A 72,089-nucleotide genomic window follows, 5' to 3' on the forward strand; every position below is an offset into this window, starting at 1 on the left:
TTATTAGCTCCACTGTTGCACTTCACTTAGACATACCGAGCCATAGGCCACATCCTATAGTTGATTCATGATGGACTTGGACTCGAGTGTGTCTTTGTCGTGCCAACAGGGCTAATCAGCAATAAAGAGTGTATGTGTGCTAATTAAATTAAGAAGGGAGAAGGAGAAGATCATTCGCAGACTAGCTTAAGACGAACAAGCAAGGAGACGTGTGCAGGCTCGGTTACTCCTTAAACACGATGGTAGGATGGCTAGGCCCAACGTGGCCGGCAGGGCATGCTGGTTGGCACAGACAAGACCATGGCCGCAAAGACAAGCAAGACAGGCAATCAGAGAAATAGAGACAAGCAGTGAGGGAGGGAAAACAAGGAGTGGCTCGGCAAATGTAGACATAAGTAATCAAGTCAGAGAGAGAAGCAAAGCAAAAGCTAGAGAGCATGGATGCGGATGGATGAGGAGACTTTGCAATGCAGCGAATTGCAGGGCCATGATGAGAACGAGACAGTAATCAAAAGTAATGCCAGGCGAGTACGTTGCATGTCGGAAAAATAAACGAAGCTGTTGCGCTCTCTTTCTCGTCCGTTCGTGCTTAACAAAATAAACCCGTGAGTTTATATATATGTATCGTTCTATTTATTAATGGATTTTATTTTATTTATAAAAGTTGATTTTCATGCTTAATCTAACCGAACAAACGTTTGCTAGAATCATCGTCGGACATTCCTAAATATTTCTATGCACTGAGTAATTTAACTTGGGCATTTATTCGAGTCCACAAAACTGGGTCACCGGATTCGCTTATCGCCTCAAGTACATTTTAAACTAAAATCACGAGAAACTCGTTTTGAAAATTTTACTTAGGCCTAAATCGTGGCGCTAATGAGCTCGTAACACCAGAGGTGTTACAACCAACCCTCCTTAAAAAGAATCTCGTCCCGAGATTCGAAGCAAGAACCAGAAGAGGGGAAAACGCGATCACATTTCGTAGATCAGGGATTACACAAAAGATTACACGACTTCGAATACTAAACCACACGGGGATCTAGGGATACATGGTTAAGAGCAATCTGGTACAACTGAGACTTAATCCAGAAGTTGAGATAGACGAGGGCAATGGAGAAACAACAAGATAATGATTATCCAAAACATAGCGTAGCACCAACAGATCCAAAAACAATCGACTGAGAAGTAAAACATCGTGAACCCTAAAATCGAGCTATCCAAAGGTAGACTTGAACTTCTCCGAAAACTAGATCCTTTCTTCTTCTTAGATTACACCATCACCTCGGACTGACGAACCTAGCATCACACTATCGACTGGATTTCATAGCTCTGTGTTGGATTTGAAGGGATGGGGATGAAGAAGAAGAGCAAGGACCAAGGGTATTTTATAGAGGTGAACGAAGGTGGGGCGCAACACACCAGAAGCAAATGCGGTGGGGATGGGATACACAGACGGTGCATGCTATGGAGATAAGGTCGAAGACATGGTGCGCTTCCTACGCGAGCAGCGGAGGGGGAAATAAAGGAGAGTAGAGGGGGTCCGCTCGATGAGGTAGGCGTGCGGGCGGTCATGTCACCAAAAGAAGAAAGAAAGGAGAGGGAAGTGGGGGGTCCGGTACAGGGACGAGGCGTGAGAGTCGAGAGCCGACCGGATGCTGAGAAAAGGAGAAACGCACAGTGCACAAAGACAGCGAGCACGGCACGATGCCGTGGCCACGCGAAAATGGGGTGCTAAAGGACCTGACACCGACGACGTTCGCATGGCACACCGCGAAATAACCCAGCATGCATAGCACGGTCAACTAAGCACAGGGCTTAGGACATGACATCCACTGAGGCTTTTATAATCCCTCCCGACTACCCGAGGCTAACTCTTTCCCTGGTGTTCTTCTTTCCTTCCTTTCCTTGCCCACATCCATCTTTCCTGTAAACTCATATTATGCCGTACGTTCTTCCTTCAAAACCACCTCCTTTTGTTTACTTTGATAGTACACTATTGCATCAACCCATTGTGGACCTCCCGTTTGAACACCTGAACATTTCCAAGGAGAAAACTTTGTAGCAAAATGGTATGGCGGTGTAACTTGGTAAAGGTACTTGGTCAAAAACCTCGATACCAGCGCGTGCCAAGCAGCGTCACCATGTGGCAGCTGTTCCATAGGGAGCCCTCAGTTTTGTCATGTCACCATAAGCTTTAACCAGGCAACTATTACCAACTTACATGCCATGAAGGTAGTGGGGTCATAGACCACAGAGTAGGGGGGTATTGCAAGGGAAAAATTCAAACAACGAAAGTTCCCTTCACAACAAGGGACAAGGAATTTAAATCCAATGGCGGATTTGTTTTAAAGAGATTCAAGTGTTATGCTGGGACATCCACAATTAGTCGAAACAATGTCCTATGTTCATGGCTGATCTGCTGGCATCTGAATGTCAACTTCTCTTGTAACCTGCTTAATTTCGCCCATGAAAACTCTTAAGCACATCTAACGAACTTAAGGTAGATGAACACAATAAACACAGCGAAATAAATAAAATGCATGTTCCAACGGTCTTATACGGGTACATCATACAGGCATTCTGGCTCCCATTCACGATACAGCATTCACCTATGGTCGGACGATCTCAACAACTACGGATGAAATCAACGACAAGAGTACAATACTAGAGGACAGCAATGAAAGGCACTACTACTATGGGTACAACATTCCAAGGCAACTAATCTACATCTTCTCGTGGCAATGGCTGAGTGAGAGGAATCAAGGGCTCTTCTTCTGACACTTCCGACGATGGAGGTGCTAGCGATGCTACAACACCAGTTCTTCTTCTTTCTGGCGGGTGGATAGGGATCCCTTCCAAGATCGGGGCATCCTGCCTTTCAGCAGCCAGTGTCCTCCGCTTGGCCCTGGTGACAAGATAGACCTCACGTAGCTGATGGACATGCCAATCTTCAGCCTCCTTCAGAGCTTCCGACATGGCTGTCTCCCAGCTCTCAGCAGCTGCCTCACTGGCATGTGCTTCGGCGAGCTACACCTGGAGCATCTGGTTGAAGATCTCGGCTTCCTCGACACGCCGAAGGCATGCCCCCAGCACCAAGGCTTGTCGGTCATACTGCTCATCTAGAGCGAGTAGGTACATGGTCAAGTGCACCACGGTTGGACTGTCCTCTTGCGCATCTCGCCCTTGTAATGCCTCCATGCGAGCCCTCCATGCCCGCCGATTCCTGTCCAAAGGTGGAAAGAACCACATGGGGGTACGGGCAATGGGCTCCTCATAGATCTAGCAGAGGTACCGCAAGGCTTTGTGGGCCACAACCTGGTAGGTGTCGATGAAGCGAAACCCGGTTGCGGTCACACTTCAGGCTTTAGTGAGGTCAGGGAACTCCTCACTCTTCCCGATGTAGACGGTAACCTCACACCGCTCGGTGCCATGCTCCTCATACTCACGACCCTCATACTCGAGACGATCTTTGACTCCGAGCTTTTGCAGGGTGGCATGCAGGATTCTAGGAAAAAACTCAATGTTCAGGCAGTAACTACTAACCCAGGCTCCTACCATTTTCGGCAGTGGTGGTGACGAAGGCTGAGCGAAAAGCTAGCACAAAGGAAAAGCTAAGCGAGCTAAAGTGCACCGAGTGGTGATACCAATAGCTAAGTCAGGCTCTACTTATAAAGGCAGAGTGCTCAGTTGTCCTAGCGCGGTTCACCAGGGTTCCCGCGTGAGATCACTATGACGAATCGACCAAATTCCACGTGTTCGAGGTAAGCGACGTCCAAGGCCATTACTGACTAGTATGACTGTAGGGCAAGGGTCCGACAAGAGCATAGAAAAGGGGTACGGGGAGACGTGGGTCACGACAAGCGTGAACCATGGGCGAACACGGAGCACAAAGCCACAGTGCAGACCTAACTCTAGAATGAGTCGTTCATGCACAACACAACACGCGTGACACCTATAGATGGCGTATCTACCAGCAATACGGCACTATAATGCATAATTAGGATATGTATGAATGCACGTCCTATACGTCCTTGCACTGTTGTCACATATAGGACAACCGTTCTCAGATTTTTGGCACATCGTTCTCTCCATGTAGCTAGTCGATACTATCGGACTATGCTCGAGTCAGTGTACCTGTAGAAAACTTGATTAAGCCTATCTAAGTCAGTAGAGTGCCATCTATCCTGGATACATAACCATAATAATAGGGCTACTTATATAACTTCGCATACAAACGTTCTAACTTTTGAAAGGAATTTGTTGTCAAATTTTAGTTTAGAAAATGTTTTCAAAGCTTTATATCCTCATTTGTGCTCTGATACCACCTGTGGCAGAACCGCCTAATCAAATGCCTCCTAGGAGTGCTCGTCTTCCATTAGACACTAAGCACTCAGGGGAGAACACCAAATTACTCGGTTCCGTCGAGCACACCCCAGGGGAGAACCCAAAAATCCATATTTTTACCATCAGGATCACAAATGAGAGAATAAAGCTTACATTATTCTTAACCATTTCTTACATCACTTTACATGTACATCAGAGTATAACCTTTATTATAACAGCGGAATGTAATTATATTATCAGAGTTATGAACAATTTAATGTAACAGCGGAATATAAACATGTGATCAGAATTACAGCAGAAATAATCATCTATTCATGGCATGATGAAGCATTGATAAATAACTAGGACAACATTTTATAAAACTTTTATTTAGAAAACCTTTAGTAAGAGTGAGAAATAAAAACTACGATTGCAGCGTAAAGGAATCCTCTCTGAGCCCACCAGGAGGAATCCACACACAATGGTCAGCTTTAGTCTCCACCTGTCACCTGCAATAGGGGAAATAAAACCCTGAGTACTCAATTGTACTCAGCAAGACTTACCCGATAGGAGGAAAGAAAAGACTCCAAGGATATGCAAGGCTATCTGGCTTATGGGTTTATTGCATTTGCAGGAAGCATTACTAAGTGTGCGTCCTTATATTCGATTTTTAATAATAGCCGCATTGGTTCATTAACTAACATTCTATGTAAGCACCTGTGCTACTTTCAAGCAGGTGGTGAGCAATCAGATTTCCTTTTCTTTCCATCTTTCATCTTTCAGTTCTTACTACGATGCTAAACCGCAGACAAGCCGTACCATATTTCTCGGCGATTCGTGAATCAATGCCCCCAGCTGGGTACCCCAAAAACACATGCCCCGCTTGTACCCGAGGCACAAGTAGGACCAACCCATCACTCTCCTGTCCTGGGTGTCTAGGTCCCCGTCCAAACTGGGACTCCAAGCCCCCGTCCATGAGTCCCGGACTCAGTGCGGTGCAAGGACCTCCTCCACCAAAATAAAACCCTGACGGTCAGTCCGGAAAGAGCTAGATCTGCGACAAGAGAGCAACAAGTCTTTCAAGCGCCCATACCCAAGTATGTGCTCGGGATAATAAGTCTATGACTTGCCTAGAGCCTTATGCAATGATCGGTCCTTAACCGACTAGATAGGGAAAGCAGTGTAACCAAGCTATGCCCCGTGTCCACGGCGACACAACCTCTTACACCCACCAATACCCAAACCATATCCCTGCCCAGTCACCATTTTTCCTTTCCACCATTTATATTTTTCAAGTGATAATAATCCATTAAGATATTTTCTATCTCTCGCGAGTGACAGCCATCACTCGACTTCTACCAGAGTCCTATAGCATAGCAATCTACACGATCCTATTATACTAGTAAGACTCATAGGATAAAGATATATATATATATATATATATATATATATATATATATATATATATATATATATATATATATATATATATATATATATATATATATATATATATATATATATATATGCAAGTGGGTTTCATTCAACTCCTTAAAACTTAATGCACAAAAATAGTTTAAACTATTAAACAATAGAAAAGTAGGGGTTATGCACCGGGGCTTGCCTGGGTAAAATATAACCAAAAGCTAGCATTCCATCTTCGTGATATGATCTCTGGCACCATCTTTTCGGCTACTCCAGTTGATACCATCGATCCACCGTCGTTCCTATTATGATATGTATTGATGCAAATGCATCGATGTAAATAATCAATGACAACCGAAATTCTTAGAAATCCAATCACGCCTCCAAAAGTACCATTTCTCCAGCAACTTCCGATGACTCCGCGGTCCATCGACGTCCCTCCGTCGGCGTCGAACTCACGGTACTCGACAAATAGACACAAATAAATATTCACATAAATTCAAATGCGTTCCAAAAATTATGAAACTTTATGGATAGGTAGGGTTCGATTTAGGAAGAAGTGATGGAATCGGAGTTAGCATAGTGGAAATATTAATTGTGCAAGGTGGCCGCTAATTAATCACAAGGAGAGAAAATGAAACATGATTAGTGAATATTCTTTGGTCTTCACGTGGGTGTTTGGCATGGTTCTTTTGCATGTGTTGTTGCTCAGGGCCCACGCGTCATATACACATGCATGGGATGGGAGAGAGAGAAAGCTACGAGCATTCTTCTTGCTTCATGCATGAACGCCATGGCCGAGCTCGTGGAGCTTGTGGGCAACTCGGGTTGGAAGGAGAGGAACAAGGAGAAGGTCACGGGGGAAGAGAGGAGAGCAAGGGGATGCTCATGAGCTGCTCACCTCGCCCGGCGAGTAAAGGTCAACTCCTACCCGCATGCAGCTTGCAGACAGAGCAAGGAAGTTGAGAGAGTGAGAAGAGAGCTAGAGCTATAGAGAGCAAAGGCTCGGCTACTCGACATATCCTTTTTAAAGGCAGGAGACGTGAAGGCGCGACAGCGATGCATCATAGGGTTAGTGGCTAACTAGCTTGCTTAAAGGTAACAAAGCGCTCCTTGTGCACGACGTGATGCTTGGGTGAACAGTGTTTTCTATGGGTGAACAGTGTTTCCTATGGGTGAATAGTGTTTTCTACGTGATCTGTGCACTCCGTGTAAGACTCAATGGACAGTGTTGACTTCGTGCTACAGTGATCCTATGGTGAATAGTCCCGACATGCAAGACGTGCAAGATGCAGTGAACTGGTGTTTGGATTTCAGGTGATGGACTTGAGTGGTCTTTGGTCTTTCGACGTGTCAACTGGGCTAGTTGATCAGAGGAGTCTGGAATTGTCCATGTGTTTGTGGGCGCTCGACGAACACTACACTTCATTTTTTTATTTCAAAGATGAATAAACACGACACTTAAATAATGCCACTTGACCAGCATGTCATTTTCATCAGTGCACTGATCAGCATTCGCACAGACAATAAGCAAATAACTAAAGCTGTTCAAAACTCCTTTTGCATCCGTCCATGACTTTGGAAGTCTTGTGCTGAGTCGTATTATTAGCTCCACTGTTGCACTTCACTTAGACATACCGAGCCATAGGCCACATCCTATAGTTGATTCATGATGGACTTGGACTCGAGTGTGTCTTTGTCGTGCCAACAGGGCTGATCAGCAATAAAGAGTGTATGTGTGCTAATTAAATTAAGAAGGGAGAAGGAGAAGATCATTCGCAGACTAGCTCAAGACGAACAAGCAAGGAGACATGTGCGGGCTCGGTTACTTCTTAAACACGACAGTAGGACGGCTAGGCCCAATGTGGCCGGCAGGGCGTGCTGGTTGGCACAGACAAGACCACGGCTGCAGAGACAAGCAAGGCAGGCAATCAGAGAAACAGAGACAAGCAATGAGGGAGGGAAAACAAGGAGCGGCTCGACAAATGTAGACATAAGTAATCAAGTCAGAGAGAGAAGCAAAGCAAAAGCTAGAGAGCATGGATGCGGATGGATGAGGAGACTTTGCAATGCAGCGAATTGCAGGGCCACGATGAGAACAAGACAGTAATCAAAAGTAATGCCAGGCGAGTACGTTGCACGCCAGAAAAATAAATGAAGCTGTTGCGCTCTCTTTCTCGTCCGTTCATACTTAACAAAATAAACCCATGAGTTTATATATATATGTATTGTTCTATTTATTAATGGATTTTATTTTATTTATAAAAGTTGATTTTCATGCTTAATCTAACCGAACAAACTATTTGCTAGAATCGTCGTCGGACATTCCTAAATATTTCTACACACTGAGTAATTTAACTTGGGTATTTATTCGAGTCCACAAAACTAGGACACCGGATTCACTTATCGCCTCAAGTACATTTTAAACTAAAAACACGAGAAACTCATTTTGAAAATTTTACTTAGGCCTAAATCGTGGTGCTAATGAGCTCGTAACACCAGAGGTGTTACATAGGTGAGTCTAGTGAGTTAGGTGTGGTGCACACTTGCTAAACCTAGCACTAGGTAGCTCCTAAAAAGCCCTTAGATCTATTGGAGCAATCTTCATTCATGTATGATCAAAAGTTGGAAGTGAATGGAGGGTCAAATGCTGACTGGACACTGGCTTCGGTGTGACCGGACGCTGGCGTAGAGTCCGGTCAGTTTATTTGATCAAGGTGAAGTCATCTGGAAGTGACCGGACGTTGAGAGGTGAAGTGACCAGACGCTGAGTCCCAGCGTTCGATCGACTCCAGTAAGGTTCCAGAGAGGGAAAATCATGACCGGACGTTGTCCAGCGTCCGGTCACCATTTGATCATTGGAATTTGGGGTGAACTAACCAGAGCGTCCGGTCAACATGACTGGAGCGTCCGGTCACCCCGCAGAGGCACATAACGGTTTGTTTTTCAGCCATGCTTATAAATACTTCCTCCATTCATGTATGGGGGTATTTTTGCTCATTCCAACAGCTGAGAAACACCTTTGAGAGTGCGAAGAAGAGCAAGGTCCTAGTGAGGTGATTGAGATTTGAGAATCCCAAAGAGAGCCCTCATTAGTAAGATCAAGAGTAGCAAAGTGTGCATCCACCCTTCTCATTAGGCTTGTTGTGGTCAAGTGAGAGTTCGTGCTTGTTACTCTTGGTGATCGCCATCACCTAGACGGCTTGGTGGTGATTGGGAGCTTGGTGATCATCCGGCGGTGCTTGTGGATGACCCAATTCAAGTTGTGAGCGGTTGTAGGTGATTCACCACGACAGAGTGTCAAAGAATCAACCCATAGAGAGCACTTGATCCTTGCGCGGATCAAGGGGGAGCTACACCCTTGCGTGGGTGCTCCAACGAGGACTAGTGGGGAGTGGCGACTCTCCAATACCTCGGCAAAACATCACCGCGTTCCTCCTTCTCTCTTTACTTTGAGCATTTACTTTGAGTAATTCAATACTTGTCTTTACATTCATAGAATTGCCATGCTAGAGTAGAATTGGAACTTAGGTTGCAAGACTTTTTGTGCGGTAGAACATTAAAAACACTTTCTAGGCACAAGGGGTTAATTAGGCTAACCATAGGATTTAATTATTGCAAAGAAATTTAGAATTAGCCCAATTCACCTCCTCTCTTGGGCATCTTGATCCTTTCAATTGGTATCAGAGCCTTGTGCTCACGTATTTAGGCTTAACCGCCTAGAGAAAGATGTCTCACGGGAATTGACCTCCTCCTATCTTTAAGGGGGATGATTTTCCATATTGGAAAATTCGTATGGAGGCATACTTAGAAGCTCTAGATGTTGGAATACTTAGAGCCGCCTCACAAGGCTTCCCAAAACCTCAGGATGCTACAAACCTACAAGGCGATGAGGTGAATTACGAGAAATGGAATGCAAAGGCTCGAAACACCATCTTTAGAGGCCTTTGCAAAGATGTGTTTAACCGGGTGAGAAACCACAAAGACGTCCATGCACTATGGTCGGACATTTGTGTGCTCCATGAGGGAACAAAGAGTGAGCGCGAGGAACGCTATCATCTTGTCATGACAAAGCTTAACTCTTTTGAGATGCTTCCTAAAGAATGTGCAAATGAGATGTACTCATGTTTGAATGTTCTTGTAGAGGAAGTCGATGGGCTTGGACTCACTCAAATGCAACCATCCAATGTTGTAAGAAAGATTTTGAGTGTCCGCCCTATTGACAAATATGGGCATATTATGACCGTGCTTTATCAAGGTGATCTTTCCACTGCTACACCGACACAAATCTTGAGAAAGATCAGTGCTCATGAGATGTATATGCACATCACGTCACAAGATGGCTCATCCTCTACCAAGAAGAAAGATAAGGACTTAGCATTCAAAGCTAGCCAAGAGAAAGGCAAAGCAAGACTTGAGTATGAGAGCTCAAGTGATGATGAAGTTAATGATGCAAGTCTTGCTCTCATGGTGAGAAAAACCACCAAGATACTAAAGAAGCTCAACAAGAGTGGCATCAAGTTTGATGGCAAGAAGAAGTTCTTCACTAGCTCTAGAAGGAAGCCAATCTCCGAGATGGATTGCTACAATTATGGAGAACTTGGTCATCTAGCACACCAATGCACCAAGCCCAAGAAAGACAAGTTCAAGAACAAGTACAAGAGCAAGAAAGATGACTCAAGTAATGAAGAAGAAGATGAGAAGAAGAAAAACAAGCCATACAAGAAGAGAGATGGCAAGAAGAAGGACTTCCACAAGAAGAAGAAGAGTGGAAAGGCATACATCATCGGTGATTGGCTCATGGACATTAATTCATCTAGTGGGTCTTCCGATGATGATAGTGACAATGAGAAGGTGGCCACCATTGTTATTGACTCTTCATCATCTTCACCGCCACCACCACCATCATCATCTACACACCTATGCCTTATGGCCAAGGGTGATCGCAAGGTATCAAATGATGATGATAGTAGTGGTGATGAACATGCCAGTAATGATGATAGCGATAGTGATGATGATGAATATGAATCACCTTCTTATGATGATCTTGCTAGATTGCTAAAACAATACACTAAGATCATTATAAAGACTAGAGCTAAGAATGAAAAGCTAGAATCTAAGAATGATTCACTTTTAGCAAAATGTGATATGGCGGAAAAGACTAGTATTGAGCTTAGAGAAGCAAAAGATGCTATATCATCCAAACTCAAGGAGCTCAAATCTTCTAAGAAAGAGCTTAAAGATAAACATGATAAACTTGAGAGGATACACATTGAGCTCATCACTAGCCATAACAAGCTAAAAGAAGAATATATAACTCTAAAGATCAATCATGATAATCTTGTTATTGCTCAAGAATTCTTATCCAATGAGCCACATGATGCTACTAACGATGTTGTTAAGATTGATATAGCTACATCATGTGATGATTTGATCATTGAGAGCATTGAGCAAAGTTCTAGTAGCAAGGGCAAACAAGTGGTTGAGGCCGATGATTATGATGAGTTTGTCAAGCTCAAGAATGACAATGAAAAGCTCAAGAAAGATCTTGAAGAGATCAAAAGCCACAACACTATTATGCAAGAAACTCTTGATCATGATGGTGATTTGATCCTTAAGAATGAGAAGCTCAAAGAAGAGAACAAGAAGCTCAAGGAAGAGAAAAACAATGATGCTCTCAAGGAAGAAAACAAGAAGCTCAAATTAGAGAAAGAGCATCTCAAGATTGGATTGAGCAAGTTCATAAGAGGCAAGTATCTACAAAGTGAGCTACTTATGAACACCGTCATGAAAATGGATAGAAGTGGCATTGGGTATTTGGCAAACCAAGAGAAGAAGGCTCAAGCTCAACAACAACACAAGTCAAAGCCAAAGCCAAAGAGATGTTTTGAGTGTGGACAAGATCACTTTGCCCATGAGTGCCAAACTCCACCATCACAACCCTTGCCCAAGCATACTAGACCTTTTGCCTTCAATGCTCACTACATGCGTAGAAAGGATTCTAGTGGGAAAATAAAAGTCATATTCTTAGGACCTCCCAACAAGAATAGGCCTAAGAAAATTTGGGTTGCAAAGTCACTTGTTGAGAAGGTGAAGGACCCTCAACAAGTTTGGGTTCCTAAAGCTTGATCTCTTGTGTGTAGGTGAACTACAAGACCGGTGGAAGTCATTGGGTTATTGATAGTGGTTGCACACAACATATGACCGGTGATCCTCGTATGTTCACCTCACTAGATGAAGAAGTAGATGGACAAGAAAGAATCACATTTGGAGATAATTCATAGGGCAAGGTTAAAGGATTGGGCAAAGTGGCAATATCAAATGATCATTCTATCTCAAATGTGCTATATGTTGCTTCATTGAGTTTCAACTTGCTATCCAAAGGAAGTTGTTGTATCTAAGAAGGATGATGATCAAGTGATATTCAAAGGATTTAGTACAACAACCTATACTTAGTGGATTTCACCTCCGAAGATGCTAACTTGAAAACATGCCTATTCACCAAAATAACACTTGGGTAGCTATGGCATAGAAGACTTGCTCATATTGGGATGAGCTCACTCAAGAAGCTAATGCAGAATGATTTGGTGAGAGGGTTGAAGGATGTGAAGTTTAAGAAGGACAAGCTTTATAGTGCATGCCAAGCCGGTAAGCAAGTTGCAAATACTCATCCAACAAAAGCTTTCATGTCAATCACAAGAGTGCTAGAACTCCTTCACATGGACTTATTTGGACCAACAACATACAAGAGTTTGGGAGAAAATCTTTATTGTCTTGTGATTGTTGATGACTATTCAAGATACACATGTGTATTCTTCCTTCATGACAAATCTAAAGTTGCATCTTGCTTCAAAAAGTTTGCTAAGAGAGCACAAAATGAATTTGAAGTGAAGCTCAAGAAGATTAGAAGTGACAATGGGAAGGAATTTGACAACACAAACATTGAAGCCTATTGTGATTAAGTTGGGATCAAGCATGAGGCCTCCAAAACATATACTCCTCAACAAAATGGTATAGTTGAGAGAAAGAACCAGACATTGATCACTCTTGCAAGAACAATGCTAGATGAGTACAACACCCCCGAAGCTCTATGGGCGGAAGCTATCAACACCACATGCTATGCATCCAACCGCCTATTCCTTTAAAAGTTCCTTGGCAAGACACCTTATGAGTTGCTCAATGGGAAGAAGCCGGATGTCTCTTTCTTTAGGGTGTTTGGTTACAAATGCTACATTTACAAGAAGCGACAACACCTAGGGAAGTTTCAAAGATGTTGTGATATTGGTTTTCTTATTGGTTACTCATCAAAGTCCAAAGCATATAGAGTATTTAATTATGCCATTGGCTTGGTTGAAGAAACATATGATGTAGAATTTGATGAATCTAACGGCTTCCAAGGAGCACATGAGAATTTTGATGATTTAGGTGATGAACCATTGAGAGAGGCTATGAAGAATATTCTGGTTGGAGACATCAAGCCTAAAGATGATGAAGATGATGTACAAGTGATTGATCCACCTTCTTCATCAAGTGTGCCACAAGATGGTGATAAAGATGGGAGAGTTGAAAATGAAGACACTCATGTCTCCCATGATCAAATGGTGGTACAAGCACAAGATGTTGATGCTCTACAACCTCCTCCTCAAGTGGTCAATAGAAGAAATACACCTCTACTACAAGATCATCCACAAGATCTCATCATAGGGAGTCCATCAAAGGGTGTAATGACTCGCTCACAAAAACTTGCTTCATTTATTACTCATCACTCTTTTGTCTCTTGCTATGAGCCTACTAAGATAGAAGAAGCTCTTCAAGATCCGAATTGGATAAATGCCATGCATGAAGAGTTGAACAACTTCACCCATAATGAAGTTTGGACCCTTGAAGAGCGGCCAAAAGGTGCAAGAGTCATTGGAACAAAGTGGGTGTTCTGCAACAAGCAAGATGATCAAGGCGTTGTTGTGAGGAACAAGACAAGACTAGTTGCAAAGGGGTTCTCTCAAGTTGAAGGTTTAGATTTTGGAGAGACCTTTACACCGGTTGCAAGACTAGAAGCCATTCATATCCTTCTTGCATATGCATCACATCATGACATGAAACTATATCAAATGGATGTGAAAAGTGCATTCTTAAATGGCTTTATTAATGAACTAGTTTATGTTGATCAACCTCTCGGGTTTGAAGACCCTAGATATCCTAAACATGTTTATAAGTTGTCCAAGGCATTATATGGGCTTAAGTAAGCCCTAAGAGCTTGGTATGAGCGCCTTCGGGACTTCCTCATTGAGAAGGGTTTCATCATTGGGAAGGTCGATACCACACTATTCACCAAGAAGCTTGATGGGCACATCTTCATTTGTCAAGTGTATGTTGATGATATCATCTTTGGATCATCAAATGAAGATTCTTGCAAAGAGTTTAGTGAATTGATGTCGAAGGAGTTCGAGATGTCAATGATTAGAGAGCTTACATTCTTTCTTGGTTTTCAAGTCAAGCAAATGAGAGAAGGGATTTTCATCTCTCAAGAGAAATATACAAATGATCTTCTCAAGAGATTCAAGATGGATGAATGTAAGCCAATCAAGACACCAATGCCAACTAATGGACATCTCGACCTAGATGAGGGATGTAACACGGTTGATCAAACTCTCTACCGCTCTATGATTGGTAACTTGTTATATTTAACCGCATCTAGGCCCGACATCATGTTTAGTGTGTGTATGTGTGCTAGATTTCAAGCTAATCCTAAGGAAACTCATTTGATTGCCGTTAAAAGAATCCTTAGGTATCTTAAGCACACACCAAGCATTGGCCTTTGGTATCCCAAAGGAGCTATATTTGAATTAGTTGGCTATTCCGATTAGGATTACGCTGGTTGCAAAGTTGATAGAAAAAGCACATCTGGAGGGTGCCATTTGCTTGGTAGATCACTTGTGTCTTGGTCCTCCAAGAAATAAAATAGTGTGGCTTTGTCCACCACCGAAGCGGAATACATTATCGCGGGTGCTTATTGTACACAAATTCTTTACATAAAACAAACTTTGTTAGACTATGGTGTAGTTCTAGAAAAAGTACCTCTTTTGTGCGACAATGAAAGTGCGGTAAAACTTGCAAATAATCCGGTTCAACACTCTTGCACCAAGCACATAGATATCTGTCATCACTTTCTTAGAGATCATGTTGCAAAGAATAATATTTCACTAGAAGGTGTAAGGACCAAAGATCAATTAGCGGATATCTTCACTAAACCTCTAGATGAGATGACTTTTTGTCGATTGCGGAATGAGCTCAATGTTCTTGATTTTAGTAACTTCACTAAAAAATGAGCTTGTGTTGTCCCTTGCATTGCATTGTAATATACAACATGTTTACTCTTTATAGTAATGCATATAGGGCTTGTCTAACATGGTTAAGATAACCGCCGTAAAGCGTGTGAAGAAGCTTAACCTTGGATCAAACTTGATAAGCAACTAGATTTATTTTCAAGTATTGCATTGCATATGCATGAATGTTGCTTTGTCGTTTATCTTTAATTGCCCTCTTATTACCTATTTTCTTAAAAAGAATTATAGCCTAAGGCAAAATATTTTGAAAATTTTGAGGGTTTGAGAGAGGTCACTCACATCAGTCCTAATTGGTGTTTATTTGGATCTTATTGGAGTGGGACTTGATTGGGAACAGGCAGCACGAAGGACTTTGAAGATTTTGCTAGAAAAAGAGTGTCTGGACGCTGCACCAGACTCTGATGTCCAGCGTCCAGTCAGTTCACAAGAGGTGAACATGCTACGAAGGAGTGACCGGATGCTGAAACAGTGTTCTCCCAGCGTCCGGTCAGATGGTGATCCAACGTCCGGTCGATCGAAGATGATGAAGGCAGCTTGCACCAGACTCTGGCCGCGTCCGATCGGGGTTCACCGGATGCGTCCAGTCACAATTCCAAGGATTTTGGACCTCTGTAGAATTGACCGGATGCTGGGTGGCAACGTCCGGTCACTACCACTGGAGCGTCCGGTCAGTAGGAAATGTGTGTTTTTAGGACTACTTCTCCGTTTCCTTTTCTGTCTCGTGGGAGACCCCCATATAACGTAGTGCCACATCCACGATGCATCCGCGCCGAACCCTAGCCGTCGCCTCCGCAAACTCGCCGCACCGTCATTGCTATTCTGAGCCACCGCGCCATCCTCCAGCGCCGCCTCCCGTGCTCCACTCTGCGCCGCTCCTGCATAGGCACGCAAGCACTGTCGCCGCGCCCCACGACGCTTCCCCACGCCAAAGTAGCTCGCCCGTGTCGCTCCTATATGCCACCACGCTCGTGCCCTACTCTAGCGCCGCCGTGCCCTAGCCTCCACTCTCCAGCACTACCATACCCAGTGCCGCCATGTCTAGCTCTAGTGCCGCTATCGTGCCCTAGCGCCCGCATTGCAACCTCGCTGGAGACCACAATCTCCATCCAGTGCCACCGTCCAGTGCCTCAGAGCTATCGCCGTAACCCTAATCTCTAGTTGCTGACCCAATGGTTCCCCGCGTGTCGTTTCTCTTCACTTCGGTTCGCCGTTTCGTCAGGTAGCAAGCCCTCGGTTCTAATTTCGTACCTAATTGCTTGCTTTCTTAGGGTTTCGCATCTTTAGATATATTGTAATTATTTATAAATCCGATCTATTCTAATGTACAGCAAGTCGGTGCCGTTGTGGTCCTATTTACAATTGTCAGTCAACTCGGGGCCAAGCTCGTGAGCACAGATCGAGGCCAAGCCTTGGAAGTGACAGTTGGTAGTTGATCTTCATTAGCGACAGTTGTTCTTTTTAGATCCATCAGATGGCTCGTGTCAAGAATGTTGGAGGTGGTCCCGGTGATTAGGATCCGAGGCCCCCGCCTCGCTTGCCTACAGATCCAAAAGACAAGGCGATGACGAAGCTTGCAACAAAAAAGAGGAAGTATCTAGATGCAGATACAGCTAGAGCAGCCGTAGTTGTAGCAGCAGCAGAGCGTGTAGAGGCAGGAGGTGCTAGGAGTGGAGTCTAGATCGTAGATCAACTCTCTCCATCTACGAGGGCTGCACTAGAGCAGGTTGAGCGCCATCATGGTGGTCCAGCTGGGACTGTCATGGTTGTGGGATGGCAAGTTGTCTTGGATGAGAGTCAGCCTTAGGGGGAGTCACAACAGGAGGCACAGCCCACAGAGCAAACTCAGGAGGGAGAGCAGGCCGAGGAGACAGAGCAGGCACCTCAACCACAGCTTCACCACTCTGGTCATACCCATGCTCCAGTCACTCTGAGGTCAGAGACACAGTGAAGGGGTTCACGTCCACTGCCTAGACCATAGGGTCCGCCTCCAGTGACCCACTTGGATTTGAGGGCCGCCACGGCCAAGCAGGTTCGACAGCTTAGATTTGTGGACTTTGAGCAGTGGTTTCCACCGAGGCGGGATGAGCGTGCTTCAGAGGGTTTCTACACACCTCTGTAGGAAGATTTTTATAATACATATCTTAACAGTGGGGCAGTATTTAGATCTCAGAGGGTATGCAACATTGAGACCATTGTAGCAGCAGCTGGAGAGCATATTCGCCCTTACCTAGCTTACCTGCTAGGGCTGACAGATTTACTTAGACGGACATGCTTATATGTTCCATCTTGGGTCCATCAGTTCTATGCTACACTCTAGATTGACCCGCGGCATAGATTTATACACTTTGCATTCAGTGGCAGAGATTACAGACTGATGAGCACTAGGGTCAGAGAGATACTCAGGCTTCAGGAGCAACCCATCCAGCTATATGAGGTTTGCTATGGATAGACAGTGCCCCCCAGACGTCCTCGTGGTGGTATGGTGCCCCAATAGATCTAGTCCGTCATTGCTTCACAGAGCCATTCGGTGAGGGGTCTAACAGGACACCTAGTGATCGCACTCCCACTGCTATAGTGCTTGATGCCATTATGAGGAGGACACTGCTTCTGAGGATGGGGTATCACGAGGGCTTGACTCGCATACAGTTATGCTTCTGAGGATGGGGTATCACGAGGGCTTGACTCGCATACAGTTATGGTTACTGAATGTGGCAGAACCACCCGAAATAGCATACTTACGGAGGCGCTCGTCTTCCACCAGACACTAAGCACCCCGAAAGCAACTACCACGAGCGGTATCCGTCGGGCACACCCCAAGGGAGAACCCAAAAGATCCACATTTTTCTCAAGGATCCAATAATGAAAACGAGTTACAACACAAGTCCATCTCATACATTAGAGTTTCTTGAAAAGTACATTATTACAATACCAAATACAGAGTGTGGAATGATAAACAGTGGAATATTAAAAGATAACATCTAGCGATAAGATAACGAGGATTCCGTCTGAGCCCACCAGATGAATCCTCCACACAAGTAACTCCTCAAGCGTCACCTGCAACAAGGGTAAATAAACCCTGAGTACACAATGTACTCGCAAGACTTATCTGATAGTGGGAATACTTTCCCAACTCCAAGGAATATGCTAGGCTTTATGGTTTGCTGGTTCTCTTTTAGCAAAAAGCAATACTAATAGTGAGTCCTTATTGATACATTATTATCATCAGCCATATTAAGTTTTCATCTAGTCAATCTATATAAGCACCTGTTCTACTTTCAAGCAAGAGTTGTGCAATCGATACTGTTCCTTCTCTTTTTTCCACTTCTAGTTCTTACTACGGTGTTAAACCATAGACAAGCCGTACTGGATAACCCGGTGATTCGCGAATCAATGTGCCCAGCTGGGTGCCCCGAAGACACACGCCCCGCTTGTACCACAGGCACAAGCAGGACCAACCCACCACTCTCCTGTCCCGGGTGTCTAGGTCCCCATCCAAACTTGGACTCCAAGCCCCCGCCTCTGAGTCCCGGACTCAGTGCGGTGCAAGGACCTCCACCACCTCCTCTTTCCATCAGTCGGTCCGGAAAGAGCTGGATCCACGACAAGAGAGCAGCAAGCCTTCCCTGCGCCCATACCCAAGTATGTGCTCAGGACAATAATCTGTGACTTGCCTAGAGTCATATGCAACGACCAGTCCTTAATCGACACAGACAGGGAAAAAGTGTAACCGAGCTATGCCCTGTTGGCCGTAGGACACAACCCCTCACACCCACCAGTACCAAATCCACATCCCTGTCCGGTCACCATTTTCCTTTCCATTATTTCATCATGATATCATAGTTTAATCGCCTATTTGCGAGTAACGACAGGTTACTCACGCTACCGACATCCTGAGCATAGCAGCTACTCGACCTATACTAGTAGGACTCATGGTGGATATATTTATGCATGTAGCTTCCATAACATGCCTGTAACGTAAATGCATATCATATAAATATATTCAGTGATCATTTAAAAATAGGGGTTATGCACCGGGGCTTGCCTTGGGCAGGTGCCGGGTCAGCAAGGTCAGTACCAACAGGCTCCTGGGCTCCCTCCTATGCAAAGAGCACCTCCTCGTACTCCTTGATAACCTCATCGTACTCTGGATCACCGACGGGTACGAAGTCTACCTGCTCGTGATCTACATGAAATGACGATGCAATGATTAACACTATGGCAACAACAATTCTCAATGCAAAAGTACCTCTATTAAATTACTAAGTGAGGTCTACCCACTAAAGTCTAAGCTACATACCAGTACTACTAACAAGTATGAACATGTCCTACATTCTTACGATGACTACGGATATTCATACTCCTAATGCCAGTTTACGATACATACTAGAAAGCAAGGATAATAACTACGCCATTAAACGACTCATTCTATGGTTACCATTTTACAGCAAGTATATAAATGCCTAAGGAACCTACTATAACGATTTCAAAGCTAAAGCTATTGTCGGTTTACCACAACAAATCCTGTAAATAAAGATCGATATACCGCTAAGCTCTCTACTTCAATCTTATGAGCCTACCATCCTAACAGCTAATGGTGAACTAACTGTACTAACAGGTAGATGACATTTTTGCAAACCTAACAAACTTAGTTTTGCTATTTTTGGACAACCATGCAATTTACTATGATTTATCGAAGTCGGATTCATAACAGGAAATAAATAAGCATTTCAAATTCCAGGAAATAATGAAAACCGAAACCTCCTTTGCCGGCCCACAACGCGCGGCCCGATCCAACGTGTTACCCCGCCCGCGCACGACGGAAGGCCAACGCGAGGCCCACACGGAGGCGTGGCCCAGCCGGCCAACGGCTCGCGACGGTGACGGCCTGCGCGCGAAGGCGCTTATGCACAGGCACCCCCGAACAACAACGGAATAGCAGCGAACTCTACATCACTATTGAATCAGTCTGCGCTTTTACAACAGCACCCTCCGACTTATACGTCTTCACCGCGGCGAAGCCCCTGACCATCCAGGGCGCGCACCGGCACGATGGCGCGGCACTGGACATCTACGTCGGCCACCCTAGCCCTCCCCTTACTAAAAAGAAGAGCCGACACTCACCTACGTGCGAACGCAAATCGTAGGGCGGAGACACACGCGCCGAGACGTCGCAGCGAGCTCGAACCACGACGGTGGGCACCCTGCAAGTATGGTGATGCCGTTCTGATGAACATCAGCACTGCCAGGACAAAACAAGGAGTGGATGAGTACCAGCGACTCACCATGGAACTGGAAGACGTGAAGAAACGATCGGAGATGGCTCAGGATAAGCCGGCCACATGCGCGTGATGAGTACAGCGGAGCACGGCAATGGCACGGCCATGCCACGGGCTGCACTATAGTGGTAGGGTCTAGGATGTGGTGAGCATGGTGACAACCGACTGAAGGGGAGGCTAGTGGGGCGAGGAATTTGACCGAGCTGCTTTGGTGGCGAAGAAAGCCGACGGCGCAGGCACTCCGGGTCTTAATGGCCCGAAAGCTCGGCCCTTCAAAATTGGCGCATAGGACTGAGCTACAGGCGGCTATGTGGGGCAGGATGGGCGACCGACTGCCCAACGGAGCTGCGAGCACGGCCAATTGAGGCACGGTTCATTTACCACAGCAAATTGGAAAGCTGGCCCCGCCAGTCACGGCGACAGCGGAGACAGGGGAGCTCACGGCGCGGCATGGCTCGTCTGCGGAGGTCAACACGAGGTACCGACGTGCCTGGCCACAGGGAACCTCAAGGCGTGCTCCAGACAGCCATCCGCACGGCCGCTGCAGCAAACAACGAGACTCGATATGGCTCATCTGCGGACAGCGCCAGGCAACGACACTACGGACACGACACCGAGGTGACTGTGAAGCAGGCAGTCTTCTAGCGCGCAAGCGGCCAAGGGAGTCAATGGAGCGGTGCCGAGCGTAGTCGCTGGCGACGCGGATGCGAGACCTAGCGCAACCACGGCCATAGTGGGGTAGGGCAAGGTGCTGGCAGAGCACGGCCGGTGGCCAGGGCACAACGCGTTGGCTGCCGAGGCGAGCAGCAGCGGGGCAGAGGTCGCAGGCGGGCAGTAGCGAGCAGGTGGGCAGGACGCACGGGTTGTGCGCGTGAACGGCGTCGTGAGCGCAGCCGGGCACAGCGGTGGGCTCAGCCGGGTGGCAGCGGGTGCGGCCCGTGCGGCAGAGTGCGCTGGCAAGCCAGGGGGGATGGTGACCGTGCCCAGTGATCAGCCAGGTGGCGTGCATGATATTTAAAGCAGCTAGAAAACGTGTACGCCGCGCTCCAAACGCTAAGCCAATTGCTCGATGCGAAAAAGAGTACACCGAGCCATCACCCTCAGTCGCGACATGGTTCTACTCCTTAAGCCAATCGTTCTACAAATATTGTCAAAGGTGGCTCCGTCGACCTCTTCTAAAACCTTACGCGAAAGACGTCGATTCGAATGGTTTCACGTCGAATCCCAAACCCGACCCCCGAGGCGTACTCGCTAGCCATCCATGTCTTCGACCACACATTTTTATCGCCGTTCGTGAAACGTTTCATAACATTTTGTTTTAACAAGAATTCGATTAAGATAACAATTATGTTATGTGACACGAAACATAACCTTTGCTTTCCCGTTTCGTAAAAATGTTTCAATGCCAAACACTGATTATAAAGCCTATCATACACAAATGCACATAATTTCGATGCTTACAAAATGTTTTAGCAAAACATTACAATGTAACACCAGGGTGTTACACTAAACTCTCTGATGCAACAGACAGTGTTTGACATTTGGGATCTTCTTCTATCAGAGATGGAGGATACTATTGCAGAGGGGTTCAGGGGTCACATGCAGCTGCCATATACTCACTAGATTACATTCCTGATCCACACGGCAGTTACTGTGAGGCCACCAGAAATGCTGGTAGAGTACAATGGTGCTACTACAGAGTTCCCTGCATACAACATGACTCAGATGATCCAACATAGTGCAGTGAGGACACCTAGCCAGCTGAGCCAACGTCTAGAGGTGTTAGAGACTGCAGTTCAGCAGAATGAGACTATCAGGGGCATAGTAGCTATAGAGGAGGATGAGCTTGATGCTCAGCAGGAGGGGATGGTCGAGAGCGACCCCAGTGACAACTCAGATGAGAACTACTGGGACATTCCTTAGATGCCTTCTCGATGACATGACCATGAGGCCGGTAGCTCCAGTTTAGCTCCACCTACACCGCAGACAGACCCTGCTCTACTTACCATACTTGAGCGAATGAGGCAGGATCAGGCTCGTTAGGCTCAGGAGACCGCCGCCACTTTTGCACAGTTTTAGACTCGACAGGATGAGTTTTAGCGGCAGCAGCAGACCATACAGCAGCAACAGCAGGCCATGCATCAGCAGCAGCAGCTACTTGGGTTTATGCAGCATGTTGTGACAGCTATTGGGGTTCCACCGCCACAGCCTTCACCCCAGCTTGGTCAGACTGCCACCACTTTTATGACTCTAGCTTTATAGCCTAGTTGGCTTCAGAGTCAGAGACAGCCACCAGCACAGCTTGCTTCACCTATAGACCAGGTGTCTCAGTGGTTTGCCTCACCGATGTTAGCCCCGTAGTTCACACCTCTTTAGACGGGCTTCACACCGGCTCAGACTTCCTCGCTGCTAGTGCCAGATACCTCAGTCTCCAGGAGTCTTTGAGCGACTTTCAATGAGTTGACAGGGCAGCCTACTCCGCCATATTTACATGTCCTAGGTCCTTCTATAGTTGCACCTATTACCGGGACTACAGACACGCTCCCTTCCTCAGTGGCATCATCAGAGCCGACTGCTCTAGTCATACCTGCACAGTCTACAGCAGCTCCAGTTGTTGATCCGACCCAAACCGCTTCAGCGTCGCTTCCAGCTACAGAGGGTCAGACTGCTTAGAGCTCTAGTTCAGATGATGATGGCACTCAGTTCTAGCTCGCTCCTCGTACCTCAGTGCCCGACTCGTCCACTGCAGCCCCGCCGACCGACCCTTAGGTTTTGGTGTTTGACGCCAAAGGAGGAGAGGGATCAAGTATGTTAGTCTTAGGGGGAGCGACATATCTAGGGGGAGCTTAGTTTATCTATTAGATTATCTATTACATTTGGAGTTTTATGTGTGATACACTATTATGCATTCGTGTGTTTACTTTTACGCATCAAACTATATCTATGTGATAGTGATATCTACGTGATCGTGATATATGACAAGTGTGCTCTCTACTTTGAATTATTTATATGTCATCACTTGTGCTATGCTCATTTGCTTTGCTTCTGCGTTTTACTCCGATGTAAATGAGCTTTATTATTTGTACTCATGCTTATTTCATATCTTTTAAGTACATCATGTTGGCTTAGGTCATATAAGCTTGCCTAACTCTTTTGTTCTTATTATCAAAAGCTTATATGAACCAAGCATGTTAAAAACCTCAACTCTTTCACATACTCGAGGTGGTATTGTCATCAATCACCAAAAGGAGGAGATTGAAAGCATCTAGGCCCCTAGTTGGGTTTCGGTGATTAATGACAATACATGATTACTGTGTGTTTTGCAGAGGCAAATAAGTTAGGTCACGGTAATGGAGATCGATTGGGCTATCATGGTGGTCATGCCCCTACGATGGAAATCGTTTCGGTTTTCAAAGGATGGATGGCAAGGTTAAGGATGGACTAGTTCTAAGTGTCGATTAGAGTTGAAGAGACACTTAGAGTAGTTTAGGACTTTGTTTTTCCTTTGGCCGTACTATTAAGGGGGGTATGGACGAGTAGCTTGACCTAGGTGAGTCTAGTGAGTTAGGTGTGGTGCACACTTGCTAAACCTAGCACTAGGTAGCTCCTAAAAAGCCCTTAGATCCATTGGAGCAATCTTCATTCACGTATGATCGAAAGTTAGAAGTGAATGGAGGGTGAAATGCTGACCGGACGCTGGCTTCGGTGTGACCGGATGCTGGCGCAAAGTCCGGTCAGTTCATTTGATCAAGGTGAAGTCGTCTAGAAGTGACTGGACGCTGAGAGGTGAAGTGACCGGACGCTGAGTCCTAGCGTCCGGTCGACTTCAGTAAGGTTCCAGAGAGGGAAAATCACGACCGGACGCGTCCGGTCACCATTTGATCACTGGAATTCGGGGTGAACTGATCGGAGCGTCCGGTCAACATGACTAGAGCGTCCGGTCATCCCGCAGGGGCACATAACGGTTTGTTTTTCAGCCATGCTTATAAATACTTTATTTATTCGTGTGTGGGGATACTTTTGCTCATTCCAACAGCTAAGAAACACCTTTGAGAGTGCCAAAAAGAGCAAGATCCTAGTGAGGTGATTGAGATTTTAGAATCCCAAAGAAAGCCCTCATTAGTAAGATTAAGAGTAGCAAAGTGTGCATGCACCCTTCTCATTAGGCTTGTCGTGGTCAAGTGATAGTTCGTGCTTGTTACTCTTGGTGGTCACCATCACCTAGACGGCTTGGTGGTGACTGAGAGCTTGGTGATCATCCGGCGGTGCTTGTGGATGACCCAACTCAAGTTGTGAGCGATTGTAGGTGATTCACCGCGACGGAGTGTCAAAAAATCAACCCGTAGAGAGCACTTGATCCTTGCGCGGATCAAGGGGGAGCTACACCCTTGCGCGGGTGCTCCAACAAGGACTAGTGGGGAGTGGCGACTCTCCGATACCTCGGCAAAACATCGCCGCGTTCCTCCTTCTCTCTTTACTTTGAGCATTTACTTTGAGCAATTCAATACTTGTCTTTACATTCATAGAATTGACATGCTAGAGTAGGATTGAAACTTAGGTTGCAGGACTTTTTGTGCGGTAGAACATTAGAAACACTTTCTAGGCACAAGTGGTTAATTGGGCTAACCGTAGGATTTAATTATTGCAAAGAAATTTAGAATTAGTCCAATTCACCCCTTCTCTTAGGCATCTTGATTCTTTCAGATAGTTTTTTCCCGTTGATATTTACTAGTTAGTATCATTAGGTATGATAGATCGTTAAATCTATTTTCATAATAAATTGTTTAAAGATATAAATAATACTAATATTTTCTATAAACTTAAGAAAGTTTGATCGACATGAATAACATAACAACACTGTTGTGGGACAGGGAGCAGCTGATTTTTTTTACATAGGGATCACATGAGTACCAGCGTAACATACGACCCATGAAATCTGTGTAATAAATACTTCCTCGATTCTAAATTATAACATATTTTGATTTTTTTTTAATCCATAGTTTTCGTTGATTTGGAATATGTCCGGATACAATGTATGTAGAAATGAAGTGAGTACCTACAAATCCATAAAAAACGGTTGGTGACTGCCGTTACTACTCCGTACGTCGCTCCATCGCAGCCATACATATCCTCTTCGGCTCTTCCCCCCTGCTCCTTTAGCGAGGCCGGTGTTTTCTCTTTTCCTTCCTGCTGCGGCGATGGCGTCGGGTGATAACAGCAAGCAGAGGAGCGAGGAGGAGTGGCGCGCCGTCCTCTCCCCCGAGCAGTTCCGCATCCTCCGCCAGAAGGGCACCGAGTCAGTACTCTACCCCCCTCCTCCTTTTCCCTAAGCGACTGCCGCTAATGACAATTGATTTATGGCTGGGGCTGCTGCTTATCTGTTGTTCATCTGATCTACTTCCCGTGCCCGTGGATCGATTCGATCCGATCGGATCCTGTTTGAGGTTCTTCGTAAGTCCGTTGTCTGATACTAGTGGCCGTCGACTTCGATGTCAGGACCCATGGCCACCGGTTAGTTGAGATTACTGATTACTGATATTTGAACCCGCCCTAGAGTTGCCGACGGAGGGATTCTACCTCCTCTTTCAGATTGTTGTTCGTCTAGTTCATCGAGGGTTGCGCCAAGTACTCTTGTATTTCGGTCTCAAACTATTCTCCAGTTTCAGTCTTCAAGTTGACTTCTGATATAGAATGAGTCTAGAGAAAAAAAAATGCCAACATGTTAGCCTTGTCATGCATCTAAGTTCAGACACTTGACTTTAAATATCCTTATGGTTCGATTTCTCATTTCTTAACACGATCGGGTCTCTTGGTTTAAGAGAAACACATGTAGTTGCTGCTCTGTTGACATGTGGATTTGAGCAATTCCAGTGGCCAAACTAAAGTACTCCTTGTGTTACAAACTGTAAGTTTATTTTGGCTTTTCTAGATAGCGAATATCTGGGTGCATAGCAAAAGCTACGTACCTGTAAAGCCGAAATAACAACTTACAATTTGAAACAGAGTAAATATGATTCGCAGAGAGCATGAAACATTATCTTGTGTTGGAAGAGTACTGCTGATTGGCTGTACAGAGAGATTGGGGGTTGGGGCGGGGGGGGGGGGGGGGGGGGGGGGGGGGGGGGGGGTGATAATATGGATCCAGCAGGGTTTTAAATCTCTGGATATAAGTGTTTGGGGAGGATTTAGCTATTTGCTCCCATGTAGTACAATTTAGCCGCTATAGCCTGATTTTTTCGACGATTAGCTATTTGAGGAGGCAAATCGCTAGATGTCATGGCCTGTGATTTGAAATACTGATTGGAAGTAAAACACTTCCTCTGTATAATTTGGGTCCACTGTATGTTCATTGGAAAAAGCCCCTATTACTTAGCAAGGTTGGGCGTACAGTCTATTATACCTGCAGGCCATGTGCTAATCATCATTCCTCCTTATCAGAGTTGGTATACAGTCTACCATAACTTCCAGATCCAATTGTCAGTCGGCTATAATTGGAATATCTTGTGGGTAAAATTATAGCACAAATTTCTTACCGCCTTTTTTTGATACGGGGAGATTCCCCATTTCCATTCAGCGAACTGAAATACTCAGTTAACAAGATCATAGAAGATTACAGAATGCGCTTAACCTCCAGCGCAAGAGGAGACTATGCTACTACCAGAAAAGAGTTTAACCAGGTGGGCTAACAGAAGAACTAAGAGTTTCTTAGCCTGCTGACAAACCAAGACGTTGAAAGAAAAACAGCAAGACTCTAATACAGAAGATAGCAGCACCACGCCAGAGAGACAACTATCAGACTAGAAAAAACTTTTCATTAACTACGCAGCTTCTTCTCCCTCACAGCAGCTCACCATATGGTTGAACATCACTTTTGTAACCTGAAACTTAGTTGTCCGAGGGTGGCGACATCTTGCTTCGCTTGGACGCCAGGATCTCCATGGCCACTTTTAGCATCGTGTTGACCCCGTTCTCCAGCGCCTCGTTGTCCATTTCTGCAAAGAGACCTGTCCAAAATTTCATGAGGGCTCCAGCATGACACAATCTCCAAAGGATTTTTAATCAGCTTCTTATCGAAGCAAGCTTTATTCCTTGCTTTCCATATCGCCCAGCAAATGGTTGCTTCCTCCTTGTCGGTGTTTCGAACCACCGGCTAGTAAATTTATATCTGCGCGTCTAGCCCGGATGGCGTGCTCGGAGGACACAAGGATTTATACTGGTTCGGGCGGAATGTCCCTACGTCCAGTCTACTGTTGCGTGTTACCAGCATTAGTTTGTAGTAGGGGTTACAAACGGGCGAGAGAGGGAGAAGGTCCCAGGTCTCTGGTGGAAGGATTGAAAAGTGCTGAGAGTTTGTGCAGCCGTGTGCTCGTGTCCCTCTCATGGGGCGTCTTGCTTCCCCTTTTATAGGTGAAGGGGAAGGCGCAGGTTACAGAGAGAGAAAGAGAGAAAAGGAGAAAAGCGAGGGAGAAGAAGGCCTCCAGGGTCGCGGCGTCCTTCATCTCCTTTATGCGGGTCCCGTCGGTCCTGTAGATGATGACGGGGATGGCTCACGTCGCGGCCCTGTTCGTCACTGGCGCTATACGCAGGTGTCGTCAGCCGGTCGTGGCGCTCCACTTCGTTCCTGCGGGTGGCGTGGTCAACAGGTACTCCTGTCGGAAGTCGTACGGGGATTAGGCAGCACAGCGCCGGCATGTCCGATACTGCTGGTGACGTGAGTCCCCAGGTATGGTCCGACGGAGTGGATAGGCTGGACGGCGGCGGGAGCCTGCGCCAACTCTCCCTCCGTCGTGACGATGAAGTCCAGGCTCCCGAAGCGCACGTGCACGCCCGGGACCCAGCTGACGCTGTGACTAGCCATCCGAGGCCTGATGTGGACGTCGAGACGCGCAATAAGCCCCTACCTGGTGCGCCAACTATCGGTGTTTCGAACCACCGGCTAGTAAATTTGTATCTGCGTGTCTGGCCCGGATGGTGTGCTCAGAGGACACAATGATTTATACTGGTTCGGACGGAATGTCCCTACGTTCAGTCTGCTGCTGCTCGTGTTACTGGCACTAGTTTATAGTAGGGGTTACAAACGGGCAAGAGAGAAAGAATGTCCCAAGTCTCTAGTGAAAGTTTTAAAAAATGCTGAGAGTTTGTTCTGCCGCTCAGCCGTGTGCTCATGTCTCTCCCATGGGGCGTCCTGCTTCTGTCATGTGGGGCATCGGGTACACGAGGAGGAGGCGCGCCCGCGACGTACGGCGGGCGGCTGAGCGCGCCGCGAGCCTGGGTCTCGCCACGCATGCAGAGAAGCCACAACCGAACGGTGGCTAGGCTAGTCAATCCCTTAAGTTTAGGATCAAGTTATCTCCCTCATGTTTAGGAGATTGGTTTCTATTTTCAGTTAAGCCATAGGCTATTTATGCATTGTAATCGGGACTTGAGAAATTAAGCAAGATTATTATCCTTAACCTCTATCTCTTCTCAAGCCGACGGCTGTGGGGCATAACCACGCCGGCGAGGACGGAGCGAGGGTACGAGCTCCGTAGTCGCGGTCCTGCTACTCTAGGAGCCGACGCCATTGACAACCTGGTATCGCGATCCAGCCGATCTTCTTCCTCCTCCGCCGCCGCTCCACCAGCCCCCACGCCAGCCGCCGAACCCCAGCACCCACCGCCCGACCTGCCATCCCCGACATCTTCCTCTGCCTCCTCCACCAACCCAGCCACCACCATGACGGAGCCTTCCAATTCCGAGCTCTTGGAGATGCTGAAGACCATAACCGCGGAGATGAAGACCCTCAAGTCGGACATGGCCGCCATGAAGGACAAGACGGCGTCGTCCTCTGCCGCTGCCGACGGCCACGGGACGGACGGCCACCGCGACTCCGAATTCTCTCCAAGACCCAAGAAGTGGGATTTTCCCCGCTTTGACGGCACGGTCGATCCCCTCCTCTTCCTCAACAAGTGCGAGGCGTACTTCCGGCAGCACCGAACCATGCCGGAAGAGCGGGTGCGCACGGCGTCCTATCACCTGGACGACGTCGCCCAGCTCTGGTACGTGCAGCTCCAAGATGACGAGGGCACACCGTCCTGGGGGCACTTCAAGGATCTCCTCAACCTCCGGTTCGGCCCGGCCCTCCGCGCCGCCCCGTTGTTTGAACTCACCGAGTGCCGCCGTACTGGAACGGTGGACGAGTACGCCAGCCGCTTCCAGGCTCTGCTCCCACGCGCGGGTCATCTCGACGAGGAACAGCGGGTACAACTCTTCACGGGCGGACTGGGACCTCCGCTGAGCCACGCCGTACGCATCCACGGCCCGGATACGCTCGCCGCCGCCATAAGTTTGGCGCGGCAGGTGGAATTGATGGAGGCGGACCGCCCGGTACCGCACCCGCCTCGAGCACCACCGCGCGGCCAACCAGCGGCGCCGCCACCCCCACGGGCCGCACTCCCGGCACCGCCTCCACTCCTCGCGCTGCCTGCGCCACCTGCGGCCGCCCAACCGGGTCGTGCCGATGGGCAACAGAGGCGTCTCACCCCGGAGGAGATGGCGGAACGGCGCCGCCTCAACCTCTGCTTCAATTGCAACGAGCGCTACACCCGAGGCCACAACCGCTTCTGCAAGAGGATCTTCTTCCTCGATGGGGTCGAGATCGATGGCGCGCCCGACGACAACGCCGCGGCCGCGGACGGCCTCGGGGATACGGAGGCGTTCGCCATCCAGGTCGAACCGGGGACGGCTACAGCGGAGTCGCCGTGCTTCTCCCTCTCCGCCATCGCCGGGGTCCGTTTCACCGACACCCTGCAGGTCGGCGTCACCATCGGCGGCTCCATCTTCTCCGCGCTCCTGGATTCGGGCTCCTCCCACAGCTTCATCTCGGAGGCCGCGGCGCGGCGCACCGGGCTCCCGATCACCGCGCGGCCCCGCATGACGGCGACGGTGGCCAACGGTGAGCGCGTCGCCTGTCCCGGCGTGCTCCCCCGCGTCGCGTTCTCCATCCACGGCGAGATCTTCACCACCGACCTCTTCGTCATGCCGCTCGCGGGGTACGACGTCGTGCTGGGGGCTCAATGGCTCGGGACCCTCGGCCCGGTCACATGGGACTTCCAGCGCCGCATGATGTCGTTCCTCCAGCAAGGCCGGCCGATCGTTTGGCCGTGTGTTCAAGGGACGTCCGCGCCGGCCAACTGTTCGACCACGGCCTCCGCGTCCCTCCTCGACGAGCTGCTGCACTCCTTCGCCACGGTCTTCGCCGAGCCTCAGGGGCTGCCTCCTCCGCGCTCCCGCGACCACGGCATCACGCTCCACGCCGGCGCCCAGCCCGTCGCCGTGCGCCCGTACCGCTACCCCGCCACACACAAGGACGAGCTGGAGCGCCAGTGCGCGCTGATGCTGGACCAGGGGCTCATCCGTAGGAGCTCGTCGGCGTTCTCATCACCGGTGCTGCTCGTCAAAAAGGCCGACGGGACATGGCGTTTCTGCGTCGACTACCGTGCCCTCAACGCCATCACGGTCAAGGACGCCTACCCGATCCCGGTCGTCGACGAGCTGCTCGACGAACTCCACGGCGCCAAGTTCTTCACCAAGCTGGACCTACGCTCGGGCTACCACCAAGTCCGCATGAAGCCCGCGGACATCGCCAAGACGGCGTTCCGCACCCATGACGGCTTATATGAGTTCATCGTCATGCCGTTCGGGTTATGCAATGCGCCGGCCACCTTCCAGGCGCTGATGAATGATGTCCTGCGCCCATTTCTCCGCCGATTTGTCCTGGTGTTTTTTGACGATATTTTGATCTACAGCTCGTCCTGGGCCGACCACCTCCGCCACCTCCGTGCCGTGCTCACCGTGCTGCAGCAGCACCAGCTGTTCGTCAAGCGTTCGAAATGCGCATTCGGGGCGTCCTCCATCTCCTACCTCGGCCACGTGATCTCCGACACCGGCGTCGCCATGGACCCGGCCAAGGTGCAGGCCGTGGCCGAGTGGCCCCCACCGCGTTCCGTCCGCGCCGTCCGCGCGTTCTTGGGCCTCGCGGGATACTACCGCAAGTTTGTGCAGGACTATGGGACCATCGCCGCGCCGCTCACGTCGCTGTTGAAGAAGGAGGGCTTCACGTGGACCGCGGACGCGACGGCGGCGTTCACGGCCCTCAAGACCGCCGTCACCTCGGCCCCGGTCTTGGCGCTGCCGGACTTCTCCCAGGCGTTCATCGTCGAGTGCGACGCCTCCACACATGGGTTCGGTGCGGTGCTCCTCCAGGACAAGCATCCCATCGCCTTCTTCAGCCGGCCGGTCGCGCCTCGTCACCGAGCGTTGGCCGCCTACGAACGGGAGCTGATCGGCCTCGTCCACGCGGTGCGCCACTGGCGTCCGTACCTCTGGGGCCGCCGCTTCACCGTCCGGACGGACCACTACAGCCTCAAGTACCTCCTCGACCAGCGACTTGCCACGATCCCGCAGCATCATTGGGTCGGCAAACTTCTCGGGTTCGACTTCGTGGTGGAGTACAAGCCGGGCGCCCAGAACGTCGTCGCTGACGCTTTGTCCCGGCGCGACACGCCCGACGGCGCAGTGCTGGCCATCTCCTCCCCGCGGTTCGACTACATCGACAGACTCAGGCAGGAGCAGGCTGTTCACCCGGCTCTGGTGGCCATCCGCGACGAACTAGCCGCGGGCGATCGGGCAGCGCCGTGGGCGCTCAAGGACGGCATGATCACGTTCGACGGCCGTCTCTACATCCCTCCGGCCTCCCCGCTGCTGGACGAGATCCTTGCCGCGGTACACGACGACGGCCACGAGGGCGTGCAGCGCACGCTCCACCGCCTGCGCCGCGACGTCCACTTCCCCGACATGCGCCGGCGCGTCCAGGACTTCGTGCGGGCATGCGCCACCTGCCAGCGTTTCAAGACGGAACACCTCCAGCCGGCCGGTCTGCTGATGCCCTTGCCCGTGCCGACCGGCGTCTGGACGGACATCGGCCTCGACTTCATTGAAGCTCTACCAAAGGTGCGCGGCAAGTCGGTCATCTTGACCGTGGTGGATCGCTTCAGCAAATATTGCCACTTCATCCCGTTGGCACATCCGTACTCCGCCGAATCAGTGGCTCAGGCGTTCTTCTCCGACATCGTCCGCCTCCATGGCATACCACAGTCCATGGTCTCCGACCGGGACCCCGTGTTCACCTCCACCTTCTGGCGCGAACTCATGAGGTTGCTGGGTCCCAAGCTGCACATGATGACGGCGTTCCACCCACAGTCCGACGGTCAGACTGAGGCGGCCAACCGCGTCATCGCCATGTACCTGCGCTGCTTCACCGGCGACAGGCCACGCGACTGGCTCCGCTGGCTACCGTGGGCGGAGTACACCTACAACACCGCGTACCAGTCGTCGCTGCGCGATACACCCTTCAAGGTGGTCTACGGTCGCGACCCCCCCTGCATCCGCTCGTATGAGCCTGGCGACACCCGCGTGGCCGCAGTGGCTCGATCCATGGAGGAACGCGCGGAGTTCTTGGATGACGTCCGGCACCGTCTGGAGCAGGCCCAAGCAACCCAGAAGCGATACTACGACAAGTCGCACCGCGCCGTCTCCTTCGCCGTCGGCGACTGGGTACTCCTCCGCCTACGTCACCGCCCGGTCGCGTCGCTCTCCAAAGCACCACGCGGCAAGCTACAGCCCAGGTTCTTTGGCCCCTACAAAGTTACAGAGCTGATCAATGAGGTCGCAGTGCGTCTTGAGCTACCGCCGAACGCCAAGCTCCACGACGTCTTTCATGTGGGATTACTGAAGAAATGGGTCGGTACGCCGCCCGACGCTCCCCCGCCTCTGCCAGCCGTTCATCATGGCGCTGTCCTGCCTCAACCAGAGCGCGCCGTGCGCACCAGGCTCGCCCGCGGCGTTCCACAGGTCCTTATTCGCTGGACAGGAGAACCGGCCGCATCAGCAACATGGGAAGATGTGGCGACCTTCACCGCCAAGTACCCTGCGTTCCGGCTTGAGGACAAGCCGGTCGTCGAGGAGGGGAGAGATGTCATGTGGGGCATCGGGTACACGAGGAGGAGGCGCGCCCGCGACGTACGGCGGGCGGCTGAGCGCGCCGCGAGCCTGGGTCTCGCCACGCATGCAGAGAAGCCACAACCGAACGGTGGCTAGGCTAGTCAATCCCTTAAGTTTAGGATCAAGTTATCTCCCTCATGTTTAGGAGATTGGTTTCTATTTTCAGTTAAGCCATAGGCTATTTATGCATTGTAATCGGGACTTGAGAAATTAAGCAAGATTATTATCCTTAACCTCTATCTCTTCTCAAGCCGACGGCTGTGGGGCATAACCACGCCGGCGAGGACGGAGCGAGGGTACGAGCTCCGTAGTCGCGGTCCTGCTACTCTAGGAGCCGACGCCCTTGACAGCTTCCCCTTTTATAGGTGATGGGGAAGGCGCGGATTACATAGAGAGAGAAAGAGAGAGAAAAGGAGAAAAGCGAAGGAGAAGAAGGCCCCTAGGGTTGCGGTGTCCTTCATCTCCTTTATGTGGGTCCCGCCGGTCCTGTAGATGATGACGGTGATGGCTCCATGTCGTGGCTCTGTTCGTCACTGGCGCTATACGCAGATGTCGTCAGCTGGTCGCGGCGCTCCACTCCGTTTCGGCGGGCGGCGTGGTCAACAGGTACTCCTGTCAGAAGCCGTACGGGGATTAGGTAGCACAACGCCGGTACGCCCGATATTGCCGGCACGCCCGATACTGCTGTCTTGAGGGAGCCATTTATCTAGCCATGCCCAACAATGAGAAAGATTCACAGGAATGTCGTCAGCTCTTAGACATCTAGCAACACAAGCCCATACAGCCCGAGCAACAGCACATGTAAAGAAGAGGTGATCAATAGATTCATGTCGATCACAGAAATAGCATTCAGGATTACCATTCCATTTCCTACTTAACATGTTGTCTTTGGTAAGAATTGCCTCATTTTTCATTAGCCACATGAAAAATTTAATCTTAGCAGGGATCTTCCCTTTCCAGATGTGTTTGTAATGATATCCAGAATCTTCATTAGTTAAGCACTCATAGACTGAATTGACAGTAAAATTACCATTCTTACCAAATTTCCAGCCAATTTTATCAGAATTGTCAGATAATTGGAATTTCTCCACCTCGGCCCAAATCATATCCCATATATTTTGCCAATCAGTAGGTAACCACCTCCTAAAGGTAGTGTTCACCTAAACGGATTAAACGGCCATTTAAACGGCCAGTAAACGGTAAACGATGGTAAACTGTTTTGTTTAGGGGGTAAACAGAAATTAAACGGTTGACCATTTAAATGGTAAAAAAAAGAAAAAAACGGCCTAAACGGAACGGAGATAAACAACATTAAACGGGCTAAACAGCTGTTTAAACGTCCGTTTAGTCGAACACGAGGTAAATCTAGTTCAGTTTTGTATGGATAAATTTGTATACTTAAGTTTATTATATTTATAAATGTGTACACTTGATATGTTACATGCATAAATATCTATATTTAGTTCTTTTCACACGCATAAATATATATACATACCAAAATAATTGATTTTTACTCGGATAAATTTGTATAAATGCTAGAATACTTGATTTTTTACATGCACATATATAATTATATGTATATTTTTTTTAAAAGTACAAAACCGTTTAGACCGTTTAACTTCATTTAAGCACCGTGTAAACAGTCTAAAGACCGTTTACCGTTTAGGAAAACATTGCTTGAAGGTGATTCTGGTCTCACCACTTTTGGTAATTAATTATTAGTATTTACCACCTGTATAACAAACATTTACAAGATGCCTAATGAGTGGAGGAGAAGTATATTGGTACCGATCTACAAGAATAAAGGGGATATTCAAAGTTGTACTAATTACCGGGGAATTAAGTTGATGAGCCATACTATGAAGCCATAGGAAAGAGTTATCGAGCATCGCTTGAGAGCAATAACGCGGGTCTCTATGAACCAATTTGGTTTCATGCCCGGAAGGTCAACCATAGAAGCCATTTTCTTAACAAGACAAGTTATGGAGTGGTATAGGGAGAAGAAGAAGGACCTACACATGATTTTTATTGACTTGGAGAAGGCTTATGATAAAATACCAAGGAATATTATTTGGTGGGCTTTGGACAAACATAAAGTCCCAACGAAGTACGTCGGGCTCATTAAGGACATGTACAATAATGTTGTGACTAGAGTTCGAACAAGTGATGGAGACACGGATGACTTTTCGATTAGGATAGGACTACATCAAGGGTCAGCTTTGAGTCCTTATCTGTTTGCCTTAGTGATGGATGAGGTCACAAGGGACATACAAGGGGACATCCCTTGGGTGTATACTTTTCACGGACGATGTAGTGCTAGTTGATGAAAGCCGGACATGAGTGAATCAGAAACTGGAGTTATGGCGGAAGACTTTGGAGTCCAAAGGTTTTAGACTCAGTAGAACTAAAACTGAGTATATGAGATGTGACTTCGGTACTACTACTCGGGAGGAGGAAGATATTAGTTTGGAAGGTCAAGTAGTGCCTAGGAAGGATATATTTCGATATTTAGGATCAATGCTACAGAGAGATGGGGATATTGATGAAGATGTTAGCCATAGAATCAAAGCAGGGTGGATGAAGTGGCGGCAAGCATCTGGTGTCCTATGTGACAAAAGGGTATTGTAGAAGCTAAAAGATAAGTTTTATAGGACTGACGATTAGACCTGCTATGTTGTATGGTGCAGAATGTTGGCATACGAAAAGACGACATGTTCAACGGATAAGTGTCGCGGAAAATGCGTATGTTGCGTTGGATTTGCGGTCATACAAGAAGGGATCGAGTTCGGAACGATGATATACGTGATAGATTAGGGGTAGCACCAATTGAAAAAAAGCTTGTCCAACACCGGTTGAGATGGTTTGGACATGTCCAATGGAGACCTCCAGAGGCACCGATGCGTATAGGAATCCTAAGTCGGGATAGTAACTAGAAGAGAGATAGAGGAAGACCGAAATTGACTTAGGTAGAGGCAATAAAAGGAGACTTGAAAGGATGGAATATACCCAAAGACTTAGCCTTAGATAGGAGATGCTTGGAAGACAGCTATTCACGTGCCTGAATCTTGATTGCTTCTGCTGGGTTTTAATTCTAGCCTACCCCAACTTGTTTGGGATTTAAAGACTTTGTTGTTTTGTTGTTGTTGTTGTATAACAAACATTTACAAATTTCAATGCCCTATTCACTTGGCTGATAAGCCATGGCTGAAAGTACTATTGACTGATTTGTTGTGAGAGAAAAATACTGTTCGTTGGCTGGAAAAGTACGGCTTATAAGCAAAGCGAACAGCGTTTGTGATGCTGTTTTGTGAGCTGTAACCTCTATCAGAAGAGTGGAGTGATTACAGGTGATCGTTCGTACGTGTGTGTGACTGTGAATGGTTTATTAAGCTCTTAAGGCTATGTTGAGTCATGAATTCTCAATTAATAAAGTTTGAAAAGGAATAAACTAAATCTATATCGCTAGAAAACATATATTGGCAATTCCAGTACCGTACTTTCTGTTACCTTGGAGGCTTGGACCTTGATTTAGGAAAATAATATCATAGCTGTCACTTGACATGTAAATGGTCCTATAATAATAAAACATCTGTTCTCAAGCTAGGCTCATATTCATGTCCAGGTTACCTGGGACAGGAGAGTACAACAAATTCTATGGCGATGGGGTTTATAACTGTGCTGGCTGCGGGACTCCCCTGTACAAGTCCACCACAAAATTTGATTCTGGCTGTGGCTGGCCTGCATTCTTTGAGGGGCTTCCAGGAGCCATAAACCGAACAGTAAGCCTCAGTAGCCGTTAATTTGACCTCGTACATCCCCTCCTTTCTCTGTTTCAAATGTGTATATTTCATTGTTTCAGCCGGATCCTGATGGTAGGAGGGTAGAGATCACATGTGCAGCTTGCGGTGGGCATTTAGGCCATGTGTTCAAGGGAGAAGGCTTCAAGACACCTACTGATGAGCGCCACTGCGTGAACAGTGTTTCTATCAAGATCAGTCCTAGCTCCTAGATCATCTTCCCCTAGATGAGATTCTCGTGTCTGGAACTGTGGGAAGCACAGCAAAACGATGAATAAGATCTATTCAGCATATGTGTTACTCTGATTGAGAGATGAATCTATTATCATAATCAGTTGTTACTCTACGTGATTTGTCATTTACATCAGCTGTTGTAATGTTTTCATGAAAGTTATCCTGATGTTGCTTTGTCCATTTATTTTCCCAGAATGTTGAGGCCCTGTTTGCATCCTCTGGGGCTAAAGTTTAGTCAGGTACTGTTTGGATCAAGGTACTAAAGATTAGCCCTTTACCCTACACCCCTTACCCTACAATGACCAATTTGCCCCTAATTTATTACGCATGCACAACCATGCGTCGGGGTGGATGGAGGTAATATGAGTCCTTTGTCCTACAGGACTACTTGTAGCCCTATTTAAACCACCTTGAAGGGGCTAATGGAAAAGGAGTGGGCTAAAGTTTAGCCTCCATAGAAAGCTAAAAGTGATTAAAAGGAATGAGCTAAACTTTAGCTCCATTGATCCAGGTCGGATAGATGTGAATTGTGATCATTACTCGGCAAATGAACCCATGCTCTGGAAGTCTGAACACGGACATTTGGCTTTTAACTCGTTTCCACTGAGGGTTTGTTTGAAATGCAAGTCATGTTCTTGAAAAAAAAAATACAGGAATTTTATAGGAATCCTACAGGAATTTTACACATATCAATTCAATTTCACAAGAAAAATACAGTAATAAAAGAATTTTTCCGCGTTCGCCCTAAAATGCACAACTGCATATCCACCATCGGTCGCACTCGCAGGCCGGCTCGCAGGCCGAGCCATTACCTTCGTTGAAGCATGGTGTCGGGCTCACGCTGGCTGTCGCGGTCACGCCTACCACTGTCTACACTGCAGCCTGCGATCCAACTGTCCGATCCTTTCTTCTGTTCGAGCAGCTACAACATCAGATCAGATCGATGAATGAAGTATCGGTAATGCTCGGCCACCTCCGTCCGGATGCGGCTCTCAGGCCTGCGGCGCAGCGGACTGGCCCTCATCTCTCTCAAAAGAAATCCTCGTTCCACCTCACAAAGCACATGCCGAGCCGAAAAGGCATTCCCAAGTCCGAAGAAACGACTCCGCCGCCGCCGCTGCATGACTTGCAACTCGCACCGGCTAGGCTGATCTCCGCCGCCGACTGTTGCTACCTTTCTCTTCTTTGTTCGGACCCGGCGACCGGCATCCCTCCTCCATCAGCTGCAGGCAATAATAACTCCTGACACCGCCGCCGCACCTGCATCTCACGCTAGCCAGGCTTATTCCTCCCCGCCGCGCGCCCATCCCCTGCGAGCGGACGGCGCTGGACGATTGCGGCCAAGCGAGCAGGGCGCTGGAGCAGCAACAGCGGGGCCGCACCAACGAGCGCTAGCCTAGGCCGCGAGCAGGCGCCGGAGAATAGCAGGAGGAGCGACAGGCCATGCCGACGGGCGCGAGCGCAAGGAGCGATGTCCCCTTGACCCAAGCTTGCTGGCTACCACAGTTCATCACCAGGTAGGCCGCCGCCGCCTGCGACGCCGTGTTTCAGGCGTTTCAGACTTATGTTTCGAGTATTTTGTGTGGATGTTGCAAAGTAGATCTGAGATGTTGCATATGTTGCAATAACAATATATGTATGTTGTAATAACAATATATGTATCTTGCAAGCCTATGTTTTAAGTGTTTTAGATGTATTGTTTCAAGTGTTTAATCTGGATGTTGCATATGTTGCTATGGCTATGTTTCGAGTGTTTCAGATGTTTCAGACTTATGTTGCATGTGTTTCATTTGAATGTTGCAAAAGGAGATCTGGATGTTGGGCACTGTTCGCCTAAACGGTCATTTAGCCCGTTTAAACACCGTGTAAACGCTACGCGGTGGTGCGCCGTTTCCGTTTAATCACCCGTTTACCCCGTTTAATTGGCCGTTTAGCCCGTTTAATGGGACGTTTTGCCCGAATAATGGTTAAACGGTAGGTGACCGACTGTTTACCGTTTAGCGTTTAGGAAAACACATGTTGCATATGTTTTTATGGCTATACATGCATGTTTCAAGTGTTTCATCTGTCTTCAGACGTATGTTGCAAGCGTTGCATTTGGATGTTTTAAATATAGATCGGGTGTTGCACATGGGATGCGCATGGGAAGCGAAAAGGGGCACCAACGGTCCCCATGGGGCACGGGACCCTGTGTAGGCGCGTGAAAAGTAGGCACGGGTGGGGGGCGCGGAGTGTAGAAGCGCGTCAGGAAATGAATCGGCCCGGTCCACGGTACCATCCAACGGATCAATTTTTTATCGGATGCCGGGCGCCAGCAGTTCTTTTTTCTTAAGGAGATGAGGGACTTATAAATTTGAAGTGATTTTAAGGATTTCTTTTCCGATCCAATCATCTTTTCATCATTTGTTTGGGAGTTAGATTCCTAACACCCAATAGTGGCACCAAGTCAAGAGAGGAGATGCGAGAGCGTTCATAACTTTGGAGGGACGTATGTAGCTCAACAAAAGGCCAAGGAACCTCCCACGTAACAGTTCTTTCTGCGTCACCTGGCGGTCCCACTGGGCACGGATGATGGCGCCGCACCATCTGCCACGGCCTACGGCCATGTTTTTCTATTAATTATAATTAACTATCATTATAAGGAGCCTCTCGTCAGGGATGAAGTAGCTTGATATGTTAATTAAGCAGCCTGATGGTGTCAGTCATGTGTGACAAGGGATGCTTGCGTGTTAGTAATTTTGCTGCTTGCCTTTGCGTTTGCGTTGGAGGATAGCAACATGCAGTCTTCCTATCTTGGCCAGCGCTAGGGTCAGGTGAGTTATATTAAGATTAAGGCACAATAGCCATTTTGGTCCCTTAACTATTATTTGAGGCTCAATTTTATTTCTAAACTTTTTAAAACGGCCGTTTAGGCCCTCAAATTTTAGTTTTAGGATCAATTTTATCCTACAACTATGAAAATGATCGTTTTAGTCCTCAAACTTTGTATTTGGGATCAATTTCATCCATAAACTATCAAAGTACATTTAACTTTAATTTTCAACTCAATTTTGTCTATTCAAAAAGAGAACTTTATATTTTAGGCATAATTTCATCCATAAATTATCAAAATTATAGATCTGCTATTGTTTCAATATATCCATGTATTCTTAATGAATAAATAGTGTTCGATGCAACTGTAATTGCTCCTGTATTATCATTTAGTCGGATATATATAAATGGTACCATTATAAGATAACACTAAAAATAACAGTTTGAAATTATTAATGACCACGAAAAAGTTTTTAGATGAATATTATTTTTCTATCTCCAATCGTTGATGGTGTTCGAGCTAACTAGGTGCACCAGTACAACGTTCCACGTAGAACGTAGACAACGTTGTGTTGAAAATAAAATTTTAAAGAACAAAATACACTTTGATAGTTTATAAATGAAATCAAGCCCAAAATGCAAAGTTCGAAGACTAAAACGATCATCTTCGTAGTTTTAGGATGAAATTGAGTCTAAAAGTATAATTTAATGACTAAAATGACCGTTTTAAAAATTTAGGGACGAAACTGAGCCTCGAGAAATAGTGAGGGATCAAAATAGCTATTCGGACTAAGATTAACATAACATTTTATAAAATGGCCCAGTCGGCCAACCATTTTTTTCATATAATTTTAGTTGCGGCAGCATTGTGGTCGCACTCGCAAGTCGGATCAGCGACGTCAATCAACTTGGCAGTAGGCATGTTGTTTTTAAAAAAATAAAATTAGGACCTATGCCTAGTATTGTCTCCAAAATTAGCGCCAACTTGATGCCGATGGCAGTAGCGTATATTTATTTTTAAAATTAAGACTGAGACTTGACTGTGTAGTCCTGTTTCTAAAATTATGGTGCTATAATAATTGTTGGATGACGTTGGCCGTAGTATTTTTTTTCTTTAGTTTATGTAGTAGCTCACCCCGCGTCCGTTGGGGAAAAAAAACAAGTTGGCGCTTTGCCTTCTTCCCATTGCAGTTAGGAGTATTTCCCTTTGGGAATCTGCACTTGCAACTTTGTCGCTGCAGAGTAGTAGATCGACACGACATTGGCGTGGCCGGTAGAGCTTTCGCCTTCCGAGCGAGAGTAGGCTACCTGCAGCTCGGTAGTGACTGACGGGGTACTCATCCGTTTCAACGTGGGTCTTGTTGACTAAGGCAGGGCAAAAATAACCGAGAACCGAGAACCGAACCGAAAGTATTGGAACCGGAACCAAAAGAACCGGAACCGAAAATTTCGGTTAGCTGTTCGGTTCTCAGTTTTCAGAAACCGAATTAACTGATCAAATTTCGGTTCCTGGGCTCGGTTAACCGAAATAACCGAATGAACTGAAATTCACAAACAAGCCCAATAAACCTTACAACCTAGGTCTAATACCAACTTAACCCTAGATATAAAAGGTGGATGACACCCCCTCACAGCCTCACACCCTCACATTTTTTAGAATCTCGGCATTGTGTTTTTTTTAAATCTTTTTTTCTATTTTTTTCTATTCTTTTTTTTACTACTTGTGTAAATCCTCAGGTAGTTCGGTCGGAACCGGAACCAAACCGAACTAACCGAAACCGATTTTGCTCTAAGATTTACGAAGAACCGGAACCGATAGGTTCCTATTGATAGAGAATCGAACCGAAAACGATCGGTTAAGACAGAGACAAGGAGCGTACGGAATACTTATCACCTGCAGAGCCTACTCCGTAGGCCCTTCGGCATCTCTGACCCCCCCTACCGGTGCTTTGTACTCGCACTACCGGCCGGCACAGATACCAGAGTGGGCCCAACCAGGTGATTCTACTACGGGCGTCCTTGTGCGACTTCAGCTAGATCAGAGTAATCCATGTCATCATTTTTTTTATGTGCAAGAGAAAAGGTGAAAAAGAGAAGAGACCATCTCTGGTCTCAACATCTATCTCACTGAGAAAACGAGTTAGTTTATGTATGTCGACAGAATATCATCGGCAGTCCACCGAGAGGTATTCCGCGATGGTAGATTGATCAGCAGAGAAGCGTGTAATCAAGAACAAGAAGGCAACAGAGACACACGAGTTATACAGGTTCAGGCCGTCAGTATGACGTAATACCTTACTCCATATGGTCTGTTGGTTTGTATTAGCTATCGTATGATTTGCCGTGATTTTGTAGAGGGGTCCCTGCCCACCTTATATAGTCCGGGGGCAAGGTTACAAGTCGGTTAGATCTGAGAGATAACCGAAAAGTAATAACAGATTACAAGAATCATGGGATCGTACGTATCCTAACAGATCTCGTAACATCTTCAGGATATCCTCCCCATGCCTTGCGGGAGGCGCCGAGCAGAATCGTGCCCCGCAAGGCTCCTTCTCGTGGGCTGGGCCGCCCCTGGAGGCGTAGCCCATGTGGCCTGTCCGTGGGTATCCGGGGTTGTACCCCCCACAGCTAGTCCCCGAGCGCCTTGTACCCGTTGTGCAACGCAGTCTTGAGCTTTTCTGAGCAGGTGCGAACCAAAACCGAGCTGTCCAAATCATGGTCCGACCACCATAATGAATCGCCGAGCAGTTGTGAGCAGCTGCCGAGCAGCGTGCAACATCGCCGAGCAGTGTGTTCCGAGCACGGCTTGACATAAAGGTGTAAGCAGCTCAAGTCCAAAATTGAAAATTCCTCCACGGTAAAATAAAGTGTGCCCACTTAGAGTCCGACCACGAGGATAAAGATACCTTGTTTTAGCTTTTAGAGGCTCGGAGTCTTTCAGAAGAAACAAACACATTCACCGCAAGGTGAAGTGTGCCCACTTAGTTCCCGAGCCTGATAGTAGGTGACGTAGTCACATGGTGCTAGGCTCATAAAATAGTAAACCAGCCAAGCAGGTAGCCAGTCCCCGAGCGTAGCCTCGAGATGAAAAACAAACACATTCACCGCAAGGTGAAGTGTGCCCACTTAGTCCCCGAGCCTGACAGTAGGTGACATAGTCACGTGGTGCCAGGCTTAGAAAATAGTAAACCAGCCGAGCAAGTAGCCAGTCCCCGTGTTTTGGGCGAAGATATCGGATAAATCAAACTGTGGAGAAAAAATCGGAGTAATGGCTATGCAGTATCGGTTACTGAGCCTCATTAAATTGCGGAGAAATCGGTGAATATTTGGTGGTGATAAATGAGCGACATGGGCTACTGTTACGTGATAGCCCAAGTTGCGGCCCATTAAACCACGTTGGAGGAGTCGAAGTAGCGCTGATCGCGGGAACGATTTCCCAAAAACCCTCAGATGCAAGGAAAGGTGGGGAAAGTGCTTTATAACCACGCCGCCACATACATCGCCTCCTACCTCTGTTAATCTGCCCTGCTTCCTTTCTTCGCAATCCCTGCGCTCCACATTCTGCACCAACACGAGCACTCGCCTCCAATCTAGGACCAATCCGGAGAGAATGGCGCCGAAAAAAGGAGCCGCAAAGCCGAGGAAGGCGGCCACCGGAGCCAGCCATGAAGAGGAGTGGGTGCCGTCGAAGACGGGAGCGGCGGATCTCAACAGGATGGTGGCGGTGGGCGTTCTCCCAGACCACCTCACTGCCGGATGGTGGCCGGCTAGTGGTGAGCCCTTCCCAACACCTCATACTGATGAGGCTGTAGTATTTGAAGATTATTTCTGGCGAGGATTAGGGTTTCCTGTCCACCCCTTTCTGAGGGATCTTATGGAGTTTTGGGCGATTAGCCTCTGCAATCTGCACCCCAACACCATACTGCATGTGTCGATCTTTATCCATTTCTACGAGGCGTTTCTCGGTGTTCTTCCACACTTCAACCTCTTCAGGCACCTGTTCTGTCTGAAGAAGAAGGGGGGCAGCGGTTCCAAGGTGGTCGGCGGCGTGTACCTGCAGCTCAGGGATGGGATGGCCAGCGAATACATCAACGTACCGCTAAATACCTCCCTAAAAGGTTGGAACGCCAGATGGTTCTATATCAAACAAAGTCACCCAATGATTCGATGCGACTGTCCACCACATCCCGGTTAACCATAGTAACTGGTCGGAGAGACCCAACAATGCTGACATGGAGCAAGTAATGGAACTTCTGGACTTGATTAAGGGCGTGGAGCTTAGGGGTGAACTGGTTGCAGCTAGCTTCATAGTGCGGCGCATCCAGCCCTGCAAAGAGAGGGCCCACCCGGCGTTCGACTATAAAGGTGACAACGACGGTACCCGGGAAAAGCACAGACCGTCTGACGAAGAAAGAAGTAATAGACCGTGCCATGGACCTATTCACTTCCAATGTCTCATTCAGCTGGCCATAAGGAACGAAGGCTTTCAACTGCACCAATCCACCTCCTCAGGTAACCCTTTCACTTCGCATTGATCAGGCATCAATTGCCGAGCAAAGGACTGACTTACTTATGTAAAGATCCATTCGCAGGATAGGGCAATATACTTTTCAAGCGTGCCGAGAGCCGATTGGCCGAAAGGAGTAGACATTCGGCGGCCGCTACAGCCCGAAGAGGAGGAGCCGAGCACCTCGTCGGATAGTCCATCCCCTAGTATCGGAGAAGATCCATGGGAAAAGACCGGCAGTAGATGAGCCGATCCAAAAAAGGAGAAAACCGGAAGCTCTACTACACACAAATCGAGCGGCATCTCGCTTGGTGAAGACCGAACCGCTCGACCGCGAAGAACCGCTGTGCTAGAGTGGTCGGACGATGACGAGGACCAGTCAGCGCATCCGCCGAGCACGAAGGAGCCATCGACGGATGTTGAAGTTCCCGAGCAGCAAGCAAGGAAAAGTTATGTGTGAGGCAACGACAGAAGTCCTAGCGGTGCAGACGACCAAAGTCCCCAAGCAACAAGAGGGGATAACCGCAGAGCAGCACACAGAGGGGGCCCCGGGGCACCAAGCAGAGCGGCAGCCTGCTGTAGAGGAGCAGGAATCCTCCCATCAGGCAAACCAAGCAGCAGCGCCTGGGGGATTAGGCAGGCATCGCCGGTTCAAGAAATTTAATCGGAAGACCAAACCGTAAGTATATTTGCCTTGGAGTAATAATATTGTTCCTTGATTTCTCTTGGTTACTGACAAGCCAATATTACGTAGGGCAACACCGAGGCCCGTAACCTTAGTAGAAAAAATGCCAACTGCTCCCGATCGGGAGTCCCCGAGTGCTCGACAAACAGAGGATGGGCCAGCCGCCGCTGCCAGTGGTCCTGGCGACGGTGAATCATTGGCGCACGCGACAGGCGCGTCAGCGACCGCGACCGAGGCTACGACCGAAAAAGTCGATATTTTGGAAGCGGAAACTACAGCTGTTGTTGATGCGCTGGAGGCTAAGGAAGCAACTCTGTCAACGGCCGAGGAGCAACCTTCACCACTCACAGCGATGCCAAGAGTGGTCGGAGCAGCTGTCCGACCACAGAGTCCCCCAGTGGTGCCTCAAGCGACGGCGGAGGAGGACGAGGTTGTGGAGATCGAGCGTGCCGCACCTAAACCTTAGTCTGTCCGAATTCTCTGAAAATGTGGGGAAGAGGTAGTAGTTGTCGAGGAAGAAAACACCACCAGGGAAATAAAGAGGTTGAAATCCGCCGTTGCTGGAGTTATGACTCAAATCGAGGTGAGTACCGCACCTGAAACACTGATATATGTTGTTGGAGACCAAGGTTTATCTCTAGCATTGTTCATCCGTAGGGGATAGCTCGAACAGCCGAGCAACGGCACCAACTGATGAAGAGGATGGAGCCCCTCACCGAGGAAAACAAGAAACTTCGGGAGGCGTTAAATCTTTCGGAAAAGAGTATTAATAGGGCCCAGCGCGAGCGGGACCTTGCGGAGTCTAACTCACGGGACCTTGAACATCAGAAGGGGGTTCTGTCCAAGCAACTAACGGCTGCATATCGAGCAGCTGAAGAAGAAATCCGAGCAACTAGCGATTGTATCCGAGGAGCTAAAAAATATGTCCGAGCAATTGGGCAAGAAAACCGAGAACTCAAAAGTAAATCCGAGCAGCTCGATCGGAAGTGCCAGTAGTTCGAGGATGTATCCAAGCAGAAATCCGGTATGCTTTATCACATAATGTACTTTGCAATAGTTGGCCATCCGTTTTTTCGATAACTGTTGTGCTTGCAGAGCAAGATGCAGAACTCAGCCAGCTTCGCCAGACCGTCGAGCAAATCTGACAAGAGAAAGCGAAAGAGTCAGAGCGAGCAGATAAACTGGCCGAAGAACTGAAAGGTAGATACCCCCTGATCGGAAGTAATGTTGTAGTACTTTTCTAGCATGACGAACCATTGTAATTCTTGTAGATTATCGCCATAAAACCAAGGCACAGTTTCGATGTGCTGGTGCAGGAAGCCAAAGTCCAGAAAGACAACTTCAACACTATAACAGCTGCAATAAAACTAGTACTCGACTGCGTCGACATTGAACCGGCACCCCGTCCTGACAGCAGGCAGCAAGGGCCAGACACTCATCATTCAGAGATGCAAGGCAGCGTGGGAGAATTTCAAAAACTTCAACCACGACGCCATTTTGACCGCCGCTACTCATGCCCTTGCAGTGGTTTGGTCCCACTATCCATCTGTCGACATCCAGTCGATAGGTGGTGGGTTCGCCGATGGGCTGAGCGACGCGCAAACCCAGCAGCTAGAGGATGATGTTGAAGATGCAGCAAAAATGCTTGTCGGCGATATAGACCTGTTTGGCGAAACAGAAGCTGTTGGCGAAGCTTAACAAACTGCTCGGATATTATCGCCTGTACCACTTACTTTATTTGGCGATGAAGAATCATTGTATTAACAACCCGATGCAATTATGCATAATATAAGCAGTGTTCGATCAGTTAGTTTGCACTAAACTTGATGCCTTAGCTAGCCCGTAATCCGTAACGCAGAGCGCGGAGCCCATGCGTATGTTGGAAAAACAAGCGTTATCATAGGACCGTAGCCTACCGCCCAACACGCAGAGCATGGAGCCCATAGCACGTGTGGTGGGATATTAGAGCCTTGGTGTCCTCCATAATTATCAAAGCAAAACACATGCTGCCCAGCGGCCAATTTGAGTAACTTGGCGAGAAAAATAGTTAAAGTGGCGTCCGAGCAGTTAGTTCATGCCTGAAATCTAGGCCTTGACTAGCCCATAGTACATAACGTCGAGCGCAGAGACCCTGACACGTGTAGGATGAACAGGCATGACCAAGGAACCGCAGCCAACCAACCGTAACGCAGAGCGCGGAGCCACTAAGCACGTGTAGGAAGTAATCAGAGACTGGGTCTTCTCCATAGAATACAGAAAAGAAAAACGTGTGCTGCTCGACGATCGGCGAGCTATGTTACGAAATTTGGAGCGCAAAATCGTCGTCGTTTTTAGGAGGAAAACCTATGTGATCCGGAGAAAACATAGCAGGCGATTTTTGGAGAAATCATGTTCGGCGATTTGGAGTTAACGTGTTCGGCGATTTGGAGAAATCGTGTTTGGTGATTTTTGGAGTTAACGTGTTCGGTGATTTGGAGAAATCGTGTTTGGCGATTTTTGGAGTTAACATGTTCGGCGATTTGGAGAAATCGTGTTTGGCGATTTTTGGAGTTAACGTGTTCGGCGATTTCAGCGTGCTTGGCGAGCGTATTGGAGATCGTCATGGAGTGGCGTATAGCCCGATAACGGTAAGTGAAACTTATAATGGAGGAAAAAATGGAGGAAAATTATGGAGACCAGAACTTTATTAATATGAAAGTAAAGAATACATATCTGTGTTGTTTCAGGGGATAGAAACGTATAAGGTGCTCTATGTGCCAGGAGTTAGGAACATCGAGTCCATCTAAGTCACATAAGCGATAAGACCCTGGTCGAGTAACACCTTTGACGACGTAAGGGCCCTCCCAGGGGGAAGACAGCTTGTGAAGCCCTTCGGTTTTTTGTTTCCTACGTAAGACGAGGTCGCCGATCGCGAACGAACGACCTTTGACATTGCGGTTGTAATACCTCCGCAGACCTTCGAGGTACTTGGCTATGCGAACGCAAGTAATCAGACGTTCTTCCTCAGCCCGATCAACTGTCTTCTGTCCGAACAGCTGAGGCTTGCTCTTCATCATAATTTTCTACTCTAGGTGCTCGGAAAGCAATATCCGCTGGGAGTATGGCCTCTGAGCCGTAGACCATAAAATATGGAGATACGCCGGTACTGCGACTAGCTTGAGTGCGCAGTCCCCAGACCACAGCTGGTAGTTCTTTGAGCCATCTGCCCGGATGCTTTTCTTCTTTCTGATAGAGCCTTTTTTTGAGGGCGTCGAGGATCATACCATTAGCCCGCTCGACCTGGCCATTAGCTCTAGGATGAGCAATGGAAACGTATTTAACAGAGATGCACCGGTCTTCGCAGAAGTCCCAAAAATGATGGCCGGTAAAAGTCGTCCCGAGGTCGGTGATGATGCTGTTCGGGAGACCGAATCTGTGTATGATGTCTTCAAAGAGCTCGACTGCTTTCTTTGCAGTAGCTGAGACGAGTGGTTTGTACTCAATCCACTTGGAGAACTTATCAATGGCGACGTACACATACCGGAAACCTCCTGGCGCTGGTTTGAAAGGCCCGATCATATCCAGTCCCCAGCATGCGAATGGCCAGGAAGCTGGAATGGTCTGCAGTTCTTGTGCCGGTACATGTATTTGCTTGGCAAAAAACTGACAACCCTCACATCGTCGAACGAGATCTTCTGCATCGGAGATGGCCGTGGGCCAGTAAAAACCTGCTCGGAAAGCTTTGCCGACCAGTGTTCTCGAAGCCGCGTGATTGCCATAGGAACCAGAGTGAATTTCAGAAAGTAGCTTCACACCGTCGTCTTGGATGATGCACTTCTGCAGTATCCCTTCCTTGGCACTTTTCCTCATCAGGCTACCGTCTACCAGCACGTAATGCTTACTTCGGCTGAATTAGATCGTTCGGTTTCGATTTTGTCGGCGGGTACTTCGTCGCTGGAGAGGTATTTGATGAACTGTTCCCTCCAATCGGCGACCGGCGAAGGTACCCGCAAGTACCAACTGCTCGGCAGGGGGTACTTCTACAACTTCCTTCTCTTCTTTAATGGATGGTGCCAGGAGGTCTTGAACGAAAACCCCCGGCGGAACCGCGGCGCGAGAAGATCCTATCTTTGATAGCTGGTCGGCTGGTTGGTTTTGATCCCGTACCACGTGGTGGTACTCGATACCGTAGAATTTCCCTTCAAGCTTCCTGATTTCGGCGCAGTATGCGTCCATTTTCTCACTGGAACAGGACCAATCTTTATTGAGCTGGTTGATAACCAGCGCGGAATCCCCATATACCATGAGGCATTTGACGCCGAGCTCGACTAGCTATACGGAGACCATGGAGACATGCTTCGTATTCCGCGGCGTTGTTGGAGGCCGGAAAATGTATGCGAAGAACATATCGGAGTTTATCCTTTGTCGGCGTGATGAACAGAATGCCCGCACCAGCACCATTGATGTTAAGGGCGCCGTCGAAGTACATCACCCAGTGCTCGGGGCAAGTGGCGGCAATGGGTTCTTGGATCTCGGTCCACTCAGCGATGAAATCAGCAAGCGCCTGTGACTTAACGGTCGGTCTGCTTCTGAAGTCAATGGAGTAAGTGCCGAGCTCAACAGCCCACTTGATGATACGACCATTGGCCTCTTTATTGCGGAGAATATCCCCCAGAGGGAACTCGGTGACCACGGCGATCTTGTAGTATTCGAAGTAATGTCGGAGCTTGCGTGAGGTAATCAAAATTGCATATAACAGCTTTTGCACCTGAGGATAACGAGTTTTGGGCTCATTAAGTACCTCGCTGATGAAAATAGACCGGACTGTTGCACCTTGTAGGCGTGTCCAGTTTCCTCGCGTTCGACGACAATAGCCGTACTGACAACGCGAGAAGTGGCGGCGATGTAAATCAGCAGAGTTTCATCTGGTCGTGGCGCTGTCATGATTGGAGGTTTTGTTAAAAACAACTTGAGCTGCTCGAAAGCTGTGTCTGCCTCCTCTGACCAAGAAAAAAGCTCGGAGGCCTTGAGGAGCTTGAAGAAAGGTAGCCCTTTTTCACCGAGGCGCGAGATAAAATGGCTTAACGCAGCCATGCAGCCTGTAAGCTTCTGTATATCCTTGACACATGTCGGCCGTTTCATGTTGGTGATGGCAGAGACCTTGTCAGGGTTTGGTTCGATGCCCCGAGCGCTGACGATGTAGCCCAGCAGGATACCGGATGGAACTCCAAAGATGCACTTTGAAGGGTTCAGCTTCCATCGGTATTTGCTCAGGTTGGAGAAAGTTTCTTCAAGGTCGGCGATAAGATTGTCGGCTGTTTTAGTCTTGACGACCACGTCGTCGATGTAGGCTTCGACGTTGCGGCCGATCTGTTGGTCGAGGCACGTCTGGATAGCCCTTTGGTAGGTCGCTCCAGCGTTCTTTAGTCCGAAAGGACATAGTGGTGTAGCAGTATGCACCGAAAGGCGTGATGAACGACGTCTTGACCTGGTCTTCTTTCTTGAGGGAGATCTGATGGTAGCCGGAGTAACAGTCAAGAAAGGAGAGCAACTCGCAGCCGGCGGTGGAGTCTACAACCTCGTCTATCCGAGGCAGGCCGAAGGGGTCTTTAGGGCAGTGTTTGTTAAGATCAGTATAATCAACACACATTCTCCATTCTTTATTCTTTTTCTTAACAAGAACAGGATTAGCTAACCAATCTGGATGATACACTTCTTTTATAAATCCGGCAGCTAAGAGCCGTTTTATTTCTACCCTAATGGCCTCCTTTTTGTCCGGCGCGAATCGGCGAAGTTTTTGCTTGATCGGTTTAGCAGTCGGCGAGACATTCAAGGAGTGCTCGATCTTCTCCCGCGGTACCCCCGGCATGTCTGCAGGTTTCCAAGCAAACACATCGGCGTTGGCACGTAGGAAGGAGACGAGCGCGCTTTCCTATTTGGGGTCAAGGTGAGCCCCAATTTTCACCGTCTTGGAAGGGTCGTCGAGGCCGAGGCCGATCTCCTTGACTTCCTTGGACTTGGCAGAGGCACGAGGAGGCTCTGGGATCTCCATGTCGTCAGCAGACGCCATCTTGGCTTCGGCGACCACGCTAGCCATCTGGATGGAGAGGTCGGTGGCTTCGGCGAGGGCGAGACTTTCTGTCTCGCTAGGCGTAGGCGACGGAGAGGTTGGCCCGCAGAGACAGGACTCCTATGGGCGAAGGCATCTTCAACACCAAATACGCGTAGTGCGGAACGGCCATGAACTTGGCCAGAGCCGGACGCCCCAGTATGGCATGGTAGGCGGTGTCGAAGTCGGCGACGTAGAAGTTGATATGCTCCACTCGGTAGTTGGTTGCCGTGCCGAACTGTACTGGTAGGGTAATTTCCCCAAGCGGTCTGGATGCCCTGCCAGGTACCACAGCCCCAGAAGGAGGAGTCTGAGGGCGTGAGATCTGTTGTCCCGAGGCCGAGCTCCCTTAGGGCCCCGGCGAAGAGTAGATTCAAAGCGCTCCCACCGTCGACAAGGACTTTTCTGAAGAGCACCTTCTAGACAGTCGCGTCAAGGACGAGGGGAAAATGCCCTGTGTAGGGTATGTCCGCCCACTGGTCGGCCCTGCTGAAGGTGATGGGGACTTCGGACCACGGGCGATAGCTGGGGTTGGCGGTAGTTTCCTCTGAAGCGACGGCGAGCACTCGTCGGGCGGTGAGCTTCCTGTTCCCTTCTACTCTCGTTGGAGGCGAAACCCCCGAAGATGGTGGCGACCACCTTGTCATGGTCCTAGGAAGGCATTATTATTATCCCCAGGTGGTCGGCGTCCTCCGTTCCCACCATTGTCGTCGTTGTACTTTTTCTCCTAGAACTCCTTAGCCAAACCAAGGCAGTCTTTCATCTTGTGTTTGGCGTTCTTGTGCAGGGGGCACGGTCCGTCGAGGATCTTCTTGTACTGCTCATCATAGTTACGCTTGGTGCGTGGCTCATTGACATTGGCAACAAAGTGATCTGGTCAGCAGTGGCGATTCTGACTAGGTTTGAATCCATCTGGCCGATCTCGTCCGCTGTCCCGATGGAAACTACGGTCGTCGTAGCGGCGATCGTTGTGCTGTCGGTCGTCGATGTGCGGTCGTCGTGGCGGCGAGGCAGGCGATTAGTGCCCGTATCTTCATTAAAACGCACCTCCGCTTCCTCGGCGTCGGCGTACTGGTTGGCGGTTGTGATCATCTCGCCGATGCCGGTAGGTGGCTTTCTGTTGAACTTAGAACGGAGTTCACGGTGATGAAGTCCTCGGACGAAGGCGGTGATGACTTCGGCTTCCGTGATGTTGGGAATAGAATTCCTCATCTCGGAGAAGCGTCTGATGTAGCTGTGGAGTAGTTCGGACGGCTTTTGGGTGATGCGGTTGAGATCGTGCTTGGTGCCCGGCCGCCTGCATGTGGCCATGTAGTTGTCGGTGAAGACTTTCTTCAGCTCTTCCCAAGATCCGATGGAGTCCGGGGCAAGGCTTGTGAACCAGCTCATGGCGGCTGGCGTGAGCATGACGGGGAGATAATTCGCCATGACGTTGGTGTCTCCTCCAGCGGCGTGGACGGTGGTGGCGTAAGCTTGCAGCCACTGAGTTGGGTTCATCCTTCCTTCATAGGGCTCGACTTCGGTGATTTTGAAACCACGGGGCCACTGGAGCGTTTCGGAGCGCCCTAGTGAATGCTGGGGGCCCTTCCAGGTTGTCGGGGCCGATATCAGCAGTATTGCCGGCGACGATCGGCTCCTAGAGCTATGTCCTGGATTACCGTACTCTTGCTCGTACTCCTGGCGGCGTCGTACTTCATCTTCATGGCGCCCGAAGCGACGTTGATCGATACGCCGTCGTGCATCCCGAAGGTTACTGAGGTGCACTCGGGCGTCCTGTTCGACCTCTTGGTCGTGCTGGCGATGATGCTCGGCGTGGTGGCCTCCAACTCCCCCCTGGGGAGGTAGTGACTGGTCGGCGAAATGGCTTTGACTGGGGCGGCGATTGGATCTAGGATCGGCTGATCGGCGAATCGCGCTTGTGGAGCATGAAGGTCTCTGAACCTCTCGGATCTCATTAACTTGACAGTGTGCCGCTTTAAGCATAGCGGCGACCTTGGCGAGCTCGGGCGTCTGCGGGAGGTGTGCAAGTTCGTTGGCGGCCACCGCCAGATTGGCGCTCGGAGTTTTGAAGACGTCGTGGCCGTCAACGCGGAGGAATTCTTCATCGAGGTTGCGATGGAGGGGCCTTCCTTGCGAGTCGAACTGGTTATCACGAGCGGCCTCGGCCATCGCAAGGGCGCGTTCGTTATCACGGCGTTGCGCGCGGTTGACGTTCCTATTTTCATGGGCGGCGCGTTCCTCATCTGTTTCGCCGTTCCGAGGGGGGCTGTCGATGCTGACGTTGAAGATTGCGCCACCCCGGAAAGGCAGGAGAGGGGGTTGCTCGGTGAAGGTCTCGGCGAGGGGTTCCGTGGAGCCTTGAGACTCGGAGTCTGGATTTTCCTCCAGGATAGTTTGGAGGGATGTTCTGGGACCCCGGCTGGCGTGCAGCATGTTGACGGTTGGTGGGAGCTGGTCGGCGACCTGGTCGGCGAATTTGCCCCTCAGGGCGTCCTGATATGTAGCGGCGGCGTTGGCTGAGCCCGAAGGGCAGGGCGGCGAGCCCCGAAGTTTGCCGAGCACTGAACACCGACAGATCGGGATCGGAAGGTGGTCGGTGCTGAACAAGGGTGTCCAGAGCCGACTCAGCAATGGAGAGGCAATCGACGAGTTTCAGGCCGACCCGATCGATAGACTCGATCAGATCGTCATTGTTGACATGCCTCCTCCGGTAGCGAGGAAGCGAGCGGCGAGTAGCTGATGAAGTCGACCCCGGAAGTGGTTCCGAGATTGGATCTGCAGTCGCAGGTGCGAGGGTGGTCGGCGCAGAATGGATCTGCACCGGCTCGAGAAGCTCTCCAACTCCGTCGGCGTTGATGACCCACGTGATGGATCCGACCGTGAAGATCTGGCCAAGCTGCGGGAGGGACGAAGAGCCTATGGAAAAAGCCATCTTGTTCGACAAGGAAACAGCACGCACACCCCTACCTGGCGCGCCAACTGTTGACAGAATATCATCGGCAGTCCACCGAGGGGTATCCCGCGATGGTAGATTGATCGGCAGAGGAGCGTGTAATCAAGAACAAGAAGACAACGGAGACACACGAGTTATACATGTTCAGACCGTCAGTATGACGTAATACCTTACTCCTGTGGTCTGTTGGTTTGTATTAGCTATCGTATGATTTGCCGTGATTTTGTAGGGGGTCCCTGCCCGCCTTATATAGTCCAGGGGGTAAGGTTACAAGTCGGTTAGATCTGAGAGATAACCGAAAAGTAATAACAGATTACAAGAATCATGGAATCGTACGTATCCTAACAGATCTCGTAACATCTTCAGGATATCCTCTCCATGTCTTGCGGGAGGCGCCGAGCAGAATCGTGCCCCGCAAGGCTCCTTCTCATGGGCTAGGCCGCCCCTGGAGACGTAGCTCCTGTGACCTGCCATGGATATTCGGAGTCGTACTCCCACAATGTACCTGTTCATAAAGAATGAGAGAAGAAGACGAGAAGATATAGAATAAAAAATTATTTATATATAGGGTATATATAATAAAGTGGCAACGATATGACATGAACGAGGTAGCTGCTATCTCATACTCCCTCCGTCCCATTGAGTTTGTCGCTCGGGAATCGTGATTGTGAGGGGGACACGGTTTTCAAACGACAAACTCAATGGGACGGAGGGAGTACTGTTCAATACACCCTACAAGAACACAGCTCGTACGGGAGGTCCTGATGATAGGACAGGTTTTAGAAACGTGCGTGGCACGGTACGGAGTAAATATATTCTAAATTTGACTAAATATATTAAAAATATTAATATTTATAATCTTAATTAAATATTATTATATAAAGTACATCATATATTTTTCTAAAAATCTAATTAAACTTGAGAATGTTTGACTATCGAAATACAAGATATTCACTTATTTGAGACAGAGGGTGCTATCTCCGTTCTTTCGATTCGACTCCATTGTTTACCGCATGTTGCACGTGCTCTATTTTCAACCATGTGCTCACAAAGGACGCCACGTGCAGCTGTGGGTCTCCGTCTAGCATCATCTAGTGCCCTCACTAAGGGCTCATTCGATTGTATGGGATTGCTTCCGTTTATGGGCCGCATAGCCAACCCAAATGACTTCCTCCTATCCGCTCGCCTCGTCCAGCTTATCCACTCGTCCAGCTGAGTCACCGTAGCTTCTGAGAAGAAAAACACCGTAGGTCCACAGCGGAGCTAAGACCGCGCAGCTCATGGCGGTTGGCCAGGGCAGAGGCCACCCGCGCACATCTCGTGCTCGCCACGGCCGGGGGCGAAGCTCGCCCGCGTGCAGCTCATTGTAGCCCAGGCGGAGCCTGCCAGCACACATCTCGTGCTCCGCCTACCCAGTTTGCTATGGCCGGGGTGGAACTCGCCCGCGCCCAGCTCGCGACACCCGTGATTGAACCCGACCACGCACAACTCGCACTCCACCTGCACAATGTGGAGACCCGCCGCGGCCATCTCCACCGGACCTGCCATGGCCTTCCCGAGTGCACGATCTCTGCACTACCGGTGAGCTCGACACCGGTGAACTCCACACGCCGACGAGCTTCTATCTCTCAAGCAGCAAGAAGATGCTGCGCTGAAACTGCACTGTTGCAAGAGTATGTTTCAAGTGTTTCAGAGGTATGTTGCAAGTGTTTCGTATAGATGTTGCAAAAGTAGATCGGGGTATTACATATGTTGTAATGGTTGTACACATATATTGCAAATATGTTTATCTGGACGCTTCATATGTTTTAGACATATGTTATAAGTGTTTTATCTCGATGTGTGCATATATTTTAAATGGTTTTAAGTGTTTTTGCTAGTGTTTCAAACGCATGTTGTAAGTGTTTCAACTGTTTCTTTTGTATGTTGCAATTATTGCATCTGGATGTTTCAAAAATAGATCGGGTGTTGCATCTCTCTCCTCGTCTTCTGCTTGCCTCATCTCGGTGTCTCCTCTTTCGATGCTGGTGATGTTTGAGCGGCGTGGGCCTCGCATGGGGAGGACGGCGTGGGTGAGGCGAGTCGTTCGAGCGGCGCGAAATCCGAGCGGGCAGGGCGCACGGCACAAAGCATGGCGGTGGGAGATGCGTCCGGACGCGAGCTAGGGCCGGACTGTCTATATAAATCGCCCCGTTCTTGTATGCACACAGGCAAAGAAAAGAATAAGCACATCCCAGCTACTACTATACTACGTTCCGATGGAGACGGAACTAGTCTCTTTCCTGGCCGTCGTGCTCGCCACCGCTCTTCTAGTCGTCACCATCCTCCGACGCAAACGCAGCTCCAGCTCCACCCGCGAGTACAGGCTCCCACCAGGCCCTCGGCCGTGGCCCGTGATCGGCAACCTCAACCTGATCGGTTCGCTCCCGCACCAGCTCCATCCACGCGCTCTCGGCGCGGTACGGCCCGTTCATGTCCCTCCGCTTCGGCTCCGTCCCCGTTGTCGTCGGCTCGTCCGTGGACGCGGCCAGGTTCTTCCTCAAGACCAACGACGCGTCGTTCATCGACCGCCCCAAGATGGCGTCCGGGAAGCACACCGCCTACGACTACTCCGACATCGTCTGGTCGCCCTACGGCGCGTACTGGCGCCAGGCGCGCAAGCTGTGGAAGGCCAACCTCTTCAACGACAGGCAGCTCAGGTCCCAGGAGCACGTCCGCAGCGAGGAGCTACGCGTGCTCCTGCGAGACCTGCGTGCCCTGTCACTGTCCTCCTCCGCGTCCGCGGGGCGCGGCCAGGTCGTCGCGCTCAAGGAGCACCTGCTCATGCTGAGCCTCAACGTGATCTCGCGCATGGCGCTGGGCGGCAAGTACATCGGCGAGGGCACCGCTGGCTCGCCGATCTCGCCGGCCGAGTTCAGGTGGATGGTCGACGAGCTCTTTCTCCTCAACGGCGTGTTCTGCATCGGGGACTTCATCCCGTGGCTCAGCTGGCTGGACCTTCAGGGCTACGTCGGGAGGATGAAGAGGCTGGGCAAGATGTTCGACCGCTTCTTGGAGCACGTGGTGGACGAGCACAGCCAGCGACGCCGGCGAGAGGGCGACAAGTTCGTCGCCGCGGACATGGTGGGCCTGCTGCTGGAGCTCGCCTGACGACCCCAAACTCGAGGTCCCCATCAAACGGGATGGCGTCAAGGGATTCGCTCTGGTAAGTAAGACACTAAAAACTGGAGGTGGAGCCGTGGAGGCTTATACTAATACTAATTCACCCCTTCGATACTAGCTGAACGATTTAATTACAAGATTAATTAAACTTAATATAACAAGCAAAGCAACACATGTGGATTGTTATTCGTTCACAACATCACTAAAAATTCTAAAAACAAAATAACAAAGGACCAAACTATGTGTAATAACAACCGTGAGTTATTGGTCACATGGCAAATAAACATAACTAGCATATATCACTAGTATAGAACTGAGCTACAGTCCGGTTACTATTCCTGGTTTCTCAACCGAGACTGCAATCCGGGAGTAAAATTAAAGCCCGTCATTTAGTCCCGGGCTAGTCAATCGAGAGTGAAATGGGACATTTGGTCCCGGTTGGTTACACGAACTGGGACTAAATGTCTTTAGCCTGTTCGGGAGGCCGTATCGTATCGTGGATTATTTACTGCTGGCTGGTTTGGTGTGAGAGAAAAACACTGTTCCTGGCTGGAAATTTACGATCGTTTACGAGCAAGCGAACAGACTCTTTTTTTTATGTTTTCTTTTTCATTCAGTTCGTTTTCATTTCAAATAGTTATTTGTGTACGTATTATATGCTACTATTGTACGTCTATAAATAAGAATGAAACTAGTTAACAAGAATTCGTGTGTTACATTGAGATCAGTCATATTCATCAAGTTAATACAAATCATAATTGTTTAAACCAAGTCAATACAAACTAGATGTTCAAGTACACACCAAAGTTTATGCAAACATAAGTAGATCATCAAGTTTGACTAAAGTCATGCTATGAACTTGGCGTAGTGTAGGTCACCAATGTAGTATGATAAAATAGCATTGAGGTAGAGCAACGCATTAAGCAGTGCACTCTTTCATAAGTACGAGCACATGGTCTACTAACGACGATTAGCGGTGGTTGGGAAGTGGGTGGGTTAGATCCCCTCTTACTCACAAACAACTTGTCCTGAAATCCTTCAATAGCGAGTGTTGGCCTTTCAGCGGCATATTTCCTTAAATCCTGAAATCGAGTTGTGTAGGGTGTTCTAGTTTGAAAAGATGGTTCCTATTTAGGTCAAGGGGTGGCATTGTGATATTTCCTCCTCGATGAAATTGTAAATTTCTTCAGTTTGGCCTGAAAAAGTTTCTGTGGATGTTATATAGATTAGTAGGGACCAATTGTTTGAAAGAAGTTTTTTATTCTCAAAAAAATATTAAAAATCTTGTTTGATCTCTAAACCTTTATAATTAATTTATTTGAAATAAAAAATATGGAACTAGCTACAGTTTCTTTTAAAAATGTTATCTATCTACTGATGCTCTATTTAGAGTTATTGGGATCATATTTGTTTTAAATAAATGATAGACCGACTACAAACAATAAATTAATTAATAGAAACAGAAAGAAAACTATTTTCAAATAACTGTATATAGATCATAAACATGTAGATAACATTTTTAAAATAAAAGTTGACACTAGCTGCGTACTTTTCTAATTTATAAAAATATAAATTTTAAGAGGTCAAACCGTTTTTTATTATATTTAGAAAATAGAAAACCACCTATGAAACAGAGGACCAAACATGTGGCAAATTTGGACAGTTAGAAGGTGCCCGTTATCTATTGGCATTGCAGTTCAGTTGAAAATCAGACTGGTGTATGACTTGAAGGTTATTAAAAGATATAATATACTTTGCCCTTTTTAAAATAAAGAACCTCTGATGTGACGAATACGCATGCAGGACCTCATCGCTGGCGGCACGGACTCCTCAGCGGTGACCATCGAGTGGGCCATGTCGGAGCTCCTGAGGAATCCCGATGTGCTCACGAAGGCCACCGAGGAGCTGGACAGCGTCATCGGCCGCGAACGCCTTGTCATGGAGCGGGACATTCCGAACCTGCCGTACCTGGAGGCCATCGTGAAGGAGACCTTCCGCTTGCACCCCGTGACACCGCTGCTGGCGCCGCGGCTGTGTCGCGAGGACGCGTCCACGGGCAGCTACGACATCCCGCGGGGCACGCTCGTGTTCGTGAACGTCTGGACCATCGGCCGCGACCCTGCCGTGTGGGGCGGCGACGCGGAGGAGTTCCGCCCGGAGAGGTTCGTCGGCAGCGGCGTGGACGTGAAGGGGCAGGACCTGGAGCTGCTGCCGTTCGGGTCCGGCCGCCGGATGTGCCCGGGCTACGTCCTCGGGCTCAAGATGGTGCAGGTGACCCTGGCCAACCTGCTGCACGCCTTCGCGTGGCGGCTGCCGGATGGCGTGGCGCCGGAGAAGCTGAGCATGCAGGAGAAATTCGGACTGGCCGTTCCGCGCTTGGTCCCTCTCGAGGCCGTCGCCGTGCCCAGGCTGCCAGCACACCTCTACGCCGGGCACTGATGGATGTCTGCCCGTCTGCCGTAGTGCCCAGTAGGGAAGGTAGGGGGTGTTTGGTTAAGATGTACTTTTTTTTTTTGAAAAGCTGCTGTGAGTTGTGTGATATGAAAAAATTGGCATGAAAAAAGTAGAAGACTGTTTGGTGAAACAGCCGTGGCTTTTGAAAAACACCTACGAGCAGACCTTACATATCATTTGTAGTCCACCTCACTCAACTCTCTCCCCCTCTCACTAACTAACGGACCTCACTGGTCATCTTCTTCCATCTTCCTATCTCTCACCGACGAGCACACGCCACCGGTCCTCCATCTGCTAGAGCGCTAGGGCCGGGGCTGGGGCTAGGCGACGGAGCTAGGGCTCCTACATGCCGCTCAGGGTTTAGGCTAGGCGCCGAGGCTGGGGCTCCCACACGCAGGTCGATGGAGCAGGGTTGCCACCGCCGGAGCCACGCATGCCACCGTGACAAGGCCACGCACCGCGTGCCCGCTGCCGGAGAAGGCAGGGTCGCGCACCTACGCAGGCCGTCGGGGCTGCGCTCAGGGCTCGGAGCCGAGGCACCCGTGGACATGGCGTGGACCTGCTACGTGGAACTGCCCGTGCAGCCAAGGCGTGACCGGCATTGGATCCTTGTAGGGGAGGAGCCAGAGGGAGGAGCGACCGGCGAGGGGCGGCGGAGGTCCTCGCTGGAGCCGGGGTCGAGGGCAAACTCGGCAACGGGCGGACACAACTTCTCCCTTTCCTCGCGACATGTTGTGGACAGGAATAGAAGAAAAAAACGAGTCGGTATCTTCATAATCAGTAGCAGGTGGGTATGGCCCAAAACCAACGGAAAGTAGGGGGGAGATGCTTTGAGTTTTGTACTAGAGCAAAAGCAACTTTGTGGACTAAAGAAGTTGTTGCTTTTCACCCCCTTGACTTTTGGCTTTTGCAAAAGCAAAAGCAGGTTGGAAAGCTCAACCAAAGGGGGCCTAAACCAAATTACAAATTAACGAGATGGTGAGCTTGTTTTCTAGGTGCACATAATTCTCAATAGGAGACACTAGATATATAGTACTCCCTCAGTTCCAAATTAAGTCGCTTTGATTTTTTTCTAAATAAATTTTGCTATGTATCTAGATATAACGTATGTCTAGATACATAGTGTTCGGTCCTTAAAGGCTAAATCTGACCGCTAAATAAGATAGAAAAAGAGGAGAACTAGCATATCTTACTCACATATTTTATTTATATTAACATCTTTCCACATGTATTGGAGAATAAGTGTTTTGCATGACACATTTATGAAAACCACCAATAATATGCTCGAAATGCGCAAAGAAACAAAGCGTAAAGCTATCCTATGCGAGCACTAAGGAGGAAAGGCCCACCTACCTAACACAACTGGGCCCAAACACGTGCAAACGTGGACCTGACCCAACACCTAACCCACCAACGCAAGGCGGTCGCAGGGAAGCGCCACTTGGGGTTTCGACCCCAGGGTCACCCGACCCCTTATCGGCACCGCCTGCCGACAGCCTGTGCGTGGGCTGAGGTAGAACCACCCGAAATAACACGCTTCTGGAGGCGCTCGTCTTCTACTGGACACTAAGCACCTCGAAAGGGAGCTACATCGGACAGTTTCGTCGAGCACACCCCCAAGAAAGAACTCGAAACAATCCACGTTTGCATTCAGAATCCAATAACGAGTACGAGCTTACAATACTTAGTCTATTTCATACAACAAGAGTTCTTAGAAATTATTTATTATAATACCAGAGTTCAGAGTGCGATAATTAAACCGCGGAATGAAAATAAGCATCTAGCAGAAACGATACAAGGATCCGTCTGTGCCCACCAGAAGAATCCTCTACACAAGAGCTACTACTCAAGTTGCACCTGCAACAGAGTTAAAATAAATCCTGAGTACACAATGTACTCGTAAGACTTACCCGACTAATGGGAATAGTTTTCTAACTCCAAGGAATATGATAGGCAATATGGGTTTACTGTTTTCTTTTTGTTTGAGAAAAACATTACTAATAGTTCATCCTTACAGTCAAGTTTTATTAGCAGTCATGATTACTTCATTAGCTACCCATTCTAGGTAAGCACCTGTTCTATTTTTAAGCAAGGGTTGAGTAATCAAAACTATTTTTCCATCTTTCATCTTCTAGTTCTTACTACAATGCTAGACCATAGCTAAGTCATACCGTCTCACGGAAATGGCGATTCACGAACCAATGTATTCCAACTGGGTACCCCAAAACACACGCCCTGTTTATACCCCAGGCATAAACAAGACCAACCCATTCCACTCCTGTCAAGGGGTGCACGTCCCCGTCTAAACTTGGACTCCAAGCTCCCACACTTCAGACCCGGTCTCAGTATGGTGCTTAGACCTCCACCTTTCTCCGCCTCGAAACAGTCGGTCCGGAAAGAGCCGAAACCCACGACAAGAGCGTAACGAGCCTTTCCGCTCCCATAAGAAAGTATGTACTCAGGATAAGTCTGTGACCTGACTACCAACCACAGCAACAGACGGCCCTTAATCGACACGAACTGGAAAAATAGTGTAACCAAGCTAAACCTCGTTGGCCGCAGGACACAACCTGTTACACCCACCAATACCCATACCATATCCCTACCCTATCTCTATTTTTCCTTCATTATTTTATCATGAGAGTAATTATAATAATCACCTATTGTGAGTAACGACAGGTTACTCACGCTACCAAAAACCTAAGTGTGGGGGTATTAACCCCTATACCCTTATGGCTAAGCTTGGGCCAGCCCGGATCGATGGGTCCGGTCCACCCGAAAGACGACGTGCGGCCCAGCCAACCTGATCAGAGTCCCGCACAAGGAGTCAAGGCGGATTTGGCGATCAAGCATGATTCTGGTCGGTTAGAATAGGAATCCTTAACCGGCCACATATGGCAATTGTAACTAACTAGGATTGGTTTCCAGATCTGTAACCCTGCCCCCTGGACTATATAAGGTAGGCAGGGGATCCCTCTAAAAAACATATCTCATTAACATACAGCAATACAAATCAGACGCAGAACATAGGTATTACGCCTTCTTGGCGGCCGAACCTGGATAAAACCTCGTGTCTGTCTTGCGTCACCATCTTGTTTGTGGCTTGCGCATCTGTCTGCCGACAATCTACTACCTTGGGCATACCCCTAGGTAGACTGCCGACCATATTTCGTCGACAGTGGCACGCCAGGTAGGGGGTGTGCGTACTGCTCTCCAAGCAAACAAGATGGTCATCGTCTCCGCCTCCATGGCTACGCCGAACGGCCTCAAGTTCACTGTCGGCCAGATCACCTGGACCACCGGCTCCGACGACTTCATCGCCATGACCACGGAGGAGGCGTGGATTCAGTCTGCGCCGACCACTGCTTCACCTACATCGGCTACGGCTCCGACCACGATGGGTATGGCTCCGACCACGATGGATCTAGCTCCGACCATGGTACATCTGGCTCCGACCACGCCTGCATCATCTTCAGCCACACTGACAACTCGTCGTCCGCTTCCCCGCTACAAAGGGAAGCAGATCGACAACACCGACCTGCTCAACTCCATCGATCGGGTCGGCACCAAACTCGCTGAAACCCTAGCTCTGGTAAGTACGATTCAAAGTCAACCTAACGAGTAGGTAACCGCTCCCCACAACAGATCTACCCGACCAGCTCGGACCAGTCGTCCTGCATGACTTGGTACAGATCTCGTGGTCATATCTACTCCTGAAGGGCGCTCCGCTCATCGCCGGCCAGCCTCCGCGATGGGTTTCCGGCTCTCCGAGCACGAAGCCTCGACGGAGAACCACTAGGTCCAACCCTATGGCCTGCGAAATGCTGCCTCCAGCTACGCGTATAACCTACAACGCCGCTTGGATCTATGTTTTATGCACCGACCTCGGCCGAAGCCGCGCGACTTCGTCAACATGATCCGGGCTGAAGATTATCAAGAAGGATCTATCCACACAGTCCAAGAGGGTGACTCTAGCTCATCGTCTGGCATCGCATCCAAAGCATCTGTACACACCGAGCTTCAGCATCACGAAGACGACGGCACCAAGTACGATCTGGATCTGCCAGACCACGCCCCGGGGTTTTCACAATTCCCGTCTTTCCCGCCAAGACGAGGGGATTTGATCCATGTTGTCAGCAATGACGAACCGCCAGCGGTTGGCGAAACAGAACAAGAAAGGACCGCGCGCGAAGCACGCAATATTGACCGGTTCAATCGCCGACAAATCGAAGCCGAAGCAGACCAGGAGGCGCGACGCATAAGGGTCCAGCCACGCGACCTCAATGATGCTTTCGATAGGGTGGGGGACAAACAGGTCTTCAGGACTCCAAGTGCCAACGTAGCCATTGCCATGGCAACAATGCAACGGCTACCCAACACCCTGGAAACCCAAGCGGTTCGCGATGAAATACAAGCCTATCTAACGGCTGCCATGGCTCAGACCACAGAGATTGTAAATCAAGTCTGGGCTCCATCCGTCTCAGTCGAGTCAAGCCACAGCCGCCAGCTCCCAAGTCGCTCACAGCCACCCAACCCACGTGGCTCGCGCAACAACGACCCATCAGACAACCGTCAAGGCGGAAACGGTGGCCATGACGGTGGTCAGGATGACAACCGCCGTCAGGAGGACAACCGTCGCGACGTCTGGGACGATAATCACCGAGACAACCACGACAATCGTCGCGATAACCGCGGTCGCAGGGCTAATCCAGATGGCAATCAAGATCGCCGCGATGGCAATAATGACCTCCGCCATTACCTTGGTGGACGCGATCTGCGTGCTCGCATCAACCAGAGAGCCGACGATCGAGCATCCCACAAAAGCTATCGCCGTATGGAGTATGACATAGCCCACGGTCCGCCGGGTTTGAAGCAGTTTACTCCACACCTTCGCCAAGTCATATGGCCCAAGAATTTCAAGCTCGAGAAACTTCAGAAGTACGACGGCAAAGAAAACCCCGAATTATGGGTCATGCTCTATGAAACCGCATGCAGGTCAGCCATGGCTGACGAGTACGTCATGTCTAACTACTTCCCAATCGCTGTTGGCCATGCAGGTCACCAATGGATGGTCAGCTTGCTGGCGAACTACTTTGATTCTTGGCAGGAGCTTAAGCAAGCCTTCATCAACAATTTCATCACTACTTGTGAATAACCGGGCAACAAGTACGATCTGCAACAGATCCGAGATCAGAAAGATGAGCCACTGCACGAGTACGTCCGGCGTTTCTTAGAGATGCGGATCAAGGTCCCATCAATCTCTGACAACGAGGCAATCGAGGCTTTCATCACTGGCCTCTGCTTCCATGATGCCCTAAGAGACAAGCTCCTCCGGAAGAGACCTGAATCGGTCACAGCGCTCCTATCCACCGCTAAGAAATATGCGGACGCCGACGACGCCAAGAAGATAATTATTGAAGAAGCAGCAAGGGTTCCACGCTCTGACCACCCCTCACACCGCGACGACTACCATGGCAATCGTGGTCGGAACGACAGTTTTGATCACCGCAACCAGCGCAACGACTCCCGCGACCACCGCGACCAACGTAATCAGCGGCGTAACCGTCGTGACGATTACAGGAGCAAGCGTGCTCGGGAAGACGATGGCGAGGTCAATACCGTTAAAAAGGGTGGCGGACGTCGTAATTATGAAGACGACTACGCCAAAGCATTGAAGGGGCCCTGCCAGCTCCATCCTAAGTCAAACCATACCATGGAGAATTGCCACGTTCTCAAGTCTATCTATACGCGTCAACAGGCTCCGGATACATCCGACAAGCCTAACGATGTAGCAGAACAGCGCAACGAGGATAACGACGACGATGATGCAGACCCTTGTCACAAGTACGTCAAGCCAACCGATCGCGTGCACACCATCATCAGAGGCAAAGTGTCCATCGAGACCAAGCGGGAACGCAAGCTGCTCGCCCGTGCTTGCTTGAACGTGGCCAACGCCGATAACCTCCTCGCCGATCCCTGGCTCCCTCCGTGGTCTCATCGCGAAATCTCTTTCAACAGGAAGGACCAATGGGCCGCAATATCGGAGCCAGGACGTTTTCCCCTGGTCCTCGATCCTTGTATCAACAAGGTCCAGTTCGACAGAGTACTGATCGACGGCGGTAGCTCCATCGATATACTGTTCAAGAACAGTCTGCCCGCCCTAAAGCAGCTCAGGCGGATCTTAAGCCATACGAGGCACAGTTCTGAGGTGTTCTCCCTGGACAGAGCTCTACACCTCTCGGGCAGATCACGCTACCTGTGCAGTTTGGGACCCCAGACCACTTCCGCACCGACTACGTCAACTTTGTGGTCGCTGACTTCGACGACACCTACCATGCTATTCTTGGTCGACTGTCACTCACCAAGTTCATGGCCATACCTCATTATAGGTATCTAGTGCTCAAGATGCCTACCGAGAAAGGAGTCCTAACCCTCCGAGGTAACGTGTACGCCGCTTACACCTGCGAAGACGACAGTTTCAAAATAGCATAGGCCCACGACCTCTCTATTCGCATGGCCGAGACCATGATCGATGCTAAGAAGACCTTAGCCGACCACCTGGAGATCCTAGAGCTCGAGGCTCCACGCAAGAACATCAAGTCTAAGGAGCATAAGGTGATCCAGCTGGTCGACGGTGACCCTAGCAAAACGGCCCTTATCGGGGCCAACCTGGATCCCAAATAGGAAGACGCGCTCGTCGGGTTCTTGAGGAGCAACGTGGGTGTATTCGCATGGAAACCTGCCGACATGTCCGGTGTACCTCGGAACTTGATCAAGCACTCCTTGAATGTCAATAGCAAGGCCAAACCTATCAAGCAGAAGCTACGACGGTTCACTCACGACAAAAAGGAGGCGATTAGGGTAGAAGTTACACGGCTTTTGGCAGCTGGATTTATCAAAGAAGTGTATCATCCGGAGTGGTTAGCCAACCCAGGTTCTTGTACGCAAAAAGAATAATGAATGGAGAATGTGCGTTGATTACACTGATCTCAACAAACACTGCCCTAAGGACCCCTTCGGCTTACCTCGCATAGACGAGGTCGTAGATTCAACCGCCGGTTGCGAGCTCCTTTCCTTTCTCGATTGCTACTCTGGTTATCACCAGATCGCTCTCAAAAAGGATGACCAGATCAAGACGTCTTTCATCACGCCTTTCGGCGCCTACTGCTACACGACTATGTCGTTCGGGCTCAAGAACGCCGGGGCTACATACCAACGCGCCATTCAGGCCTGCCTCGCAGACGAGATAAAAGATGACCTTGTAGAGGCCTATGTGGATGATGTAGTTGTCAAAACCAAGGAAGCACATACCCTTGTTGACAACCTAAAACGCACCTTTGCTAGCCCTCAATACATTCCAATGGAAGTTAAACCCAAAGAAGTGCATCTTTGGTGTTCCTTCTGGTATATTGCTAGGCAACGTCGTCAGTTACGACGGCATACGCCCTAATCCGGAGAAAGTCAAAGCTGTCTTAGACATGAAGCCCCCCAAAAAGGTGAAGGATGTCCAGAAGCTTACCGGATGCATGGCTGCTCTCAGCCGTTTCATATCAAGATTAGGAGAAAAAGGGCTACCATTTTTCAAACTGCTCAAAGCATCCGAGAAGTTTGAGTGGTCGGAGGAAGCAGACGCTGCCTTCACGCAGCTAAAACAATACCTTACATCACCTCCGGTCCTCACTGCTCCCAGAGAAGACGAAACTCTCCTACTTTACATTGCGGCAACCAATCGGGTGGTCTCCACTACCATGGTGGTCGAGCGCGACGAGCCGGCCACGCCTATAAGGTACAGCGGCCAATTTATTTCATCAGTGAGGTACTCAACGAATCCAAGACCAGGTACCCACAGATTCAGAAACTGCTCTACGCCATACTGATAACATCCCGAAAGTTGAGACATTACTTCGACGGATATCGTGTGGTGGTCATGACCGAGTACCCTTTGGGGGACATCATTCGCAATAAGGATGCGAACGGGCGCATCGTCAAATGGGCAATGGAGCTATGCCCCTTCTCCTTGGAATTTGCAAGCCGTACTACAATCAAGTCTCAGGCACTCGTCGATTTCATCGTCGAGTGGACAGACTTAAGCACGCCTGCCTCTCCGGGATCCGACGAATATTGGACGATGTACTTCGACGGCTCTCTCAACATTGACGGTGCGGGAGCAGGAGTTCTTTTCGTGTCACCATCCAAGGAGCAGCTCCGGTACGTCCTCAGGATTTATTTCCCGGCATCTAATAACGCCGCCGAATATGAAGCATGCCTGCATGGTTTACGCATTGCGGTTGAGCTTGGTGTTAAACGTCTCTATGTCTACGGAGACTCAGCTCTGGTCATCAACCAACTCAACAAGGACTGGGACACGACCAGCGAAAAGATGGACGCATACTGCAAATCGATAAGAAAGCTGGAAGGTAGGTTCTATGGCATCGAGTACATACACAGTGGTCCGGGACAAGAACCAAGCAGCAGATGTGCTGTCAAAGTTAGGATCATCCTGAGCCAAAATCCCACATGGCGTATTCGTCCAAGACCAACTCACGCCTTCCATCGAAGAGGAAGTTTCCACGGCAGTCAAGTCTCTAGACCAGCAATTGGTGGCTATGGTTCCGGCGTCGAGCACCATCAGGCCGCCTCCAACCACTCATGAGCCCGACTAGAGAGTACCTTTCATCAAGTACTTAACAGATGGCAGTGGTTATACTGATCAGATAGAAAACGAGCGCCTAATGTGTCGCAGTAAGCAGTATCTGCTCGTCGATGGCAAGTTATGGCGCAAAAACGAAAAGGAGGAAATCTTGATGAAGTGTATAACCCAGGAGGAAGGCGAACATCTCCTAGACCAAATCCACTCTGGCTCCTGCGGGAACCACACGGCCTCAAGAACACTGGTCGGTAAGGCTTTCCGAGCAGGGTTCTATTGGCCGTCAGCAGTAGCCGACGCAGAGAAGCTAGTCCGCCACTGTGAGGGTTGTCAGTTCTTCGCTAAGAGAATCCACGTACCAGCACATGAGATCCAGACGATTCCAGCCTCTTGGCCCTTCGCATGCTGGGGACTGGATATGATCGGGCCTTTCAAACCGGCTCCTGGGAAATTTACATGCGTCTTCGTGCTGATCGACAAATTTTCTAAGTGGATAGAATACATGCCTTTGGTACAGGCATCCTCAGAGAAGGCTGTCACGTTCCTCGACCAGGTCATCCACCGTTTCGGCATACCCAACAGCATCATCACCGATCTGGGAACTCAGTTCACCGGGAACGCTTTTTGGGACTTCTGCGATGAAAGGAGCATAGTAGTAAAATACGTCTCGGTGGCTCACCCTAGAGCTAATGGACAAGTCGAGCGGGCAAATGGCATGATCCTGGACGCATTGAAGAAGAGGATGTACAGAGAAAACGACAAAGCTCCCGGACGATGGCTCAAAGAGTTACCAGCCGTGGTCTGGGGCCTCAGAACTCAGCCCAGTCGAAACACCGGCGTCTCACCATACTTTATGGTTTACGGCGCTGAGGCAGTCCTCCCACCAGATATAGCTTTCAGATCAGCACGGGTAGAGAACTTCGACAAAGGCAAGGTCAATGAAGTACGGGAGCTAGAAGTGAACAGCGCAGAAGAGAAAAGGCTCGATTCTTGTGTACGTACGGCCAAGTACCTTGCTGTTTTGCGCAGGTATTACAACAAGAACGTTAAAGAGCGTTTCTTCGTGGTCGGGGACCTGGTCCTGAAGTGGAAGACGAACCAGGCTGGTGTCCATAAACTCGCAACCCCATGGGAGGGACCCTTCATGATCAAGGAAGTCACACGACCAACGTCTTACAGGTTAGCTCACCTGGACGGTACGGACGTACCAAACTCGTGGCACATCGACAAGCTTAGACGTTTCTATGCTTAACTACTGAGATATGTACTCCTCTTGTACTTTCGATTTACTTCAATAAAGCAATTATGATTCCTCCGACCACTCTAATGTGTCACTTCGAATTTTATGGTTATTCTAACTTAGCCAGTAAAAGCCGACCACCACTCCTTCTACGGTTTTCGGAGCAGGCCCTGTCTCCGGTTCCTCCCAACACGTGCATGGGATCCGCTCTCTACGTTACGGGTGATCGGCAGGTCCCCCTTGGTTTGACTTGTCCAGCGTCTACGTGTGCACAGGTCACTGTACCTCACACTCCGACCACATGCCAAGCTAGGGCCGCACAAACTTTTCAGGATGATGTGTCGAGCAAAATGGTACAACTAAACAGAACGTTAACATGTTCTCACTTAGTTACACCAACATAAAGTTTCAAGCTTAAATACGTTTCATACAAAGCAAACAAGCTTATAATGATATACAGTTACGTTATTACAAGCTTGCCTGAAGAGGCTCAAGTTTACAATAACACAACTATGTCCTCCTTCTACAGCTCTAAGCCTATTACATTGGCTGGTCGGGGCGCGTGGCACTTACTGCTCGCCGATTCCGACATCCTACTCGAGTCTCGGGGACTCTTGTGCTAGTCGAGCTGAAGGGGATGGCCCCGCCGATGCCTGGCTGGTCGAGACCGCAGGCTTCGTTGGTTGGTTTGCAACTGATGGCATTTCCAGCTGACTCGTCAATGGCGTACCCTGTACAGGTGCTGTCCCACCTCCACACAGGTTAATGTCGCCAATTATCTTTGACGACAAGTCCAGCTGGGCCGTCCGAAGCTCCTCCGCCTTGTCTGGGTCTACCTCCTTCGGGTACCCAGCCTCCAGGCTCTTGAGATCGATCAGGGTGTAGTGAGCACGTACCATGCTTAGTACATGGGCACCCGTGTACTCACCCGCCTCCTTCACAAACTCTTGGAACCATCCCCACGCTTGTCTGCATCTCTTGACCAGTCCGAGCTGGGGCGTCCTTGGCTCTTCCACTGTGAGTGCCGGGTCGATAAGGTCGAGGACGGGGACAATGCCAGTTGCCACTTCTTGGCACCGGTTCTTCCACGTGTCCCGCTCCTCGGTGGCCTCGAGGCATCGTGCTTTCTAGCCATCACGCTCTTTGATCACGGCCTCCAAATGCCTCTTGGCATTGATTTTTAAAACTGAACACCGTATGAGACATCAAAATGTTATGGCACGACAAGACAAGGTGGGCAACAGAATGAGAAAGGTGGTCTAGAATACTTACTTTTTAGTTCCTCCTTCATTTTGGTGGTGTGGTCCTAGAGTTGAGACTGGCTGCGTGCCAGTTTCTCGTTGTCTTCCTTCAGACGACCACACTCTGTGGTCACGCGGCTATTCCCCTCTTGGAGGCGGGTTACTTCAGCTTCTAAGCCTGCATTCCAGCTGTCACTACCAACAACACAACAATACGTGTTACACACTTGCTGTGATAAAGTGACAACTTACTTATTCTTTCCCGCTCTTTGTTATTAAGCTGGCTGACCAGGTTCTGGTTTTGTGCCTCTAGCTCTGCCCTCTTCTGGTCGGTGGCTTCAAGTTGGCGGCGCAAGTGTTCCACCTCGGCCACCAGTTCTTTATTATTCGCCGTGATCCCCTCAATCTGGTCGAAGCACCTCTTTCGGTACTTCGCGGTCTTCATCAAGTCCTGCACATAAATAAGCTAAGTCAGACAGATCGACTACATAACAGGGTCAAGTGGTCAAGCCAAACATACCTGGACTTCTGTCACCAGACGCTTTGCCGCCCGTTCGACTCTTAGGGTCTCTTCGACCTCTGGGATTTCTTCGTGCATAACCCATTCGTCGTTCCGCCAGCGCGACACATATACATGTTGTCGCTTATCTTGGGGACGGCCCAGGACCTCTTCTACTTCGTCCTCTTTAGCCTCCTGTTCGGGGGGCGGCGCTGGTCTGGAGTCTGCAGTCTCCGCGACCACCATGGCTTTTCCACGAGCCATTGCATCTGCAAGAGTGCTCTGTGCCACTTCCGGCTGCTGCTCCTCGGCTTGATCCGGCTCCCTTGGCGCCAAGGTATCCTGCCTCAGTAGGGTTT

General features: G+C 49.1%; 1 protein-coding gene and 1 pseudogene across 1 annotated transcript; both read left to right on the plus strand.

Moving 5' to 3' along the window:
- Positions 1-25,501: 25,501 nt before the first annotated feature.
- On the plus strand, positions 25,502-37,555 carry LOC136543588 (peptide methionine sulfoxide reductase B5-like). Its single transcript, XM_066535989.1, has 3 exons — positions 25,502-25,667; positions 37,035-37,191; positions 37,272-37,555. Exons 1-3 carry the CDS (start codon positions 25,570-25,572, stop codon positions 37,419-37,421), a joined length of 405 nt encoding a protein of 134 aa, XP_066392086.1. The 5' UTR covers positions 25,502-25,569; the 3' UTR covers positions 37,422-37,555.
- A 19,190-nt stretch (positions 37,556-56,745) lies between these two features.
- LOC136497394 (trimethyltridecatetraene synthase-like) lies at positions 56,746-60,232 on the plus strand (annotated as a pseudogene).
- The last annotated feature ends 11,857 nt before the right edge of the window (positions 60,233-72,089 follow it).

This window comes from Miscanthus floridulus, chromosome 1 (genome assembly GCF_019320115.1).
Source record: "Miscanthus floridulus cultivar M001 chromosome 1, ASM1932011v1, whole genome shotgun sequence".
NCBI classification, from domain to species: domain Eukaryota; kingdom Viridiplantae; phylum Streptophyta; class Magnoliopsida; order Poales; family Poaceae; genus Miscanthus; species Miscanthus floridulus.

Excerpts from the sequence above, each read along its gene's own strand:
- LOC136543588 (XM_066535989.1), top strand. The coding sequence starts at position 25,570 with ATGGCGTCGGGTGATAACAGCAAGCAGAGGAGCGAGGAGGAGTGGCGC. Across the intron at positions 25,668-37,034 it reads CTCCGCCAGAAGGGCACCGA|GTTACCTGGGACAGGAGAGT; the intron begins GTCAGTACTCTA and ends ATTCATGTCCAG. Across the intron at positions 37,192-37,271 it reads CAGGAGCCATAAACCGAACA|CCGGATCCTGATGGTAGGAG; the intron begins GTAAGCCTCAGT and ends TCATTGTTTCAG.